At 40.0% G+C, this 72089-nt stretch overlaps 1 long non-coding RNA gene across 1 annotated transcript; it reads right to left on the bottom strand.

Moving 5' to 3' along the window:
- Positions 1–40525: 40525 nt before the first annotated feature.
- LOC142179053 (uncharacterized) lies at positions 40526–44876 on the bottom strand. The gene is made up of 2 exons (XR_012707192.1): positions 44146–44876; positions 40526–40962 (listed from the first exon to the last, which is right to left on the bottom strand). It is a non-coding gene; the product is annotated as an uncharacterized LOC142179053 (long non-coding RNA).
- Between the last annotated feature and the right edge of the window lie 27213 nt (positions 44877–72089).

The raw sequence follows: 72089 nt of genomic DNA, 5'->3' as shown, positions 1-72089 counted from the left end.
TAGAGGTGGAGGTCAGCCAGTTGGCGCTCCAGCTGGATTCTATACTTTTCTGGCCAGACCAGATGCAGAGGCCTCAGATGCCGTGATTATAGGTATTATTTCTGTTTGCGGCAAAGATGCCTCAGTATTATTCGATCCAGGATCTATGTATTCATACGTGTCATCTCTATTTGCTCCATTCCTGGGTGTTTCTTGTGAGTCCTTGAGTACTCCTGTTTATGTGTCCACTCCTGTGGGAGATTCTGTTGTTGTGAACCGGATCTACCGGTCCTGTATTATTACATTCTGTGGTTATGAAACTAGAGCAGATCTCCTATTGCTTGAGATGACCGATTTTGAAATTATTCTGGGCATGGATTGGTTATCTCCATATCATGCTATTCTAGATTGCCATGCCAAGATTGTTACCTTGGCTATTCTAGCATTGCCTAAGCTGGAGTAGAAAGGTTCGTCTGTTAGTTCATTTAATCGAGTTATTTCTTTTATAAAGGCTCAACACATGGTTAAGAAGGGTTATTTGGCTTATCTAGCCTATGTTCGGGATACTACTGCAGAGACTCCGGTTATTAATTCAGTGCCTGTAGTTTGGGAGTTCTCCGATGTATTTCCTTAAGATCTTCCAGGTATGCCACCTGATCGTGATATTGATTTCTGTATTGACATGGCTCCAGATACCCAGCCTATATCTATCCCACCGTATCGTATGGATCCGAAAGAATTGAAAGAACAACTTGAAGAGTTACTAGCCAAAGGGTTCTTCAGACCGAGTGTATCGCCTTGGGGTGCACCGGTATTATTTGTGAAAAAGAAGGATGGAACAATGCGGATGTGTATTGATTATCGCCAATTGAACAAAGTCACTATTAAGAATAAGTACCCGTTTCCGCGTATTGATGATCTATTTGACCAGTTGCAAGGTGCTAGGGTGTTTTCTAAGATCGACTTGAGGTCGGGGTACCATCAGTTGAAGATTCGGGATTCGGATATTTCGAAGACTGCTTTTCGGACTAGATATGGTCATTATGAGTTTCTGGTGATGTCATTCGGTTTAACTAATACCCCGACAGCGTTTATGGATTTGATGAACATGGTATTCAGGCCATATATTGATTCGTTTGTCATCGTCTTCATTGATGACATCTTGATCTAATCGCACAGTAAGGAGGATCATGAGCAGCATATGAGAGTAGTGCTTCAGACATTGCGGGAACAAAAGCTATATGCTAAGTTCTCTAAATGTGAGTTTTGGCTTGAGTCTGTAGAATTTTTGGGACATATTGTATCAGGCGAGGGTATTAAAGTTGATCCCAAAAAGATTGAGGCAGTTCAGAATTGGCATCGTCCCACTTCGGCGACATAGATCAGGAGTTTTCTGGGTTTGGCAGGTTATTATCGTCGGTTCGTGGAAGGTTTTTTTTTATTGCAGCACCTTTGACCAAATTAACCTAGAAGGGTGCTCCGTTTCGATGGTCCGATGACTGTGAGGTGAGCTTTCAGAAGCTCAAGACAACATTGACTACAACACCAGTGTTAGTGTTGCCTTCCGGTTCGGGGATGTATACAGTGTATTGTGACGCTTCACGCGTCGGCTTGGGTTGTGTATTGATGTAGGAAGGGCAAGTTATTGCATATGCTTCACGTCAACTGAAGCCTCACAAAAAGAATTATCCGGTACATGATTTTGAGTTAGCTGCGATTGTTCACGCTCTTAAGATTTGGAGGCATTATCTTTATGGGGTGTCTTGTGAAGTTTACACTGATCATCGTAGTTTGCAACATTTGTTCAAGCAGAGGGACCTAAATTTGAGGCAGTGCAGATGGCTGGAGTTACTAAAAATTATGATATTACTATCTTGTATCATCCGGGCAAAGCAAATGTGGTTGCAGATGCCTTGAGCAGAAAGGCGGAGAGTATGGGTAGTTTGGCTTTTATTTCAGCAGAGGAAAGGCCATTAGCCTCGGATATTCAGTCCTTGGCTAACAGACTTGTGAGGCTGGATATTTCAGAGCCCAGCCGAGTTCTTGCATGTGTTGTGGTCCAATCTTCACTATTTGAGCAGATCAAGGATCGCCAGTATGATGACCCACACTTGATGGTTCTTCGTGAAATGGTACTATGAGGTGGTGCCAAGAAAGTTACTATTGGTGCGAATGGTGTTCTGCGACTCTAGGGTCATCTATGTGTTCCTAATATGGATGGACTGAGGAAAAAGATCCTAGAGGAGGCACACAGTTCTCGGTATTCTATTCATCCAGGTGTTACGAAGATGTATCGTGACCTGAGGCAGAATTAATAGTGGCGACGAATGAAAAAGGACATTGTTGAGCATGTAGCTAGGTGTCTAAATTGTCAGCAAGTTAAATATGAGCACCAAAGGCCAGGTGGCCTACTTCAACAGATGACTATACCGGAGTGGAAATGGGAACGCATCACTATGGACTTTTTAATTGGGTTGCCGCGGACCTTGCGGAAGTTTGATGCAGTTTGGGTCATTGTCGACAGGTTGACCAAGTCAGCACATTTCATTCCGGTTGTGACTACGTATACTTCAGAGAGGTTGGCCCAAATTTATATTCATGAGATAGTTCGGTTGCACGGTGTGCCAATTTCCATCATATCAGATAGAGGTCCTCAGTTTACTTCACATTTCTGGAGAGCACTACAGAGTGAGTCGGGGACCCGTGTAGAGCTCAGCACAGCTTTTCACCCGCAGACCGACAGGCAGTCAGAGCGGACAATTCAGATTTTGGAGGATATGCTCAGGGCATGTGTGATTGACTTTGGAGGTTAGTGGAATCGTTTCTTGTCTTTGGCCGAGTTTGCTTATAACAACAGTTTCCAATCCAGCATCGAAATGACTTCATTTGAGGCTTTGTATGGTCGACGATGTCGTTCGCCCATCGGGTGGTTTGAGCCCGGTGAGTCTAAGTTATATGGTACTGATTTGGTGAAAGATGTCTTGGAAAAGGTAAAGTTGATTCAGGAGCGACTTCGTACAGCACAATCCAGACAGAAGAGTTACGCAGATCAGAAAGTGCGCGATTTATCCTTTATGATGGGTGAAAAAGTTCTCTTGAAAGTTTCGCCGATGAAGGGAATCATGAGATTTGGGAAAAAGGGGAAATTGAGCCCAAGGTTTATAGGCCCATTTAAGGTGTTGAAACGAGTTGGGGAGATTGCTTATGAGCTTGCATTGCCTCCCAGCCTATCGGGAGTTCATCCAGTTTTCCATGTATCTATGCTCCGAAAGTATCATGCCGACCTATCACATGTGTTAGACATCAGCACAGTTCAACTAGATAATAGCTTGGGTTATGAAGAGGAGCCAGTTTCCATTATTGATAAACAGGTTCGCCAGTTGAGGTCCAAGAGGATTTCTGCAGTTAAAGTCCAGTGGAGGGGCCAACCAGTCGAGGAAGCGACTTGGGAGGCTGAGGAAAACATGCGAAGCAGATATCCACACTTATTCAGCACTTCAGGTATAATTCTAAACATGTTCGAGGACGAACGTTTGTTTTAGAGGTGGAGAATGTGATGACCCAAAATATCATTTTTAAATTTAATAATTAATTCTATGTTCTAAGACCTCGAAAAACACTATTTGTCATTCCTCGACTTGCGTGCGTAGTCCGTAAAATTTTCAGGAAAGTTTTTATGTGAAAAATAAATTAAAATGTGAATTATTGCTTTAAAAATCAACGCAATTGACTTTGGTCAATATTTTGAGAAAACGGACTCGGATCATTATTTCGATAGTTTTGTTAGGTCCGTATCGTGATTTGGGACTTGGGCGTATGCACGGAATCAAATTCGGAGGTCCCTAGCCCGAGATATAGAATTTTGATGAAAATTAAAAGTTTAAGTTCAAATAGTGACCGGATGTCGAATTATGTGCAAACGACCCCGGAATAGAACTTTGATGATTCCAACAGCTCTATTATATCATTTATGACTTGTGTGCAAAATTTGAGGTCAATCGGACTTGATTTGATAGGTTCCGACATCGAATGTAGAAGTTGAAAATTCTTAGTTTCGTTAAGCTTGAATTGGGGTATGATTCATGGTTTTAGCGTTGTTTGATGTGATTTAGAGGTTCGACTAAGTTCGTATGATGTTTTAGGACTTGTTGGTATATTTGATTGAGGTCCCGAGGGCCTCGAGTGAGTTTCGGATGGTTAACGGATTAAAAATTAGACTTAAACAGCTGTTGCAATTTTTCTCTTCTGCTGGAAATTCTGGGTTGTGATCGAGCCCAAGGTCGAGGCCCAAAATCGAGCTCCCAAGATCGAGCTCCCATGATCGAGCTCCTGAGATCGAGCTCCCAAGATCGAGCTCCCGAGATCGAACTCCCCTGATCGAGCTCCCCTGATCGAGCTCCCTGATCGAGCTCCCCTGATCGAGCTCCCTGATCGGACTGGACATATCTATAAGTTATAAAAATAGAGGCATTCGACCCATTTGCCATTTTTGACAAACTTGAGCTTGAGTAGAGGCGACTTTTGACAGATTTTCAAGGAAAGACATTTGGGGTAAGTGATTCCAACTCGGATTTGGTCTATATACATAAATATATCATTATTTTCACCATTTAATTAGTGTTTTGAGATTGAAATTTGAAAAAATTTAGAAATCTCATAGAAACGAATTTTTGAGGTTTCGGTATCGATTCGGAGTCGGATTTTAGTGAAACTGGTATGGCTGGACTCGTAATTGAATGGGTTGTCAGATTTCATAACTTTCGCCGGATTCCGAGATGTGGGCCCCACTGACGAATTTTAATTAATTTCGGGATTTTTATTAAAAATGTAGTATTTCTTATAGAATTGATTCCTATAAATTTTAGTGATTGTATCGAATTATTTATGGTTAGATTCGAGCCAATCAAAGTTGGATAATCGATAAAAGGGCCTTCTAGTGGATTAAATTGGAACAAATTAAGGTAAGTCTTTTGTCTAATCTTGTGAGGGGAAAATATACCCCATAGGTGATTAAATCAAATAATTGTTGCTAATTGCGGGGGCTACGTACGCACGAGGTGACGAGAGTCCGTGCGTAGCTACTATTAATGCTAAAGTCCTGGTAGTTTAGAATTCAAAGCATGAATTACTAGTGTAAATTGTATTCTTTATTAATTAAAATATTTGATGCATATATTGTGAATTGTTATGAAAGGTAGAAAAATATGAAATGTTTATATGCTTAATTTTTGTTTAGATATAGACCCCGGGCCCGCTTAGTCAAAACCCGAGGTTCAGACCAAAATCCTTTTACCCATTCACCCCCAAGCCCGAATAAGTAATTAGTTTTGGAATCCGACCTCAAATTGAGGTCTAAATCCTCAAATTTCGAAATTCCTAAGTTCTACCCAAAAATCCTAATTTCACCATAAAAATTCTAGATTCTAGGTTGAAATTTTGTTATAAGATGTAAAAGATTGAAAGAAAAGAGTTATGAATCACTTACCTATGATTTGGGGAAGATTTGGTCTTTGGAAAATCGCCTATTGTGTTTTAGGTCTTGAAAATTTGGGAAATGAATTAAAATTCCCATCCAAAAGTCATTTTGATCAACTGCAGATGTCGCTTTTGCAACCTGAGCATCGCAAATGCGAAGCCTTTCACACTCCTGCTCCCTTCGCAAATGCGAAGATAAGTTCGCAAATGCGACCTTGAATCTTCGCAAATGCGACTAACTGACTACATTTGCGATTACTGCCCTTCCCCGTCTCCCTTCGCAAATGCGAAAGAAAACTCGCAAATGCGAAAACTATTGGCCCAGCTTCTCTTCACATTTGCGATGAGAAGCTCGCAAATGCGAACCTCTCAGAGGTCGCAATTTCGATGTCTGATCTCGCAATTGTGATGCCTGATCTCGCAATTACAATGCCTGATCTTGCAAATGCGAGATCAGAGGCCTGCAATAATATCAGAGGCCCAGCAGTGTTTTCCTAGCCAAATCTCACTCCGTAGCCTATCTGAAACTTACCCGATCCCTCGGAGCTCCAAACCAAATATGCACACAAGTCTAAAAATATCATACGAACTTGCTCGCGTGATCAAATCGCCAAAATAACACCTAGAACTACGAATTTAGTACCAAATCAAACGAAATTCTCAAGAACACTTTAAAATTTTTATTTTCTCAACTGGACATCCGAATCATGTCAAATCAACTCCGTTTCTCACCAAATTTCACAGACAGGTCTTAAATATCATAATGAACCTGTACCGGGTTCCGGAACTAAAATACGGACATGATACTAACAATGCCAAATATCAATCAGTTCTTAAAAACAAATAGTTTTCAAACTTTTAATTTTCATCAAAAATTCATAACTCAAGCTAGGGACCTCCGAATTCAATTCCTGGTATACGCCTAGGTCCCATAATTCGATACGGACCCACCGGGGCCGTCAAAGCACGGATTTGGGTCTATTTACTATAAATATTGACCAAAGTCAACTAAAATTAACTTTTAAGGCATAAATTCTTATTTTCATTAATATTCAACATAAAGTTTTCCGGAAACCTGCCCGGACTGTGCACGCAAATCGATATAAATATTTCATATTTTTCAACCTTTCATAACAATTCACAATATATGCATCAAATATATCCACAATATTCTGGATCGGGCCGAACGACCTCGGCAGAAATCATGCTTAGTAATAATAATTACACGATACTTTGATATTTTATTGTAGCTTGTGAAGCTAATTGATAAATTTGGAAATCTTTGGAATTTAAGGATTATTATCCCTGTTAGCTAAGGAATTATTGTTATTCCTGTAAATGAGATTAATTAATAAACTAGGAATTTATTGGAATTGAAGGAATTTAGTTAATATACTGAGAATTGTTGCATTTGAAGGAATTTAATTATTTTTGTTGGTTAAATAAATTATTGTTATATTCTGTTAATTATGCTGAATTATATATTCTAATTTTATTTTAATTATTATTATTGACCCGTAGTGAGTGTCAAAGTCGGCCATCTCGTCTCTACCACTTCGAGATTAGGCTTGATACTTACTGGGTACACGTTGTTTACTTACTCATACTACACTTGCTGCACTTTTTGTGCAGGACTTGAGGCAAGTACTAGTGGGGGACCTACCGCCTTACACTCACGTTATCCAGGGGCATAGTGGTGAGCTACCTTTCTGAGCCGTTCTGCAGCTATCAGTGTCTCTCCTTGTATGTTTTTTTCATTCTGTCTATTTTTATTTCAGACAGTATTTGAGGTTTTGTATAATCTACTAGATGCTCATACACTTGTGACACCAGGTCTTGGCACACACATTAGTAGAATTTGGTATTTTATTATTTTCTTAGATTAAAAGTTTAATCAATATACGTTTAATTTATCAGTTCGCTTGCCTAGCTGTAGTGTTGGGTGCCATCATGACCTATAGGTGAAATTAGGTCGTGACACAATGTTCTTGAAGGCAGACGTTATGACCCTGGGTTCTAGCTCGGTGGGACTCGGGTCGATCTTCAGTCTTTGGTTGTCATGTTCTTAACCTTTCATATCGTAGGCGAGCTCGATTTCGACCGTACACAGATAGTCCCCTCATTTTTCGGAGAGTAGACAACGAGAAACGACATGAGCTTCCGATTCTTTCTTCGATATCACATGACAAAAATGACAAAACCGTCAAAACGCCTCGTTAGTCAAGTCTTAATGGCATTAAATGCTTGTCAGTTGCTGGTCGACCACTCCTAGATGTGAACCATTGCTGAAAAACTATAAATACCCCCTCATTTGTTCATTCAAACTTTACATTCAAACCTTCTGCCCTCGTTCCTAAGAAATTTCAATACTTCCAAGTACTTATAATCTGGGTACTTTGAGATCTTTTATAAGAACTCTCATTCGACTTTTTCTCAAACCACCAGGTGTACTCTTTTAACTTCCTCTTTTTGCTTATTTCCTATCTATAAAGAAATGACGAAAACTTCCAAAACCATTCCCCAAAAAAAACTCCTTCTACCTCGCGACGGATACCGAATAGACCGCTTCACGTACCGCTGTCAAGGAACCATCACCGGAACCTCCTCTAAAAATGTTCATCCCAGAGGGATGCCCGATCAATGTTGACATTAAAGTCGAAAAGCCATCCTCCATACCAGGCCGGTGTGAGGAGGTCTCGAGGTACATCTTCTCGATCACCGAGGATATTCTCTCCGAAGTCAAGAAGGATTGTAACTGGACTGACAAACATGTGGTGGTTCCCGAACCTGACGAAGCCATCACCACCCACGTCAAGGGATTTTTAAGTGTTTACACTTATCCCTTCACGTTGGGCCCCTTGGACCCGGTTATCGTTGACTATTGCAAAAGATACGAGGTAACCCTCGATCAAATTCACCCTTCTTTCTGGAGGATCGCAATCCTCCTCCGCTTCTTTGTAAGCAAGATCGAAGGGTGCCCTTTCACAATCGACCACCTTATGCGCTTATATAGTCCCCGACTCTATCGGTAGGGACTGATCAAGCTCGCTCATCAGGACAGTAAAGCCGTGTTCTCAAGTATCGATGAAGATAAGGATCGCGGTTAGCTAGGCCGTTTCGTCCGAGTGAGGACTTCGGACTTGATCCTGGTCGAGCACATGTCGTTCCCAGAGAAGTAGAACATGAAACGTAAGTATATAATTTTGCTTCCAAGGTTTTATTTATCGCCCTGCTTCTTCCTTCTTATCGGTGTTCCGTGATGGTGTAGCTTTTGCTTGGATCCCGAACACAGTTCCTCGACTCGAGGAGTGGGTCCTGGGTATCGTATCACAAAGGCCTTACTCCGAGTGCTCGTGGCGTGAGATTTCAAAGGGCCGATGGGAGGCCCGTTCGCACTGTGAGATCTCTTTCACAAGTGATATTTTGTTTCCCCTTTGCATGATTAAGTCCTTACTTGTTTTATTTCTTTTTGCAGGTTTACCCAAGGATGTCCAAATAAGGCCCCCATACGGTAGTGATGATTTCCCCACTGAGTCCCCTGCTCTGAAACAGGGTGAAGAGAAAAAGGGCTCTAAGTTCTCCGGGCTCGGAGAAAAAGAAATCAAAGAGGAGTCTTATCCGCAAGCCAAAAGAAATCTCAAGCTCCCAAATACTTGATTCGGACTCCCTCTATCGGCTCAGGGATGAGTCTGAAGAGGAGGATATTTTAGTGGCTCGGGAGCCATCGATCCCTGAAGAACGGGAATCAACTGAAGGGGGGACGATAAAGGCCAATCCTTCCCAAACTTTAGAGGTCAATGTATCAGTGAGAGTCGATAACCCTCAAGATGTCGGTTCTGCTCCACCCGGTGTCATCGATATAACAGGATCGCCTTTGTTCACGGACTCAATGTTCGGTGAAGCTCAAGCAGCGAAGGAGCGTTCAAATGAGGGGGTCCAAGAAGCGAATGATCCCCTCCAAGGCTTTTTTAATGGGGTGGACTCTATTTCCATGGAGGATGTCATCGGTTTGGGTGATTTGAAAGTGCCAAGAAGAAGTCCGTCCTCGGAAATAGGTGGATCTGGCTCGAACCTGAGATTGGTCAACCGATTCCCTGCCCCGAGTGCCGATCCCGATAGTAAGCGGTCGATCATTATCTATGTTTCGGAGGATGCCTGGGTCCTTTTTGCGCCTGTTGGGTTAGATAGTTACCTCCGGTGCCTGGTGAATGAAGAAGACCAGTCAAAGATGAATGAGGTAGAATCTACATGCTTGTTCAATGAAGCACAACATGCATTGAATCGGGTAAGGTGTTACCAAACCTTTGCATTTTCCAGCTTTGGTTACTTAATGATCTTAATATTTTTCCTTGTATCTGCAGGACTCGATGCTTCACCATGAGACCTTCCTCCAATATCGGGAAGAGTTGAGTCTCCTCAAGGCCGAAGCCAAAGAGCTTACTAAGAAGAGAGATATGTACAAACTTCTCAGTAAGCAATGTGAGTGGGAGGTTAAGAGCATCCGAGCTGAGTTGGAAGTGGCTCGAAAGGAGCATGCCGACTTGGTCGAGCAGGTAAAAATATTTGAGGTTAGTGACGAAGAGCTAAGCTCGGTGACTAATGGTCGAAATCCGCAAGTCCAACAAAAAATTGATCAGATCGATCAACTGCGAGCTGAGATGGATGTTGTCAAGGCCAAGACCGATGAATGGAAGGGCAAGATAGATCGCCTATCCTCAGAAAAAGAGGTTGCTTGGGCACAACAGACTTCGGCCGAGGTCTACCTTCGAGCAGCAAATGAAAAGGTCAAGGTGCAGGCCAAAAGGTTTGAAGAGCTCCAGTCTCGGCTAAGTTCGGCTGCCTCTGATCGAAAAATTATGGCCAAGGAACTTGAAACGGTGGTTAAAGTCGACGCCGAAGCCGACGAGATGGTGGCCCAATATAAGGCCGATGCCGAGGCGGCCCAAGACCGCTTGAAGGACATTGTTGATTATGAGAAGCGACAATCGCGAAGAGAATCCCTCGAGGAGATTCATGCCCTCAAATTATTCGGGCTTTGCCTAAGATAACAGTCTCCGAATGGGAGTGATCATTTGAACCCGGATAAAGGCAGCCCTTGGGCTCAATACCTTTAAGGGATCGGATGTAGGAAATTCCTTAAGAGAAAAAAAGAAAAAAAAAAGAGAAATTCTTAAGGGACAAGATATTTATCCGCAAGGTAGAAACTTCTTTTTATTCTTGTGCGTAATAGTTACACATGTGTACAAGTTTTTTGTCAGGACTCGAGCAATCTATGCAGGCACGATTCGTTTGACCGTTTGGCCCTTACAGTAAATCCTATCGATCGAGCCGAGACCATTCAATCATAAAATTTCCTTTCTTGTTACGCTCGGTCCCGAATACTGTTGTCATAATTTTTGATACCAGTTCATAACCGGCCTTCAATTCTAAGTTAGCACGATTTACTGTTGCCTCATTAAAAGCCTTGCTGAAAAACCCATTTGGGACAAAACCGGTTCAAGGGAAAAAGAGTGCAATGCGTGCTTTCAGGCCTAAAGATTGTATCGTTCTTTGATGATTGCCTACAAGTGTTAGTTCGTAATGTAAATAAATAAAAGGAAATTAATGAGATCATACCTTAATAGTAGTATCGCTTCAAATGAGTTATGTTCCAAATGTTTGGTAGTTGCTCACCGTTCATTGTTCCGAGCTTGTACGATCCTTTACCGGTGATCTCGATAATTTGATAAGGTCCTTCCTAGTTCGGGCCCAACTTTCCTTCATTTGGGTTCCGGGCGTTTAGTGTGACCTTCTTTAACACTATGTCCCCGACATGGAAGTGTTGAAGGTTGGCCCTTCAATTGTAATATCTCTCGAACCGCTATTTTTGGGAAGCCAACCGGACAAGGGTTGCTTCGCGCCTTTCATCTAATAGATCTAGGCTCGTGTTCATAGCCTCGTCGTTTGATTCCTTGGTTGCATATCGGAACCTGAGACTTGGTTCTCTGACTTCGACTGGTATTAAAGCTTTGGCGCCGTAAACTAGTAAGAACGGGGTGGCCCTGGTACTGCACTTCGAGGTCGTACGGTATGCCCATAAGATTTTGGGTAGGATTTTCTTCCATTTTCCTTTGGCGTCGGTCAGCCTTTTCTTGAGGTTTTGAAGTAAAAGTTTTGTTGGTCGATTCTACTTGTCTGTTCCCACTAGGGTGGTAGGGTGTTGATAGGATCCTTTTGATCTTATGATCTTTAAGAAACTTGCTAACTTTGCTGCACATGAATTGTTTCCCATTGTGGCATATGATCTCGGCCGGCATTCCGAACCGGCACATGATGTGGTCCCAAATAAAATCGATGACTTCCTTTTCCCTGACCTTTTCGTATGCCTAGGCTTCCACCTATTTAGAAAAATAGTCAGTCATAAACAATATAAATTAAGCCTTACGAGGTGCCCATAGAAGGGGGACAATGATATTCATTCCCCACTTCATGAACGACCATGGTGACAAAACCGAATGCAGCAGCTCCCCGGGCTGATGAATCATCGGAGCGTATCTTTGACATTCATCACATTTTTGTACGAATTCCTTCGCGTCCTTTTCCATATCGATCCAGTAGTAGCTGGCTCTGATCACTTTTCGAACCAATGATTCGGCATATGAATGATTTCCACAGGTGCCTTCGTGGATTTCCCTCAAAACGTACTCGGTGTCCCTTGGTCCTAGACATATCGCGAGTGGGCCATCGATTGTTCTTCTAAATAGGGTTTCGTCTTCGAACAGGCTGAACCAGGCTGCCTTTGTACGTAGGGCCCTCGGTTCCTTTGGATCCGACGATAGTTTTCTGGTCTTCAGGTATTCTCTATATTTATTTCTCGAGTCCCAAGTTAGGCTAGTTGGGTTAATCTCGGCATTACCTTCTTCCACTACCGATCTCAAAAGTTGTACGACTGCCCTTGAGTTGAACTCGTCGTCCTCGACCGATGACCCTAGGTTAGCGAGGGCATTAGCCGCACTGTTTTGATCCCAAGGTACATGTTGCAAAGTCCAATCTTCGAATCAATGTAATGTTACCTGCAATTTATCCAAGTACCTTTGCATTCGTTCTTCTCTGACCTCGAACGTCCCATTAACTTGGTTCACTACAAGGAGGGAGTCACACTTGGCTTCAATTACCGCGTAATGGGCCTGTCAAAGTTGTTTTTGCTCATGAGTCCCCGGTTGCTCTAACCTCGGTCACTTCTCATTTCGTTTTTCATAGAGTTCCGCTCAGACCCATTGCTTCTTCGATCTTCATTATACGGCTGATATAGATCCATGTTTGGTTTCGGTTCATGATCTATGTCTCTCTTGACTCTGTCGATGGTTCTGACGGGATAAACAGACCTGAAGGGGCCCTGAGTTGATCATCTTCCACTCTGATCTTCGATTGTTACCAGCTATGCACGTCGGCCCAAGTAACGGCCGGATATTCTATCAGGTTTTGTTTCAACTGTTGTGAAGCCACCGTGCTTCGAACATTGAGCCCTTGGGTGAAAGCCTGAACGGCCCAATCATCAGCGACATGTGGCAGGTCCATTCGTTCCATTTGAAACCGGGACACGAACTCTCTGAGCATCTCGTTATCCTTCTGTTTTACTTTGAAAAGGTCTGATTTCCTAGTCTTGACCTTGATGGCCCCGGTGTGTGCTTTCACGAAAGAATCTGCAAGCATAGCAAATGAATCAATAGAATTAGGAGATAAGTTGTGATACCATATCATAGCCCCTTTTGACAGGGTCTCTCCGAACTTCTTCAACAGGACAGACTCGATCTCATCATCCTCCCAGTCGTTCCCTTTGATGGCACATGTGTAAGAGGTTACATGCTTATTTGGGTCGGTCATTCTACTATACTTAGCAATCTCAGGCATGCGGAATTTCTTAGGGATCGGATTTGGATCCGTGCTCAGATAAAAAGGATTTTGCACGAACTTTTTGGAATCCAGGCCTTTCAATATTGGCGGTGCTCCTGGGATTTGGTCTACCCTGGAATTGTAGGTTTCCACCTTTTTGTCATTAGCTTCGATTTTCTTCTCCCCTGATTCTATCCATTTTGTCAACTCTTCGAGCATATTTATGATCTCGGGGTTAGCCCCCGATTCATGTTCTTTTGACCTTTCTGTGACCGGTTCATCCCTGCGGGTGACTTCCCGAGGTGGATCGGGTTCAACCCTGCTCGGTGCATGGCTTTGGTTCTATAACTGAGCTATCACCGCCTGTTGATCCTGCAACATTTCGAAGATCACCCGTAAACTGATCCCGTCTCCTCCAATGTTTTGTATTTTTTGAGTTGCCGATCGAGCTCCACCACAGACGATATTCTCGAGGTCGGTAGGCAAGTTTGTGCCGATAGCCACATGTGAATTAGCATCAATCGAACCCGCGATCGAAATTTTGATGGGATCAACGGGTGCTACCTCATCACTGGGCGCTATGTTGTTATTTTCATTGTGATGGCTGGACTCATTGTCAACATGTAGGGGTGCTGATTGAGAGTTCGACATTTTGAGTTTTAACCTGAAATTAGAGACACTTCAAAGAACAAGTGTGAAGTAGTGTGTGTTATAAAGATTTGTATCAAATAACCACTATTATCCTTAGCTCCACGGTGGGCGCCAAACTGTTTACCCTCAAAATCGGATGACAATTGAATTTGTAAGTAATTTTAACGATACGTGGACTAACTTGATACAAAACGATAAATTAGATTGTAATTGAAATAAGTTATGATAAAGTAAATGCAAACCACACGAATTGAACGATCTTAGCCTTGGGAAGTTAATCCCCCTCGAATAAGGTACGCTACGATCGGTGCCAGGATACACATGAATTGAATGATCTTAGCCTTGGGAAGTTAATCCCCCTCGAATCAGGTATGCTCCGATCGGTGCCAGGATACACACGAATTGAACGATCTTAGCCTTGGAAAGTTAATCCCCCTCGAATCAGGTATGCTCCGATTGGTGCCAGGATACAAAAGAACAAGAGCTTTAAAAAATAATAATGATATATAGCTTTGGAATGCGCGTTACAATATTTTCAATGAATTATCAGACCCCCTTTTATATAATAGAGGAGTCCTACATTAGGTACAATTCTATAAAATGTAAAAAAATCTCTTGATTTGATGATTGCCGGTGCCTTATTGATACGTGCCGAGATTTCCGCCGTAGTATCTGACCGGTCACGGATATTTCGGTCTTCTATTAGTTATGCTAACAACGTTTCTTCGAGCTCGATCGGGACTAAGATTGACTTCGGGATTACGGACTCAATGTTCTCGAAAGCAGGCGTTATGACCCTGGGTTCTAGCTCGGTGAGACTCGGGGCCGATCTTTAGTCTTTGGTTGTCATGTTCATAATCTGTCATGTCGTAGGCGAGCTCGATTTTGATCGTACACAATCTTAAAGCTAGGTGCAAACTATCTCTTGCAAAATTTTACTTACTTTGTGTTAGTGCTTTCGAATCGTTATACCAATAGATGAACTAATTCCCTCAATATTTACACAGATTCGAGATTATAAAAAAAAATAGTAAAATATTAATCTATCACAGTGTGAATCAACCGGATTTAGTCGGGCTCCAATATAAATACCAAATACCAAACGAAAAAACAAAAAAAAAATTAATATTCAATTTTTTAGACTTGGTACATGTGATTTAGTCATAAATTAAATCAACAAAATGTTAGCATCCTTCCTCTCTATAACCTTTATAGAGAACATTCTTTGGGAACATCTTTGTAGGGTCATGTAGTAGAATAGTATCATATATTAATCGGAAAATGGCTACATATGTCGATGAACTATGCGAATTAGGACAGATATGCCTGTCGTTATTAGTTTGGCACAGATATGTCCAAATCGTTCAATACTTGCTCATTCATGCCCTTAGTTAAATAGAACCCACTATTTTATCTTTCTTATATAATTAATAACCGGACCCAACCAAAATCAGCTGACCCGATCCGTTAGGACCGACCCACCCTTATTTCAAAGATATTTTTTAATATATTATTTTTATTTGATTGAGAAATTGTGTGATAATCATATTTATTTATTTGAGTAGTTTGATAATCAGTTTTTCTTTGTTATACATCATTTCGGGAGGTAATCCTACTAAAAGTAGTAATTGATATTTATTTATTATTTTAATAATATAATATTCGAATTAGTTTGTGCTTTCGTCAATCATTTTACCATCTATTTTTATTTTTCTCACAATCTATTTATATTTTTTACCAATACAAATACAAATAACTCCATGTTCACTATAACTTAACCTGATGGATCCGTTTTTTAGTTTAGATAAGTGATCATTATATGATTGATTATTAGTTTATTGGATTATTTTCTGCATTAATTACAAATTTGTTATGAAATAATTAATAAATTGTTAAAACAATGGTGCTTCTTTTCCATTTTTATATTTAATTTTTCTGCTCCATCATCTTTCATATTAGATCCAACAGGCGCCATAAGTCTCATTGTTGTCTCGGTCGTCGATCATTAATTACAACATTTTTGCTGTCATGAATTGTTAATATTAGTTGTCAAACAAGCAGCAACACGGAAAGGAAAAATTAATAATCTCTATCTCATTTTATATCAAACTGTTACTTCTTCTGTGACATTATTAATATTTGAGAAGTTAAACTAAAAAAAAAAATTGAGTATGATTTTCATATTTTCGATTACAAAATAATAATTTGTAGCTATGTTTCTGTAATGACCCAACCGCTTATTTTAACTTTTAGAATCCCGTTTTCCTAAATAAGACTCCCCGTATGTGCTTTTATTAATTTATGACTTGCGGGGATGGTTGGTTCGGAATTTGAAAGTGATCGGGTTGAAATCAGAACAATTGGCTCCTTAGTTTGGCTTTAAAAGGGCAAGTTTGACTTCGGTCAATATTTTTAGAAAATGACCCCGGAATCGGGATTTGAAGGTTCCAACAGGTTCGTATGATAATTTTGGACTTAGTCGTATCTCCGAATCGGGTTTTGGATGACCTGAGAGCGTTTCGGCACCTATTGTGGAAGTTGACATTTTGGAAGAATTTCATAAATTTGGGTTGAAGTACATTTCAATGTTATCGATGTCCGTTTGGGATTCCGAGCCTGGAAATAGCTCCGTATAATGATTCTGGTATTGGGAGCGCGTTCGAAAGTGGATTCGGAGGCCCGTAGATCATTTTGGAGTCATTTGGCGAAAGTTAAAAATTTGGTTAATTTTGAAAGTTTAACCGGGGAGTTGACTTTTTGATACCGGAGTCGGAACTTAATTATGAAAATTTTTATAGCTCCGTTATGTCAATTATGACTTGTGTGCAAAATATGAGGACAATCGGACGTGATTTGATAGGTTTCGGCATCGATTGTAAAAGTTGAAGTTTCAAAGTTCATTAGGATTGGAATGGGGTGCGATTCATGAATTCGACGTTGTTTGATGTGATTTGAAGGCTCGACTAAGTTCGTAATATGTTTTGGGACGTGTTGGTATAATTGGTTAAGGTCCCGAGGGCCCCCGGGTGGATTTCGGGTAGTTAACGGATCGAATTTGGAATTTGAAGAAGAGTTGAGGCAGCTGATATCTATTGTGATCGCGGATTCAAAAAATCAATCGCGGGTGCGAAGCCGCAGGTGCGAAATATCCATCACGGGTGCGAAGCCGCAGGTGCGAAAAATCCATCACGGGTGCGAAGCCGCAGGTGCGAATAATCTATCGCTGGTGCGAGGCCGCACGCGCGAAAAACGTTTGCCGCGGGCGCAATGATCGCTGGGCAGTGAGTGTTTAAAACGTGGATTTGAGTATTTTTGCTCATTTCTTCATTCTTGGACGATATTGGGAGCTTCTTGAGAGGAGCATTCACCTAGCAACTTGGGGGTAAGTTAATTCCCACCTATTGCAAGTTAAATACATGGTTTATATATGGATTTAGACATGAAAATTTGTAGAAATTTGGAGTTTTGAAGGAAAACCTAGAAAATTGGTATTTTTTATTTTTCACCACGAAAATGGTTATGAAATTGGATGAAAATTATATGTTTGAGTTCTTGAAAATATGGGTAACTATTCCCTCCGAAAATTTTCGAAATCCGGACGCGTGGGCCAGGGGTGAATTTTAGGAATTTTACCATTTTGGATAGGGTAATTTATTTAATAGATAAATTTCCAATTTTTGAACGTGTATTAATTATTTTATATAACTTTTTTATAGTTCGGATTTTTCGGCATTGAATTGAGAATTTAACGCGACGTGGTGATCGGAAAGTGGACTTTGAGACAAAGTAAGTCTCTTGTCTAATCTTGTGAGGGGAAAATTACCTCATAGGTAATTAAATTAATAATTATTGCTAATTGTGGGGGGGCTACGTACGTACGGGGTGACGAGAGTCCGTGTGTAGCTACTATTAATGCTAAAATCCGGGTAGTTTAGGACTCAAAACATGAATTACTTGTGTAAATTTTATCTTTTATTTAATTTAATTATTTGATATATATTGTGAATTTTTAGGGAAAGATATTAAAAGATAAAAATCTCATATGCTTAATTTTTTTTAAATTAAATAATTGTTAAAAGGAATTGTTCATCCTCTCGAATTTATCTTATAATAAACATACTCTCATTCCTCGAGGTACATAAGAAAAATGTCCTCCTTTCTTGTGGAGCGCGCCGAACGCCTCGATAGAATAGATGCATTTATGGATCGTGCCGCTCGTCCCACGGCAGTGTACACGAAAATTTGGATCGGGCCGAATGACCTCGGCAGAAATCGTACTTAATAATAATAATTACATGATACTTTGAATAGTTTATTTCAGCTTGTGAAGCTAATTGAGATTTGGAAATTATTAGAAGTTAAAGAATTTATTTATCTCTGCTTGTTAAGAAAATTATTGTTATTCCTGTAAATGAGGCTAATTGATTAATTAGAAATTTATTGGAATTGAAGGGATTTAATTACTTCTGCTGGTTCAATAAAATTATTGTAAACTCTGTGAATCATGTTGATATAAATATTTCTATTTTCATGATTATTTAATATTATTGACCTATAGTGAGTGCCAAAGTCGGTCATCTCATCTCTACCTTTTCGAGATTAGACTTGATACTTACTGGGTACACGTTATTTCCTACTCATGCTGCACTTGCTGCACATTTTATTGTGCAGGTACATATTTGTCTAGCGGCCTTGTGAGCGCAGAGGTGTGGTTAATAGTTATGGGGACATAGGTGAGCTGCATTCTGTATTACGATCCGCAGCCAACAAAGTCTCCTTCAGAAATATTATATTTATCTGTCTAATTTGTATTTTGGACAGATGTTGTATTTTATTTTTATTCTCTAGTAAATGCTCATGCACTTGTGACACCGGGTTTTGAGATGATTATGTTTTGCACTGTATTGGAAATTTTTAAAGATATTATTACGTATTTTGTAAACTTCATCTTCTGCAATTTAATTGAGGGGAAAAACTATGACTTCAAAAATATTAAAATGAGAATTTATTTAGTAATTATTGTTGGCTTGTCTGACAGCGGTGTCCGGCGCCATCACGACCTTTATGAATTTTGGGTCGTGACAACATGATATCAGAGCACTAGGTTCACTTATGTCTCATGAGTCATGAGCAAGTCTAGTAGAGTCTTGCGGATCGGTACAGAGACGTCTGTACTTATCATTGAAAGGATATAAGGCTGTTAGGAATACTTCCCTTTTTGATTCCTCATCATGCGATTTGATTCCTTTGAGACTTATGCCTTCATTTCCTTCCTACTCAATCTTATGCGACGTGAAGCGCTTGTTATAAATTGGGGATTAAGGAAATTTTTAATGGTACTACAGATGTAGTACATAATGCTTCTCCCGGTGTAATTAATTGGGCTATTGTCGTCGCCTTGCGAAAGGCCACTCTGTCATTTCAAATTAAGTATCAATACTACCTAAGGTTTTAAGATTTGGCATTGATTATTATGACGATTCGTGTGTTGTTATCGCATAGTGTTTATGAAATGGTAAAATGCCCGTCTATGTGTCAGGGCAGTAAACGACTTGAAAGAAGGTTTTCTCAGTACATGATTCAGAGGTTCCATGTTTTAATTCCAGCGGAGAAAAGGCAATCGGACTATGAATGTTCAGGTTTGGGGTTGATGGAGTAACGAAGCTTGATATTTTCGAGTGTGGTAGAGTTCTCAATTTTGATATGGTGTCATTGCCTTGTAAAATGCGTTAAGGTTCGCTGATGTTATTGGTTTTTTCAACTCGCTTTCACGACGGGGTGTTAGGAATTGGTACAGGGGAAGCAGTTGTTAGAGATCGCGGTGTGCAGTGATTCAGGATTGAAGCAGCGTTCCTAGTATTGATGTCTCGAGAAGGATGATCGTCAGAAAGGTTTAAAGCTAGTAACGAGCTATTAGTTCAAGTGCTACAGAGACGAATTTTTAGTTAAGGCAACAAATGGGCAACGAAGGATGAGGAAGGACATGTGGAAGGTGTCTTGTGGTGGTTAAGTTCCTAGGAGGCCAAGTGTGAGAAACATAAGTTGAGTAGTTGCTTAAAGAAGAGTGGCAAGGTAGCATATGAGTTACGTGGTAGGATAACTACACGGCTTGAGGAAAGTTTGAAGTGATTTGGGATTTAGGATGGACAGTGACTAGGTCTACGGACTTAAGTTGTAATATTAACTGCTATATTGAGGAAGATTGGATACAACATGAGGGAGTTGCTTGATATGAAGAAGGATACAACATGACTTTGGATTGGAATGTATTGTCGCACCTTTAGTTGACATTCATGAGGAGTGAACGGACTAGTGCAGCTGGTGAATGAGCTCGGACTCAGGATGCTCTATTGATTTCGTAGTATTTGCACCTAGTGCAGCGGCGTTGGAATATGTCGGCATGTAATTTCCACAGGTGGGTTATCTCCTGTGAGCAGGTTAGCGGTCGCGTGGTGTTGTCAAAGCTTCTGCGAAGAGTTTTACTAGCTACCCGGTAAGAGATTTAATATGTAAATGTGGATAGTGGTTCGGAGTGTTTATCAAAGGTTAATAGAAGGATTCCGAGAAATTTGGCGAGTTGCGTGTGCAGGATCATGTCAACAATGAAGAAAGAATCTCGGTGGATTCCAGAATTTCGTAATTGTAGCTTCAAGCTAAGTGGGAGAGCCCCACCGTCTATGATTGGATTGCGTAGTGTCAACTTGTGCGGTTTATGGTTATCGGTGTATTGGTGGGTCATCACGACTAAGAAAAGAAAACATCGGTGGTAATTTGAGCAAAGGATTTGAGGAATGTATGCCATATTTGGCCTTATCGATTCATGTTTGGGCTTTGGGAAGACTCAGAGTTTATGCTTCGTGTAGATGTAATGCACAGGGAAAGTGAGATAGTCAGGTGTTTCCTTGAGAAAATGTCCATATGCTAGCAGGGCCTTAGAGTTGATCATGTTTGGGAACAAGTCAGAACAAGTGACTCTCAATAATGGTCTTAGCGGGTTCAAAAATTTAAAGTGTGATGTCTAAGGATCTCGAGTCCGTAGTATGGTTGAGTATCGAGCTTTTGCAGCAGATTATGAAACGGGGCTTGGAGTACTCTACATTATCTTTAGGTTGTGGTGTAGCATTTGAGAAACGGAAGAAAATAACTTCGGATTCATAAAAGAAGTATCAGAATGGGTGTACCAATTGAAGATGAAAAAGTGCGCACAAGGAGGGGTATGAGATGATTTGTGGATATTGAAACAGCGAGGTCTCGTGAAATAAGGTCACTCGGGATGAGTAAAGATTTGAGTTTGTGATGTAATCAATGGAGCTATTATTATTTCTAAGGCAAGTTGAGAATAAATTGAGAAAAGACGGGTCGGCTAACAATGGTTGAATTGTCATGATGGTGACAATGATAAGTTCCTTCAGCGCATTGAGTTATGCATGTGATTTGTGCCGGTACGTGCGAGGCTTGATAGCCGCTGTAATTGATTTTATTTGGAGGAATTCAAGTATTAGGGCATGTTAAGTGTAGAGGGATCCCAGAAAAGTTATAGTGGTTTAGACCACTACTTGAGGCCGATAATATTTTGCGGATATGAGAATCCCATCGCGTATTGAAATGGTTCTCTTGAAATGAGTAAGGAAAAAGGTTGTTATTTGATGAAATATTTGATCTATTAGTGGTTCGGGAGTTATGATGGAATTCATGTACTCTCGCGTATTGGCATGCTAGGTGCAGTGAACGGCATGAGAATTTGAAATTTGAGGATCGAGGTTGCGGTTCGGTTTTGACAAGAATGTCACAAGCTCGGACGAGCGGGAAAGGATTTAGAGGCTTAAAGCAAGCTGGTGTTGTCTTCAGCGTCACCTGAGATCGGTGTTATGCGTAAGAGGCTTGTGTATTGATTTGCGTATCCTTGATTCTCCTTATAGCATTTGTATGGCCGATAGTATAGATGTGCAGACTTGTTATCTGTTGCGGAAGCTCGTGGGAGCGTATTCCACGGGAAGATTGTATAAGTGTGACAAGTAGTCACTTGATTGATTAAATATCTAACAACCAAATATGAAGATTTTAGGTACTATTGCTAATGTGAGAATTTATGCCTGAAGGGCGCTCTATTCAGTTGGTTGAGAATTGTAAAAGTTTGTTTTGAATTCGACGGTTGTTCTTGCGTGTCATGTAAAAGAAAAAAAGAAAAAAAAAAAAGGGTCGTTGTGGATCCTTGAGAGATTATTTACCCAAGTATGGTATGATCAGAATCGTCTTGAGGTCTGTGGATGGATTTAAATATGAATATGGGCTCTATATCAGGCCGGATGTGTTCATTCAGCATAACGCTTCTTAAGGAGGAGTATTCGGATGTTGGACGTCGTTTTGTCGTCGGCTATTTCGTGTAATACTAAATCGTGCCATGTAAGTTGTGAAATGGCTTGATAAATTTCTTCTGTGTTGAGGTTATGCGTAGCGATGGTTCTATGTGAGCAGGATGGCTCTCGAAATTCAAATTCATATATCGCATCTTAGTTGTGCTTGAGTTTTGTAGCGTATGGCGCTGTCGATCCTCCCAGGGATGGTATCATGCACTTAGCGTGCTTGTGTCCGATATTCGGATATTTTTGCAGTAATGAGCATTCTAGCTCGGTAAGTATTTTCTTATAGATTCTTTTTGTGCGGATCGGTGGCATGCCTCCACGGGTATGTTGTTTGGATCGGGTTGCATGCTGCAATGGTATCATGTGCGGATCGGGTGGCACGCCGCCAAGGGTATGTTGTTTGGATCGGGTTGCACGCAGCAACGATATCATGTATGGATATGGTTGTACGCCGCAACAATGTGATATTGAGTATAGTCCCCTATATTCTATTTTGTGTATTTTGTGAGAAAGGTTCATGACACCTTTTCAGTTGTTTAATTAGTCATGTGGGTTGAGTAATCCTTTCCAGAGTTCATTTTTTTTCTTATGTATCACAATCGAGTCTGTAGCTTATTAGCTCATTGTGGCATCATATGAGGCTTTCTGATAGTGTCTGAGGTGGCTTATTGCCTGAACAACTTATACTGGGTGAGACAAGATTATTGGGTCCGAGATCAGTGAGATCGGATTATATGAAGTATAATAAAGAGCAAATACCATTATTTGGTCCATAATGAGGCAATGGTTCTGGTCAGAAGGAGAAACTCAATAATTTGTTAACGCGGCAGTTGGTTATGAATTTCGACACATTTCTTCCATCGTGGAAGGATGTCAAGAGTTGGAACCAATATTGGGGCATCGTAGTTATTGATACGGTGTTCGTACGTTGGAAACAGGCATGGTAGAGAATTCTGGATGTTAGAATTGGGCTCTAAGGCTTAATTGCCTAAATAAGGGGGGAAATCGTCAAATTTGCTCGAGCTAATGTGCTCAATCGGGTGTGGTAGCACGGTAGGTGCTCGAAGTGTTAAACAGTGATTTTGGACAACTCCGGAACAGTACTTAGCACGTTCAAGGACGAATGTATATTTATGTCACGGCCCAATTTTACCTGTAGGTCATGATGACGACCAACACTACAGCTAGGCAAGCCAACTAATAAATTAAGCATACATTGATAAAATGTAAAACCAAGAAAATATAAACCCAAACTCTACCAATGTGTGTGCCAAGACCTGGTGTCACAAGTGAATGAGCATCTAGTAGATTATACAATAGACAGAATATAAACTCCAAATACTGTCTGAAATAAAATAGACAGAATATAAATATCAGAAGAAGAGACACTGGTAACTGCAGAACGGCTCAGAAGGGCAGCTCACCACTATGCCTCTGGATGACGTGGGTATATGATGATAGGTACTCCACTATTACCTGTCTCAGATCCTGCACAAAAAGTGTAGCAAGTGTAGTATGAGTACGTAAACAACGTGTACTCAGTAAGTATCAAGCCTAATCTCAAAGTGGTAGAGACGAGATGGCCGACTCTGACACTCACTATAGGTCAATAGCAATTGAAATAAAACTAGGATATTTAAATCAATGTGATTTACAGAATTTATTTAATCAGCGGAAATAATCAACTTCCTTCCAATGTATCAATTTTCAATATATTAATTAAATTCCTTAAATTCAGAAAAATTCCAATTTATCAATTTAAATCTCATTTACAGGAGTAATAAATAAATTTCATAAACAAGTAAGAATAATAATTCATTAAATTCCAAGGATTTTCCAACTTATTAATAGCTTCTCAAACTGAAATAAATTATTAAAGTATCGTGTAATTATTATTATTATTAAGCACGATTTCTGCCGAGGACGTACGGCCCGATCCAGAGTGTCGTGTACACTGCCGAGGGACGTGCGGCACGATCCATAGATGCATCTATCTTGCCGAGGCGTTCGGCCCGCTCCACAAGAAAGGATGACATTTTCTTATGTGCCTCCGGAAGGACAGTATGTTTATTATAAGATAAATTTGGGAGGAGAACAATTTCTTTTGACAATTAATTGATTAAAACAGACAATCAAGCCCGTGAGATTTCTATCCTTTATTATCTTTATTTAACAATTCACAATATATTCATATAGATATCAATTAATATTAATTAATCAAAGAATATAATTTACACAAGTAATACATGCTTTGAGTCCTAAACTACCCGGACTTTGGCATTAATAGAAGCTACGCACGGACTCTCGTCACCTCGTGCGTACGTAGCCCCCACAATTAGCAAAAATTATTTAATCTTAATCACCTATGAGGAAATTTCCCCCTCACAAGATTAGACAAGAGACTTACCTCGTCTTGCTCCAATTTAATCCAAGATTTTGCCTTTTCCACGATTATCCAACTCTGTCTGGCTCGAATCTAGCCAAAATAATTCAGTACAATCACTAAAGATTGTAGGAAATAACTTCTATAAGGAAATACTATATTTTTAATAAAAATTTCGAAATTAATTAAAAATTCGCCCGCGGGGCCTACATCTCGGAATCCAGTGAAAGTTATGAAATCTGATAACCCATTCAATTACGAGTCCAACCATACCAATTTCACTCAAATCCGACTCCGAATCGATACCGAAATCTAAAAAATTTCGTTTCTATGAGATGTCTAAATTTTACTAAATTTAAATCTCAAAACACTAATTAGATTGTGAAAACAAGGATATATTTATGTTCATAAGTCAAATCCAAGTTAGAATCACTTACCCCAATGTTTTTCCCTTGAAGATCTACCAAAAATTGCCTCTGCTCCAGCTCAAGTTTCGCCAAAAATGGCAAATGGGACGAAAGTCCTCTATTTTTATAACTGCCCAGCAGTTCGGAACTGGGCCTCGAACTCGGCCTCGATCACGGCATCGAGCTTGTACCTTCGATCAGGGTATCGAGGGTTGTCTTCGATCTTAGGCTCGAGCATGGTCCTTCGATAGTGACCCTCGAGCCTTGCTCTCGATCTTGTCCCTCGAGCCTTGCTCTCGATCATGGAATCGAACTGGACCTTCGATCCTGGCCCTCGGACTGGACTTCGATCAACCAGCTCGAACCTGGACCTCAGTCATGGCCTCGATCTTGGGTCTCGATCCTATCCCTCGAGCTTTGCCTTCGATCATGGCCTTCGATCATGGCTTCGATACCTAAGCTCGAGCCTGAGCCTCGTCAACTCTGGCTTGATGCCTGGGTTCGATGCCTGGGCTCGAGGTCTGGGCTCGATGACAGTCCAGAATGCCCAACAGAAGAGGAAAAATTGCAGCAACTTTTTAAGTCAAAATTCTGATCCGTTAACAATCTGAAACTCACCCGAGGCCCTCGGGACCTCAACCTAATATACCAACAAGTCCTAAAACATCATGCAAACTTAGTCGAACCTCTAAATCACATCAAACAACGCTTAAACCATGAATCATACCCCAATTCAAGCTTAATGAAACTAGGAGTTTTCAACTTCTACATTCAATGTCGGAACCTATCAAATCAACTCCGAATGACCTCAAATTTTACACACAAGTCATAAATTACATAACGGAGCTATGAAAATTTTTGGAATTGGATTCTGACTCCGATATCAAAAAGTCAACCCCCCGGTCAAACTTTCGAACTTTAAATTCCTATTTTAGCCATTTCAAGCCTAATTTCACTACAGACTACCAAATAAAATTCCGATCACGCTCCTAAGTCCAAAATTACCATACGGAGCTGTTGGAATCATCAAAATTCTATTCCGGGGTCGTTTTCTCAAAATGTTGACCGAAGTCAAACTTATCACTTTAAGGCCAACTTAAGGAACCAAGTATTCCGGTCTCACCTCAAACACTTCCAAATCCCGAACCAACCATCCCCGCAAGTCATAAATCATTACAAGCACCTACGGGAAGTTTTATTTTAGGGAATGGGGTTTTAAAAGTTAAAATGACCGGTTGGGTCATTATATTCTCCACCTCTTAAACAAACATTCGCCCTCGAACGGGTTTAGAATTGTACCTGGAGTGCTGAATAAATCTGGATATCTGCTCTGCATGTTTTCCTCGGCCTCCCAAGTCGCTTCCTCGACTGGTTGGCCCCTCCACTGGACCTTTACTGCAGAAACCTTCTTGGATCTCAACTGGCGAACCTGTTTATCAACAATGGCAATTGGCTCCTCTTCATAACCCAAGCTATTATCTAGCTGAACTGTGCTGAAGTCTAACACATGTGATAGGTCGGCATGATACTTCCGAAGCATAGATACGTGAAAAACCGGATGAACTCCCGATAGGCTGGGAGGCAAGGCAAGCTCATAAGCAACCTCCCCAACTCGTTTCAACACCTCAAATGGGCCTATAAACCTTGGGCTCAACTTGCCCTTCTTCCCGAACTCATAATTCCCTTCATCGGCGAAACCTTCAAGAGAACTTTTTCACCTACCATAAATGATATATCACGCGCTTTCTGATCCGCGTAACTCTTTTGTCTGGACTGTGCTGTACGAAGTCGCTCCTGAATCAATTTTACCTTCTCCAAGGCATCCCTTACCAATTCAGTACCATATAACTTAGCCTCACCTGGCTCAAACCATCCGATAGGTGAACGACATCGCCGACCATATAAAGCCTCAAACGGAGCCATCTCTATGCTGGATTGGTAACTGTTATTATAAGCAAACTCGGCCAAAGGCAGGAAACGATCCCACTGACCTCCAAAGTCAATCACACATGCTCTGAGCATATCCTCCAAAATCTGAATTGTCCTCTCTGACTGTCCATCGGTTTGCGGATGAAAGGCTGTGCTGAGCTCTACACGGGTCCCCAACTCACTCTGTACTGCTCTCCAGAAATGTGAAGTAAACTGAGGCCTCTATCTGATATGATGGAAATTAGCACACCGTGCAACCGAACTATCTCCTGAATATAAATCTGGGCCAACCTCTCTGAAGTATACATAGTCACAACAGGAATAAAATGTGCCGACTTGGTCAACCTGTCAACAATCACCCAAACTGCATCAAACTTCCTCAAGGTCCGCGACAACCCAACTACAAAATCCATAGTAATTCGTTCCCATTTCCACTCTGGTATGGTCATCTGCTGGAGTAGGCCACCTGGCCTCTGGTGCTCATATTTAACTTGCTGACAATTTAGACACCGAGCTACATACTCAACTATGTCCTTTTTCATTCGTCGCCACCAATAATGTTGCCTCAAGTCACGAGACATCTTAGTAGCACCTGGATAAATAGAATATCGAGAACTGTGTGCCTCCTACAGGATCTTTTTCCTCAATTCATCCACATTAGGAACACACAGACGATCCTGGAGTCGTAGAACACCATCTACACCAATAGTGACTTCCTTGGTACCACCTCGTAGTACCGTTTCACGAAGAACCACCAGGTGTGGGTCATCATACTGGCGAGCCTTGATCTGTTCAAATAGTGAAGACCGGGCCACAACACATGCAAGAACTCGACTGGGCTCTGAGATATCCAGCCTCACAAGTCTGTTAGCCAAAGACTGAATATCTGAGGCTAATGGTCTTTCCTCTGCTGAAATGAAAGCCAAACTACCCATACTCTCCGCCTTTCTGCTCAAGGCATCTGCAACCACATTTGCTTTGCCCGGATGATACAAGATAGTAATATCATAATCTTTTAGTAACTCCAGCCATCTGCGCTGCCTCAAATTTAGATCCCTCTGCTTGAACAAATGCTGCAAACTGCGATGATCAGTGTAAACTTCGCAAGACACTCCATAAAGATAATGCCTCCAAATCTTGAGAGCGTGAACAATCGCAGCTAACTCCAAATCATGTACCGGATAATTCTTTTCGTGGGGCTTCAGCTGAAGTGAAGCATATGCAATAACTTGGCCTTCCTGCATCAATACACAACCCAAGCCAACGCGCGAAGCGTCACAATACACTGTATACATCCCCGAACTAGAAGGCAACACTAACACTGGTGTTGTAGTCAATGATGTCTTGAGCTTCTGAAAGCTCACCTCACAAGCATCGGACCATCAGAATGGAGCACCCTTTTGGGTTAATTTGGTCAAAGGTGCTGCAATAGATGAAAAACCTTCCACGAACCGACGATAATAACCTGCCAAACCCAGAAAACTCCTAATCTCCGTCACCGAAGTGGGACGATGCTAATTCTGAACTGCCTCACTCTTCTTGGGATCAACTTTAATACCTTTGCCTGATACGATATGTCCCAAAAATGCTACAGACTCTAGCCAAAACTCACATTTAGAGAACTTAGCATATAGCTTTTGTTCCCGCAATGTCTGAAGCACTACTCTCATATGCTGCTCATGCTCCTCCTTACTACGAGAATAGATCAAAATGTCATCAATGAAGACAATGACAAATAAGTCAATATATGGCCTGAATACCCTATTCATCAAATCCATAAATGCTGCCGGTGCATTAGTTAAACCAAAAGACATTACCAGAAACTCATAATGACCATATCTAGTACGGAAAGCAGTCTTCGGAACATCCGAATCCCGAATCTTCAACTGATGGTACCCCGACCTCAAGTCGATCTTAGAGAATACCCTAGCACCCTGCAACTGGTCAAATAGATCATCAATACGTGGCAACGGATACTTGTTCTTAATAGTGACTTTGTTCAATTGGCGATAATCAATACACATCCGCATTGTTCCATACTTCTTTTTCACAAACAATACGGGTGCACCCCAAGGCGATACACTCGGTCTGACAAACCCTTTGGCTAGTAACTCTTCAAGCCGTTCTTTCAATTCTTTCAATTCTTTCGGAGCCATGCGATACGGTGGGATAGATATAGGCTGGGTATCTGAAGCCAAGTCAATACAGAAATTAATATCACGATCAGGTGGCATACCTGGAAGATCTGACGGAAATACATCGGGGAACTCCCGAACTATATGCACTAAATCAATAGCAGGAGTCTCTGCAGTAGTATCCCGAACATAGGCTAGATAAGCCAAACAACCCTTCTCAACCATGTGTTGAGCCTTTATAAAAGAAATAACTCGATTAAATGAACTAACAGGCGAACCCTTCCACTCCAGCTTAGGCAATGCTGGAATAGCCAAGGTAACAGTCTTGGCATGACAATCTAGAATAGCATGATATGGAGATAACCAGTCCATACCCAGAATAATTTCAAAATCGGTCATCTCAAGCAATAGGAGATCTGCTCTAGTTTCATAACCACAGAATATAATAATACAGGACCGGTAGATCCAGTTCACGACAACAGAATCGCCCACAGGAGTGGACACATAAACAGGAGTACTCAAGGACTCACGAGAAACACCCAGGAATGGAGCAAATAGAGATGACACATATGAATACGTAGATCCTGGATCAAATAATACTGAGGCATCTTTGCCACAAACAGAAATAATACCTGTAATCACAGCATTTGAGGCCTCTGCATCTGGTCTAGCCATAAAAGCATAGAACTGAGATGGAGCGCCAACTGGCTGGCCTCTGCCTCTAGGACGGCCCCTTCCCACCTGTCCTCCACCTCTGGGTGGTCGGACTACTAGTGGAGCAACTGGTCCGGTAAGCATAGGCTGCTGACCCTACTGTACTGGTCTACCTCGAAGCCTGGGGCAAAACTTTCGTATGTGACTGGGATCCCCGCACTCGTAACAACTCTTCGATGCGATGGGCTGCTGACTAAGTGTCTGGCCCTAGGGACCTGAATACCCACTGGGAGGACCCTGAATAGCTGATGGGCGGTAAGAACTCTCTGGGATAGCACTGAGATAAGGTCGCACTGGAGCACCTCGAGGAGGTGGTGGTGCTGGATATGGGGGTCTGCTGGACTGTCCCCTCAAGAACTGACCTCTGCCCCCAAACGGAGCACCTCTGAACTCTCCAGAGTACCTGAACCGCTTATCTCTCATAACCTGCTCTCGGCTCCGCTGACGTACACCCTCAATCCTCCGGGCTATCTCCACAACTCGCTCATAAGAAGTACCCATCTCAACCTCTCGAGCCATAGTAGCCTGAATACCAGTATGTAAACCGGCTACAAACCTTCGCACTCTCTCCGCCTCAGTAGGGAGTATCATTAGTGCATGGCGAGATAATTCAGAAAACCTCACCTCATAATCGGTTACTGATATCTGACCCTGCTGGAGCTACTCAAACTGAAACCGCAACTCTTCCCTCTGGGAGGGTGGAATATACCTGTCCAAGAAGATGCGGGTGAACCTGTCCCAAGTCATGGGAGGAGAATCTGCTGGTCTGCCAAGAGTATAAGACTGCCACCATCTACGGGCTCTACCCTCTAGCTGGAAAGTAGCGAAATCAACCCCATGGGATTCCAGTATCCTCATGTTGTATAGTCTATCCTTGCAATGATCAATGAAATCCTGTGGATCCTCATGTCGCTCACCCCCGAAGACAGGAGGATGTAGTCTAGTCCATCTGTCCAATAGTTTCTGAGGATCGGCGGCTATAGCCGACCTGGGTTCAGGTGTAGCTGTTGCCACTGGCTGAACTCCACCCACGGGTAATGCACCCTGGGTCTGATATACCGCAGCTGCCTATCCATGAGCCTGCGCAGTAGGGGTCTGTGCTCTCCCGCCCGCCTGAGATGTGGCTGGGTCTATCGGAAATAAACCGGCCTGAGTCATATTATCCATGAATCGCAGTATACGACCCATAACATCCTGAAATCCCGGTGCAGATGTGATGTCCACCGGAGCTGGCTCTGCCACAGGCACCTCACCCTGCTCCTCAATAATGGTATTCTCTACTGGATCCACTAGCGGCATAACCGGAATAGTCCTGGGACGTCCTCGCACTCTACCACGGGCTGGAGCCCTCCCTCGGCCTCGGCCTCTGCCTCGACCTCTAACAACTGGGGGAGAAGCTCTTCCCTGGTCTGGAACCTCATTAGAGCGTGTTCTCACCATATATGAGAGAATAAGAGAAGGATATTTAGTACTACATCAATTGCACGATGGAATATGAAGAAAGGTAGTTTCCTAACAACATATAGCCTCTCGAAGATAAGTACAGACGTCTCCGTACCGATCCGCAAGACTCTATTAAGTCTGCTCATGACTTGTGAGACCTACGTGAACCTAGAGCTCTGATACCATGTTGTCACGACCCAATTTCACCTGTAGGTCGTGATGGCGCCCAACACTACAGCTAGGCAAGCCAACTAATAAATTAAGCATACATTGATAAAATGTAAAACCAAGAAAATATAAACCCAAACTCTACTAATGTGTGTGCCAAGACCTGCTGTCACAAGTGAATGAGCATCTAGTAGATTATACAATAGACAGAATATAAACTCCAAATACTGTCTGAAATAAAATAGACAGAATATAAATATCATAAGAAGAGACACTGGTAACTGCAGAACGGCTTAGAAGGGCAGCTCACCACTATGCCTCTGGATGACGTGGGTATGTGATGATAGGTCCTCCACTAGTACCTGTCTCAGATCCTGCACAAAAAGTGCAGCAAGTGTAGTATGAGTACGTAAACAACGTGTACTCAGTAAGTATCAAGCCTAATCTCAAAGTGGTAGAGATGAGATGGCCGACTTTGACACTCACTATAGGTCAATAGCAATTGAAATAAAACTAGGATATTTAAATCAATGTGATTTACAGAATTTATTTAATCAGCAAAAATAATCAACTTCCTTCCAATGTATCAATTTTCAATATATTAATTAAATTCCTTAAAGTCAGAAAAATTCCAATTTATCAATTTAAATCTCATTTACAGGAGTAATAAATAAATTCCATAAACAAGTAAGAATAATAATTCATTAAATTCCAAGGATTTTCCAACTTATTAATAGCTTCTCAAGCTGAAATAAATTATTAAAGTATCGTGTAATTATTATTATTATTAAGCACGATTTCTGCCGAGGACGTACGGCCCGATCCAGAGTGTCGTGTACACTGCCGAGGGACGTGCGGCGCGATCCATAGATGCATCTATCTTGCCGAGGCGTTCGGCCCGCTCCACAAGAAAGGAGGACATTTTCTTATGTGCCTCCGGAAGGACAGTATGTTTATTATAAGATAAATTTGGGAGGAGAACAATTTCTTTTGACAATTAATTGATTAAAACAGACAATCAAGCCTGTGATATTTCCATCCTTTAGTATCTTTATTTAACAATTCACAATATATTCATATAGATATCAATTAATATTAATTAATCAAAGAATACAATTTACACAAGTAATACATGCTTTGAGTCCTAAACTACCCGGACTTTGACATTAATAAAAGCTATGCACGGACTCTCGTCACCTCGTGCATACGTAGCCCCCACAATTAGCAACAATTATTTAATCTTAATCACCTATGAGAAAATTTTCCCCTCACAAGATTAGACAAGAGACTTACCTCGTCTTGCTCCAATTTAATCCAAGATTTTGCCTTTTCCACGATTATCCAACTCTGTCTGGCTCGAATCTAGCCAAAATAATTCAGTACAATCACTAAAGATTGTAGGAAATAACTTCTATAAGGAAATACTATATTTTTAATAAAAATTTCGAAATTAATTAAAAATTCGTCCGCGGGGCCCATATCTCGGAATCCGGCGAAAGTTATGAAATCCGACAACCCATTCAATTACGAGTCCAACCATACCAATTTCACTCAAATCCGACTCCGAATCGATACCGAAATCTAAAAAATTTCGTTTCTATGAGATTTCTAAATTTTTCTAAATTTAAATCTCAAAACACTAATTAGATTGTGAAAACAAGGATATATTTATGTTCATAAGTCAAATCCAAGTTAGATTCACTTACCCCAATATTTTTCCCTTGAAGATCTGCCAAATATTGCCTCTGCTCAAGCTCAAGTTTCGCCAAAAATAGCAAATGGGACGAAAGTCCTCTATTTTTATAACTGCCCAGCAGTTCGGAACTGGGCCTCGAACTCGGCCTCGATCGCGGCATCGAGCTTGTACCTTCGATCAGGGTATCGAGGGTTGTCTTCGATCTCAGGCTCGAGCATGGTCCTTCGATAGTGACCCTCGAGCCTTGCTCTCGATCTTGTCCCTCGAGCCTTGCTCTCGATCATGGAATCGAACTGGACCTTCGATCCTGGCCCTCGTACTGGACTTCGATCAACCAGCTCGAACCTGGACCTCGGTCATGGCCTCGATCTTGGGTCTCGATCCTATCCCTCGAGCTTTGCCTTCGATCATGGCCTTCGATCATGGCTTTGATACCTAAGCTCGAGCCTGAGCCTCGTCAACTCTGGCTTGATGCCTGGGCTCGAGGTCTGGGCTCGATGACAGTCCAGAATGCCCAACAGAAGAGGAAAAATTGCAGCAGCTTTTTAAGTCAAAATTCTGATCCGTTAACCATCTGAAACTCACCTGAGGCCCTCGGGACCTCAACCTAATATACCAACAAGTCCTAAAATATCATACAAACTTAGTCGAACCTCTAAATCACATCAAACAACGCTTAAACCATGAATCATACCCCAATTCAAGCTTAATGAAACTAGGAGTTTTTAACTTCTACATTCAATGTCGGAACCTATCAAATCAACTCCGAATGACCTCAAATTTTACACACAAGTCATATATTATATAATGGAGCTATGAAAATTTTCAGAATTGGATTCCGACTCCGATATCAAAAAGTCAACCCCCCGGTCAAACTTTCAAACTTTAAATTCTTATTTTAGCCATTTCAAGCCTAATTTCACTACGGACTTCCAAATAAAATTCCGATCATGCTCCTAAGTCCAAAATCACCATACGGAGCTGTTGAAATCATCAAAATTCTATTCCGGGGTCATTTTCTCAAAATGTTGACCGAAGTCAAACTTATCACTTTAAGGCCAACTTAAGGAACCAAGTATTCCGGTCTCACCTCAAACACTTCCAAATCCCGAACCAACCATCCCTGCAAGTCATAAATCATTACAAGCACCTACATAAAGTTTTATTTTAGGGAATGAGGTTCTAAAAGTTAAAATGACCGGTTGGGTCATTACAATTTAAGTAGGAGAGAATGTAACGACCCAAATGGTCGTTTCGACTTTTAGAACCCCATTTCCCTAAATAAGACTCCCCGTATGTGCTTTTACTAATTTATGACTTGGGAGGATGGTTGATTCAGAATTTGGAAGCGATCGGGTTGAAATCGGAACAATTGGTTCCTTAGTTTGGCTTTAAAAGGGCAAGTTTGACTTCGGTCAATATTTTTAGAAAACGACCGCTGAATCGGGATTTGAAGGTTCCAACAGGTTCGTATGATGATTTTGGACTTAGGTGTATATCCGAATCGGGTTTTGGATGACCCGGGAGCGTTTCAGCGCATATTGTGGAAGTTGACATTTTGGAAGAATTTCATAAATTTGGGTTGAAGTACATTTCAATGTTATCGATGTCCGTTTGGGATTCTGATCCTGGGAATAGCTTCGTATAATGATTCTGGTATTGTGAGCGCGTCCGGAGGTGGATTCGGAGGTCCGTAGATCATTTTGGAGTCATTTGGCGAAAGTAGGAAATTTAGTTAATTTTGGAAGTTTGATCGGGGAGTTGACTTTTTGATACCAGAGTCGGAACTCAGTTCTGAAAATTTTTATAGCTCCGTTATATCAATTATGACTTGTGTGCAAAATTTGAGGACAATCGGACGTGATTTGTTAGGTTTCGGCATCGATTGTAGAAGTTGAAGTTTCAAAGTTCATTAGGCTTGGAATGGGTTGCGATTCATGAATTCGACGTTGTTTGATGTGATTTGAAGGCTCGACTAAGTTCGTAATATATTTTGGGACATATTGGTATAATTGGTTAAGGTCCCGAGGCCCCCCGGGTGGATTCCGGGTGGTTAACGGATCGAATTTGAAATTTGAAGAAGAGTTGAGGCAGCTGATATCTATTGTGATCGCAGATGCAAAAACTCCATCGCGGGTGCGAAGCCGCAGGTGCGAAATATCCATTACGGGTGCGAAGCCGCAAGTGCGAAAAATCCATCGCGGGTGCGAAGCCGCAGGCGCGAAAATATTTTACCGCGGGCGTGATGATCGTTGGGCAGTGAGTGTTTAAAACGTGGATTTGAGCATTTTTGCTCATTTTTTCATTCTTGGACGATATTGGGAGCTTCTTGAGAGGAGCATTCACCTAGCAACTTGGAGGTAAGTTAATTCCCACCTATTGCAAGTTAAATACATGGTTTATATATGGATTTAGACATGAAAATTTGTAGAAATTTGGAGTTTTGAAGGAAAACCTAGAAAATTGGTATTTTTTATTTTTCACCACGAAAATGGTTATGGAATTGGATGAAAATTATATGTTTGAGTTCTTGAGAATATGGGTAACGATTGCCTCCGAAAATTTTCGAAATCCGGGCGCGTGGGCCAGGGGTGAATTTTAGGAATTTTACCATTTTGGATAGGGTAATTTATTTAATAGATAAATTTCTAATTTTTGAGCGTGTATTAATTATTTTATATAACTTTTTGATAGTTCGGATTTTTCGGCATTGAATTGAGAATTTAACGCGACGTGGTGATCGGAAAGTGGACTTTAAGACAAGGTAAGTCTCTTGTCTAATCTTGTGAGTGGAAAATTACCTCATAGGTAATTAAATTAATAATTATTGCTAATTGTGGGGGGCTACGTATGCACGAGGTGACGAGAGTCCGTGCGTAGCTACTATTGATGCTAAAGTCCGGATAGTTTAGGACTCAAAGTATAAATTACTTGTGTAAATTTTATCTTTTATTTAATTTAATTATTTGATATATATTGTGAATTGTTAGGGAAAGATATTAAAAGATGAAATCTCATATGCTTAATTTCTGTTTAAATTAATTAATTGTTAAAAGGAATTGTTCATCCTCTCGAATTTATCTTATAATAAACATACTCTCATTCCTGGAGATACATAAGAAAAATGTCCTCCTTTCTTGTGGAGCGGGCCGAACACCTCGGCAGAATAGATGCATCTATGGATCATGCCGCTCGTCCATCGGCAGTGTACACGAAAATCTGGATCGGGCCGAATGACCTCGGCAGAAATCGTGCTTAATAATAATAATTACACGATACTTTGAAAGTTTATTTCAGCTTGTGAAGCTAATTGAGATTTGGAAATTATTGGAATTTAAAGAATTTATTTATCTCTGCTTGTTAAAAAAATTATTGTTATTCCTGTAAATGAGGCTAATTAATTAATTAAAAATTTATTAGAATTGAAGGGATTTAATTACTTTTGCTGGTTCAATAAAATTATTGTTAACTTTGTGAATCACGTTGATATAAATATTTCTATTTTCATGATTATTTAACATTATTGACTCATAGTGAGTTTCAAAGTCGGCTATCTCGTCTCTACCTTTTCGAGATTAGGCTTGATACTTACTGGGTACACGTTATTTCCTACTCATGCTGCACTTGCTGCACATTTTATTGTGCAGGTACATATTTGTCTAGCGGCCTTGTGGGCGCAGATGTGTGGTTAATAATTGTGGGGACATAAGTGAGCTGCATTCTGTATTACGATCCGCAGCCAACAAAGTCTCCTTCAGAAATATTATATTTTTCTGTCTAATTTGTATTCTGGACAGATGTTGTACTTTATTTTTAATGCCCTAGTAAATGCTCATGCACTTGTGATACTGGGTTTTAGGATGATTATGTGTTGCACTGTATTGAAAATTTTTAAAGATATTATTACGTATTTTGTAAACTTCATCTTCTGCTATTTAATTGAGGGGAATAACTATGACTTCAAAAATATTAAAATGAGAATTTATTTAATATTTATTGTTGGCTTGTCTGACAGCGGTGTCCGGCGCCATCACGACCTTTATGGATTTTGGGTCGTGACAGTCTCCATAGTACTTTAAATACATAAATTTTATTTTCTAATAATCTGTGAAATTGATGTTCGTATTGAGACCGGTTGGCTCCTAACGGACCGGGTCAGCAGATTTTGGTTGGTTCCGGTTATTAATTATTTAAGAAAGACAAAAATAGTAGGTTCCGTTTAACTAAGGGCATGAATGAGCAAGTATTGGACGGTTTTGGCATATTTGGGCCAAACTAATAATGGCGGGCATAACTGTCCTAATTCGCATAGTTCACTGGCATATATGGCCATTTTCGGTATATTAATAGACATCAGTGGCAACTATTTCCATTTAATATTAGGTCGAACTTTCTAATCTTTTAAAAAATACTTTCTTTTAAGTCTTATATATCTATCTATTCCTATACTATAAGTGGAAATAACCAGGCAGCGTCAACATGTATTTATGGAATTTCATACTTAAATAGGGATTGTACGTGCTCGCTTACTGCTTGTACACTCTTGATAAGATGGGTGGAAGTGTGGGGTCCACCTCAACTTACTGCAGCATTTTAAAACGACACTTACTCAAGTGGGCCCCTCTTCGGTTGTTTCAATGTCACACTGGTACTGGGATTGATCCAGGTGGAAGCTTAAAATGCTTGGAACAAAGTTTAAAGACAACTATAGCGATTAAAATGGCAAAGAAAATACCTATTAACTTAAATTGTATAGTTAACATTTGTTCCCATCATTTTAAGGTCTCTAAAGTTCTCTTTAAACATAAATTTCTTCCCATCATTCAATTTTTAAGAATCCCCTCCCCCCCTATAAAGTAGTAGTAGTGGTATAAAATTTCATAATCAATACTTGAAGCTAAAATCATCCAACTTTAGTATATGTATCTCTATAATCTTATAAAAGTAACATTAAAATCCTTCTTTGATTAAACTATTTTCCTGAGTAAAAGAGAGTCTGATTTGACGTAAAATCAAAGAACAAGAGTCCTTTTTTTTTCCTACTTATTTCACATGTAAACAGTTTTAATTAGGTTATATCCCCTTCCCTAAATAATAAATGTAATTTTATTTAGTTAAATATATTTGGCCAAAATAAATGTTGCTTTGGGAAATTAAAACGATATTAGTTATGTATTTTCAAATATATTTTCGATCTAAGAGTAATTTGACTAACTTTAATATCTTTTGAAGATGAACTCGATCTAACTCTACCATATACATCTTTACGACCCCAATATTTAGTTAATAGTATTATTGGGCCCATACGCAACATGGGCAATCCCTTACTAGTTAAAAGTACAAATGAGTAAATTAGAATAGAATATCTTGTAGAAGTCTTTGCTAAGAATTTTTAGGTTATCGATGATCCTCCTATCTACCAATGCCTTAGTTTATGTTGAATAGCCATACTCGACTTCCAGTTAATTCTCAAATAAAGTGCGCTTACTTAATTCTAGCTTGAAAAATTTCGGAATTATTCCATGTGCAAGGCCACAAAACGTATTCCTCTTTATCTTTGTGTTTTTTTCAATGATTCATCTTGGAAAAGATCGAATAGTATGTAATGGAGTAACTTAGTTACTCTAATTGTTTTAACTTATAAAGCGTAGTTTGATTGAACACGAAATTTAAACAGAAAAAAATACTTTTGAAATTTGTGATTTTAAGTATGCCATGGATATATATGGTTATAAAAGTATGTCACAATGATAAAATAAGAAGTTTGAGATCTAAATTGTTTCGAAATATAGAAGGGTATCATTCTTCGCAATAATATCACATAAAATAGAACGAAGGGAGATAAAACGTGAGTAAATTAAAAAGGCTTTGTTGTCGTTCACGATTAATTTCATATGGTGCAAAATTGGTACTACACTCAAAATTCCCAAAAGGTGCTTTAAATAAATAGATCAAGCGGAATCACAATTGTAATATAAAGACTAATACATCCATTTGGGCAATCTATCAAACACTTGCAATATATCAATTTGCAGGCACGCCATGACCAAATGCAGCTTCCCCAAGCTTTCTCGTCTTGTGAAAGCATATGCAAAAACTATGAAAAACACAAATTGGCGCCCGACCTTTACATACTTCAATACAGTCTACGTCAGAATGACAGTGGTGTACTGCAGCCACCTTGTAGGATGGAGTATTTGCAACTGCATATTGAAATATTTAAACAAGTCATTATTTCACATTCAAATATAGGAATAGTCAGTAAGGATTAAGTGACGATTCCAATTTATTTAAAGCTAAAACATAATTGTTATTGTTATTGTTACTGAATTGGGATCGATTACAATCATTCTCCGAATGTCAAAGTAAAAGCGATTATATATGTCTTATATTCTTAATGTGGGACATTCTTAAACTCAACAAGGAGGTAAAATCGCCCTACACTTGAAAAACATGGGAGGGTACAAAAAAAAGTATAAAATCTTTTTTATGCATACTGAGATGTTTTAAAATATAATAAAGAGAGAAACAAAAAAACGAAATAGCAACAAACCTATGGTGATTAGTAATAAGGCAATCAAGAATGGGGACTTCACTAGAACCTTGGCCATGTTTTTATCTCCACTAATAGACTTTTTATATAAGGTCTTGTTTAGCATTATATAGTGGTTAAACTAACGTAAAAACGTAAAAAAAATAAAGGCAGACTTTTAAATTATAGGATCTAATTTGGAGAATTCTCAATAACGTAAATATATTCCCATAAATTTTAACATCTTCAGGATATCAATTTAAACTATAGCATCTAATTTGGGAAGTTTTCAATAACATAAATGTTTTTCCATAAGTTTTAACAGCTTCAGGATATCAGCTTTTAAAACTATGCAAAATCAAACTATTGATTCCCCAAATATGCCTATATAGAAATCGAGTACCTATCCTAATTAGGAGCTCTGAAGTGAAACAAAAAAAAATGATTTTCTCAGTAAAAAATTAATTAATTTACCAATTCTTTAATAAAATCACAAAGATCTACAATTAACACAGTTGATCATAAAGGCTTTAAGAAAACCTTTTATTGGCGACTTCCTCGTCACTGAATGTAGGTTGTCACTAGAAATTTTATTACATGTAGTGTGAGTTGTTGAAGCCAAGTAAATTATTTTTAAAATTAATACTTTTGTCATAGAAAGTATTAGTTAATCTAAACTATATTTATTTTTAGTTTATATATAATTTTTGTGAAAAGTTTTCGCCAAGGTCTCCCAGGGATTTCTCCCCTAGTTAATATAATGATTTCTAGAATCACATTACTTTAAAGGACATATCTCATAATTAAGTACTTAAAAAAACATTCGAGAAAAGTAGTTGTTGAGATTATGAAAAATCTCTTAAATATACAGATTATACCATCTTTTAAACTAAATCCATTGCCAACTCTCCTGGAATGACCTTGGTCAATTCCTCCTTCGATGGTAGAGCTTATGGAGGCTGGAGACGATCTATTCTGATTGCCCTTTCAGCTAAAAATAAACTGGGGTTTATTGATGGAACTTGCAAGTCTCCTCCCTCTGATTCTCCTGATTTCAATCTATGGAACATGAGCAATGATATGGTAACCTCCTGGCTGCTCAACTCACTTTCTAGAGAGATTGCTGCAAGTGTGCTCTACTCCAAATCTGCACAAGAACTTTGGACTGCTCTTGAAGATCGATTTGGACAGTCCAATGGCGCCAAGCTTTATCACCTACAAAAGGAATTAAGTGACTTAGTTCAGGGGTCAAGTGATGTTGCTGGATATTTTACCAGAATCAAAGGTCTGTGGGATGAGCTTGATGCTCTCACCACTACTATTCAATGTTCATGTGCTTGTACCTGTGGTGGTAAGGCTAAAATGGTGAAATCATTTCAAGATGAAAGACTTATCCAGTTCCTCATGGGGTTGAACGATGGATATGCAGCTGTTAAGAGTAACATTCTTACGATGTCACCTTTACCTAATGTTAATCATGCATACTCCTTGCTTATTCAGGATGAAAAACAAAGGGAGGTTTATGTTAACTCACAGTTTCCTGCTGATTCCTCATCATTTCAGGTAGCTAATTAAAGCATCTCAACACAGAAAAACTTTTCTCAGTTTGATTTTAAGGGAAAGAAGACTGCCCTATCTCGTACCTATTGCAAGAAACCTGGTCATTTAGTGGATAAATGTTATAGAATCATAGGATTTCCCTCTGATTTCAAGTTTACCAAACCTAAGAAATTTCAGGGACAAACGAGGAGCAATGCAGTCTTCACTTGATGACACAAGATCTAATGGTGTTGGTTTTTCTGAATCTATTCCTGCAGGACAATAACTCACTTCTAAACAATTCACGCAATTGGTTCAACTCCTTCAACAAGTTAAGGTCAATTTTGCTAGTGTTTCAACCTCAGATGCAAATGCAAATGCAGGCAACTATGCTGGTAAAGGTTACAATAAACCAATCTCTGTTCTCACTTATGTTAATTCTACCTATTGGATCCTAGATTCAGGAGCCACAAAGCATATGACTTCTGATTCTAGCCTTTTTTCTGCTCTAAAGCGACTGCCATTTCCTAAATTAGTTAGTCTACCTACTTCCTATAAAGTAAGGGTCACTCATGCTGGTAGTGTGTGTCTTTTTCCTGATTTGATCATTCACAATGTGCTCTACATTTCTTCTTTTAAAGTGAACTTACTATCAGTTCACAAGTTGTGTCAGCAATTAGATTGCTTATTGATGATCTATTCCATTGGATGTGTATTGCAGGGCCCTTTAGTGAAGAACCCTCTGGTGTTGGTAAAGAAGATGGTGGTCTCTATCTGCTACCCTACTCCAAGTTAGAACCTAAGAGTTTCATCAAGAAAAATGTAGTACCTTTAGCTAGTAATAGTTTTTCCAGATGTAATTCTGTTCTTATTTCTTTTTCCGCAAACAGTGATTCTAATGTAAGACTTTGGCACATTAGATTGGGTCATTTACCTTTTCAAGCAATGGAATATATTAGTAGTATTTCTGTTGTTCCTATCTCCAATTGTTCTTGTGATATCCGCCCTTTAGCAAGGCAATCCAAATTGCCATTCTTTTCCAGTAACATCAAAACTAAAGGTGTTTTTGACTTAATCCACATAGATACATGGGGGTCCTACAAAACACCCACTTATAATGGCTATAAATATTTTTTGACGATTGTGGATGATTTTAGCAGAGCAACATGGACTTATCTATTAAGTACCAAAAGTAATGCCTTCTCTGTTTTAAAGTGTTTTTAGCCATAGTTGAGAGACAGTTTCATTCCAAAGTAAAAGTCATTAGATCTGATAATGCTTTAGAGCTTGGGGGAAGTACAACAACTTCTATTTTTCTTACTTCTCAGGGAATCCTTCATCAAACTTCTTGTGTGGGTACTCCACAACAAAATGGGATAGTAGAGAGGAAACATAGACACCTCCTAGAGGTTTCTTGGGCACTATTACTTCAATCTAAAGTTCCTATTGAATATTGGGGGGGAATGTATGTTGACTGCAACTTTTTTGATCAATAGGTTTCCTTCAAGGGTACTCACAGGGAAAACACCATATGAGATCCAGTTTGGATCAATTCCTTCTTATCATTTTTTAAGGAGCTTTGGGTGCCTTTGTTTTGCTTCCACTCCCTCCCATAATAGAGACCTAAATTTGCACCTAGAGCTAAACCTTGTATTTTTTTGGGTTATCCTTATGGGAAGAAAGGATATAAACTACTTGATTTAACTACTAAAAAGGTCTTTATTTCCATAGATGTCCAGTTCTCTGAGTCCGAGTTTCCTTTTTCTACTCAAACCTCTTCAACTCCCATTGTTTCTCAATCAGGTTCTATTTCAATTCCATCTTAACCTATGCCTCATCCTCCTACTTCTTCAACTTTTTCACCTTCTAATCACAGTGTTTCTATTTCCTCTCCAGTCCAAGCTTCCTCTCCTATTGTTTCCCCTCACAATATCTCTCCAATCATTCCCTTCGGTCCAATTTTTCAATCTCCACAACTAACTTCTGCCCCACCTCTTAGAAAGTCAGAAAGACCTCACAATCCACCATCCTATTTGTCTGTTTACGTGTGTAATGCTGTATTTTTTACCAATCTGACCAAATCTTGTTTTATTCCTCCAGTACAACCCACCATATTTCCTTTTGCTGCACTCTCTACCTCTAACCAACAACTCTTAAACTCTATCTGCAATATTACCGAGCCAGTTAGTTTTTCTCAAGATGCATTACACCCTGGTTGGAGACAAGCTATGGCAGATGAATTTGCAGCTTTGGAGGCTAATCAAACTTGAGAGATAATGGAATTACCACCCAGAAGGAAGGCTCTTCCATGCAAATGGGTCTACAAGGTTAAACATAAATAAGATGGGAGTTTAGATAGACTAAAGGCTCGATTGGTCATTCGTGGTGATACTCAACGAGAAGGGATAGATTTCAATGACACCTTTTCCCTAGTACTCAAGATGACTACCATACGTTGCATTCTTGCAGTAGCAATAAAAAAGAATTGGCAAATTTCATAATTGGATGTGAATAATGCTTTCCTCCATGGCAACCTAGAAGAGGAAGTTTACATGAAGTTTCCTGTTGGGATGGCTTCACCTAGTCCTAATCATGTTTGCAAGCTAAGGAAATCTCTATGTGGTTTAAATTAAGCATTTCGCCAGTGGTATGCTAGACTTGCAGCAACTTTGAATTTTAAGGGATATTCTTCTTCTTTAAATGATTATTCACTATTTTTCAAAAGGACAAGGGGTTCAATTTCTATAGTCGCTGTTTATGTTGATGATATTTTACTCACTGGAAATGATCCTACAAAATTGCATCATTTGAAGATCTTTCTTGATACAGAATTTAAAATAAAGGACCTTGGGGACTTACATTACTTTTTGGGATTGGAAGTTCTTCGAGAACCACATGGCCTCATTGTCACTCAACACCTCGCCTTCCTCATTTTTCGGCTGCTCTCCGTGTTGTTAGATATATACGAACAGATCCAGGGCAAGGACTATTTATGTCTGCAGCTTCTTCTCTAAAGCTTCTTGATTTTTGTGATGCCGATTGGGGAGCTTGTCTTGACTCCCAAAAATCAGTTAGTGGCTATTTTATCAGCCTTGGAGGCTCACCTATTTCGTGGAAGTCAAAGAAACAGACTTCGATCTCTCTTTCTTCTGCAGAAGCAGAATATCGTTCTATGCGGCGAGTGGTTGCTGAATTGACTTGGTTGAGTCGTCTTCTTCAGGATCTATCTGCACCTCCATCTTTTCCGATTCCGGTGCATTCCAATAGCCAGGCTGCCATACACATCGCTCGCAACCCAGTCTTTCACGAGAGAACTAAACATGTTGAAATCGATTGCCATTTTGTAAGGCAGCAATTTCTTTCTGGTTTAGTCTCTATCTCTTTCGTACCATCGTCTTCTCAACTCGCCGATCTTTTTACCAAGCCTCTTTCATGGCCTTCACACTATTAGATTCTTGGCAAGTTGGGGCTCTCTTCTCTCCCCTCTAACTTGATTGGGGGGGGGGGGGTGTTGATAGTGGTGATTCCAATCTTAACAATGGTCTTGACCAAGAGAACAAAGAGAAGGGTTTGGTGGAATCAATGAGTCTGATTGATCGATTTAATCGAAGTATTGAATATAAGTGTCCCAAATCTGATTTGAGTAACGAGATACGTGGCAAAATATCAGGTGATACATGTGGCAAGATCACAGGCGTAAGATCATTTTATGTTGGATCTCATCTTGTTCATCCAATTGATGAGAAGGACAGGTGCACATTACTGGAAGCTCACGAATTCTTTGTGATTACAGGAATATTAGTCTGTTGTACAGCTATAGGGTAGCCAATAGAAAACATACACTTGTACAACTCTATTTCTCTGTCTTATTTTTCTTATCAGGAATTTGCATGTATAAGTAGGAGACTTTGAACAGTGAAATAAACAGAGAAAATCATTCCAAAAACTTCGTCTCTCTCATTTATCTTCCTATTTTTCTACATAATAAGCCTTTTCTGAGTAGTTCAGAAATTTTATTTCAAAAAACATTATTAGTACTTAAATTAAAGCATCATGTCATATAGCAAATCACATAATTTTGGCAACTTGTAATACTCAAAATAAGAGTTTTGAGTACTCCATATCTCTATTTAGGAAATTGAGACATGACCAGAGTCAAGACATCAATGAAAAACTTTTATGTGCACTCAGTGTATGTGAATGTAAACATCGAATATTTAAACAAATCATGATTTCACATATGGTTCTTTTTAAAAAAAAAATATTTTTCGTCTCGAACATTACAATGACAATCTGTGAGCAGTATAAATAAACTAAAATAAAATTCGTTAATATTTAAAGTTCTATGAGGACTGCTCTTGTTTATTTGAATCCAAATAATATTTAAATTGCAGACAAAAAAATATAATTTAAGAAACATGCAATGTATAATATAGCAACGAATTATTTAACAATAGGTTAGCACTGATTATCAATAATTAGAAAGAGGGACAAACCCAATGTGAAGTAGCAACAGGGCAACAAAGAATGTAGACTGCATAAGAACCTTCGCCATATTGCACTTTCTACTGAAGAAACTAATATAATTTTTAATTGATTTGGAGCAAGGTATTTAACAACATTATTATATAGGGGTAAAACCAAACTCCACTTGCATTTAATGTAATCTCATGAAAACATAAAAATAATATTCATTTAGCACATTAATAAGCCTTAATTATCTCATCTATAATGGATTACAGCAGATTCTGTAAATTGAATACATATACTAAGGGGCGGAGCTAAAGTGCATCTTATGAGTTCGATCGAACCTATTAGTATTAGTCCATATTTTGTATAAAAAATTTATTAAATATGTACAAATTTCTTAATTTAGAACATAAGTAGTAGCAAAAAATGAAAGTGAGTTGTTGATTCTATTTACGCCTACATCCAGTGACGACTTTGACCTCTATGGTCGCCACCAAAATAACATATTGATCAAATATTTATTTTATAAAAGAAATAGGTGAGAAAATACTCTCTTTTTTTTGTTGATAAATTAATTCAATGCAAGTGATCAATGACGTTAGATAAGCGGATCAAAGATAAAATAAATAATCAAACCAGTTGTGATGTTAAGTTCGGGCTCGAATCTTAGTTTAACGATTGTTCTGCCCTCGACTTGGAGCCAAAAATGTATGTAGAGCTATGAGCGAAAATAAGAACTTTGAATAACTTGGAAGCTGAAGAAACAAATCTATATTTCCTAGATGTGCGTGTTACAAATGTGTGTATTGAATAATCAACTTCCCCTTTATATAGTAGAGGAGTTTTACCCTAAGTACAATTCTAAGAGAGGTAAAAATCTTCTTTTTCGTTAATCACTGATCCGTTGTCGACACGGGTCGAGATTCGCGCTGTGATATCTAGTTGGGCGCGTATATCACGGCCCTTCGTTAGTCGTGTACAACCGTTTGGTTATGCCTTCCGAGGTCTTGGAGCCCGAACCGGATTCGGGGGGCGTTGTCTCAATGGCCCTGGTGGTAAGCGCTTTGTTCGGGCCTTGGTACGAAAGGTTCTTAGCTTCGATTCCGATTCCATTTAGTTATGTCCTTGTTTCGTTTTCCCCACCGGAAAATAAGGGTGCTCACTAGTCCCGATTTTACCCGTATTTAGATAGTCCCCTCGTTCTTTAGAGAGTAGGTTTACAGAAACAATGAGAAACGATAGATGAACCCCGGTTCCTCCCTTCGCATGTCACGACCGAAACGACGAAGAAGTCGGAACGTCCCGTCCCATCAGTCGTGTCGTTCTGACTTCAGACACGTGTCAACCATCAGATGTTTGTCTTCTAATGCGAAGCGTCACATACTTCCCCTATAAAAGATTCTACCCTCTGCTCTTTTTCTACTTTCCGATCAAGCTTCCACCTTCGAATTTTTTAGATATCACCAACTTCTTTCAAACCTTCATTTCTTCATCCTTGATCTTCAAATTCTCATAATTGTTCTTAGGTTCTTACCCAGATTTTCTTCAAATCTTCATACTTTGCTTTTCAGCCTTCAAACTTGTTCCTTCAAACCTTCATATTTTTTCTTTAAATTTTCAAACTTTACCAGATAGCAATGGCTAAAATGTCCAAATCAGTTCCTCAACAGGTTGCCTCTTCATCTTCCTACCTGGACACAAATGTTGAGGTGGCTGCTCTTGAGACGGCTAGTTCCCGAAGTGGTCGCTCCCTAGGTGGCTTCCCCCGAGCCTTCCATGAAAAGCTTTATACCCGGGGGGGAGGGGGGGGTTCTCAATCACGGATGAATTTAAAGTCGAGAAGTCCTCAACCAAATAGGACAGGGGTGAAGTAGCATCGAGGTATATATGCTCCGTTACTGAAAATGTCCTTCCTGTGGTCCGAGAGGACTGTAAATAGGAAGGCAAGGACGTAGTAGTCCCCGGGCCTGAGGATGATATTACTACCTATGTGGAGGGGTACATAAGTATTTACACTTACCCCTTGACTCTAGGTCCGGTAGACCCCATGATTTTGGCCCTCTGTAAGAGGTACGAGGTGTGCCTCGGGAAAATCCACCCGTCTCTTTGGAGGATCGTGATCCTTCTTTGTTATTTTGTGAGCCACACCTAATCCTTTCGGTTCACCCTCAACCACCTTCTCCTTCTATACAATCCCCGAATTTTGTGAGGAGGACTAATCAAGCTCACTCGCCGGACCAGCAAGGTCCCTTTTTAGAGTATTGACGAAGATCGAGACCTTGCTGGAAGGGGCGCTTCGTTCGGGTGAAGACTGAAGATCTGATCCCTTCCGAGTTTCTTTCATTCCCCGAGAAGTGGAACACATCTCGTAAGTGCAGTATTTACTTAAGTGTAAATTTTTCTTCATTTCCTTTCTCATCATTCGTATTCGTGACCGTACAACTCACCCTTTCTTTTTCCTTCATGGGTTTTCCTAAGACCACCGAACTTAGGCCACTGAAGGGGGACGGGGACGCGTCCCTACTCATCGATTCCTCTATTATGGGATAGCCTGGGGCTGCCGCGGTCGAGCCTTTCCTAGTCCGAGAGTCCGAAGTTGAGATGGAAGTCGCGACCTCTCAAGAGACTTCTTCTGCCTTGAGATAGAGGTGTGATTGACATCATTGAGGCGCCATCCTACACCGATTCTATGCTCGACGAGGCCCAAGCAGGCAAAGAGAAATCAAGTGAAAGAGCACAAGGTGCAGATGACCCCCTCCGCTCCTTCTTTGATGGCGTGGACATGTCTAATTTGGATATTTTTACCGGGCTGGCGACTTGGAGGTACCGAAGAAGGACGTACCTTCGAAAGCTGGCAGGCCGACTTTGAGACAAAAATTGATTAAACAGTTTCCCGCTCCGAGTGTGGGCCCTAGTGGCAAGAGATCAATTATTCTTATTGTCCCGGAGGATTCTTGAGTTCTATCCACTCCTGTGGGCGTAGCCAGCTACCTCCGATGCCCGGTGAAAGAGGAGGACCATGCAAAAATGAACGAGGTGGGCATGTCGTGTCTCTTCAATGAGGCGCTAAACTAGGTAAGACATCATTATGTCCTCTGGAATATATAAAATTTTCCTTTTCTGGAAATTCCGAGTCTTTACCTTTTTAGCATCTTTTAATAATTTATATACTTGACATGTTCCTAATGCCTTAGCATAAAATCTAAGGTAGTTATAGGGTACCCGTCTTTTCAGAAGTTCGAACGGAGCCTGACTTCGATGCAACCTTGTTTGCTCGAGGCTTTAAAATCTTGGTGTGATCGGAAGTTTTTTTAAGATGCTTAAGTGATTTTAGAGTGCTTTTCTTGAGGGTAACCTTTTAGCAGGTTTTGAATTTTTATGAAGCCCTTTCTTTTGATTATGAGCTTCGGGTGTCTCTGAGTCATTTTTTGGGCGGCCGTAGCCTTTTACTTTTTGGCGTCGTTCAATAGGTTTGGTGCCCCCGGGATTTAATAGCTCGATTCATCTGAACCTTTTTTTGGATGATAGTCCTGGAGTAAGGGTAGCCCTTGGGCTCGATAGTCCCCGATTAGGGGTAGCCCTTGAGTTTGATAATCTCCGAGTAGGGGTAGCCCTTGGGCTTTTAGGATCCGGGGATTTAATAGGCAAGAAAATGTATAATAGCAAGGCAGAACTTTCTTTCATTTTAATGTGTAAAGTACATGATAAATATTTGTATCATGTCTAAGGTGGGCTATGTGGGCATGGTTCTTATGATTGTTTGGCCCTTACAATGTATCCTAACCGCCGAGCCTTGGCTACTCAAGTAAGAAGTGTCCTCCCTTCCTTGCTAAGAACCACCCCGGGATGATGGCCCCCAGTATTCGAGGTCGAGCTTGAGAGGGCTCAGATACTGTTGATGCCCAATGAACACTAATTGATTCTGGTTTGAGACCGGCCATCGAATCTAAGTTAGCACGTTTTACTGTTACCTCATTTAAAACCTTGCCGAAAAACCTATTTTGGGACAAAACGAGTTCAAGGGAAAATGAGTACAATACGTGCTTTCAGACCTAATATTCACATTCTCCCTTGGACATTTCCTGAAAGTGTTTGTCCAATTCATAATATTATAAATAAGTAAATGAGATCGTACCATAACAATAGTACCGCTTTAAGTGCATCATATTCTAGTTGTTCAGTGGTTGTACATTATTTCCTGCTTCGAATTCGTACGAGCCTTTGCCGGTAATTTCGACGACTCGATATGGTCCTTCCCAATTTTGTCCTAGCTTTCCCTCGTTCGGGTTTCGGGTGTGCAATGTTACTTTTCTTAACACCAAGTCCCCGATCTTGAAGTGTCGAAGGTTGGCTCTTCGGTTATAATATCTTTCCATCCGTTTTTTCTGGACGGCCAACCGGACCAGGGCGGCCTCACGTCTTTCATCCAATAGTTCCAGTCTAATGTTTATATCCTCGCCGTTCGACTCTTCGGTCGCATATTGAAACCTGAGGCTCGGTTCTCCAACTTCAACAGGTTTTAAGGCCTCGGTACTTTAGACCAATAAAAACAGGTTGGCCACGGTACTAGACTTCAAAGTTGTATGGTATGCCTACAAGACTTCGGACAAGATTTCCTTCCACTTCCCTTTGGAAATCGGTCAACCTCTTTTTTAATGTTTGGAGTATGGTCTTGTTTGTAGATTTTTCTTGTCCATTCCCACTAGAGTGATAGGGTGTTGATAGTATCTTTTTAATCTTCTGGTCTTTGAAAAACTTATTTATCTTGCTGCCAATGAATTGCTTCCCATTATTACATATGATTTCAGTCGGTATCCCCAAGAAGTATATTATGCGGTCGCAAATGAAGTCAATAACTTCTCTTTCCCATACTTTCACGAACGCTTGAGCTTCAACCCATTTAGAAAAAATGATCGGTCATAAACAATATGAATTGTGCCTTACCAGGTGCCCACGGCAAGGGACCAACGATGTCCATTCCCCACTTCATGAAAGGCCATGGGGGAAAAACCGAATGTAGTAGCTCTCCGGGTTGATGGATCATCAGTGCGTGTCTCTGACAGCAGTCGCATCTTGGTACAAAGTCCTTCGCATCTTTCTCCATGTCGATCCAGTAATAGACGGCTTTGACTAGTTTCCGAACCAAAGATTCCGCCCCTGAATGATTTCCGCAAGTGCCTTCGTGAACTTATCTCAAGACGTATTTGGTATCTCCCGGCCCCAAGCATATGGCGAGCGGGTTGTCGAATGTTCTTCTAAATAGAGTCCCTTCGGACAAGCTAAACCTGGCTGCCTTCGTACGTAGAGCTCTCGATTCTTTAGGATCCGAGGGCAACTTCCTAGTCTTCAAATAGTCTATGTATTTGTTCCTCCAATCCCAAGTTAAACTTATTGAGTTTACTTCGGCATGACCTTCTTCCACCACCGACTTCATGAGTTGTACGACTATTCCCGAACTTAATTCATCATCATGAACTGATGATCCCAAGTTAGCCAGGGCATCGACCTCACTATTTTGATCTCGGGGCACGTGTTGTAGGGTCCATTCTTTGAATTGATGCAACATTACCTGCAACTTGTCTAAATACATTCGCATTCGTTCCTCATTTACTTTGAATATCCCATTGACTTTATTTACCACAAGGATTGAATCACACTTAGCTTCGACCACCTCGGCCCCAAGGATTTTAGCCAATTTGAGACCTGCAATCATGGCCTCATACTCGGCCTCGTTGTTAGTCAATTTCACAGTTTTAATAGATTGCCTAACAACGTTACCCAAAGGTGGTTTCAGCATGATGCCGAGCCCGGACTTCTTTACATTCGACGCACTATCCGTAAAGAGGGTCCATACTCCTGAGGTAATTCCCGAGGTTAACAATAGTTCCCTTTAGACTTCAGGTATTAAGGCCGGCATAAAGTCAGCTACGAAGTCTGCCAAAATTTATGATTTGATGGCGGTTCGGGGACGATACTCGATATCGTACCCGCTAATTTCGACTGTCCATTTGGCTAACCGACCCGAGAGATCAGGTTTGTGCATGATGTTCCTTAGTAGGTAAGAGGTTACGTCACATATGATGTGGCATTGATAGAATGGTTTTAATTTTCTGGAGGCGCTTAGCAAAGCGAGCGCCAATTTGTTCAGGTAAGGATACCTTGTTTCAGCCTCGCCTAGAGTTCTACTAACATAGTAAATAGGAAATTACTTACCTTCCTCTTCCCGGACTAAGACTCCACTTACCGGTACCTCGGATACCGCCAAGTAAAGGTACAATTTCTCATCTGTCTTCGGATTATGGAGCAGGTGTGGACTCGGAAGGTACCGTTTGAGTTCTTCCAAATCTTGATGGCACTCCGGGGTCCAAGAAAGGTCATTCTTCTTTTTCAATAGTGAAAAGAACTGATGACTTTTGTCTGAGGACCTCGATATTAACCGGCCTAGGGAGGCTATACACCCGGTTAGTCTTTGAACGACCTTGACACTGTCCACTACAGTGATGTCTTCTATAGCTTTGATTTTATTGGGATTGATCTCGATCCCCCCTATTGGACACCATGAACCCGTGGAACTTTTTGGATCCGACCCCGAATGCGTATTTTGTCGGGTTCAACTTCATATTGTATCTCCTTAATATATCAAAGGTTTCCTACAAATGTTTCAAAAGGTCCTCTGCTCGCTGGGACTTGACTAACATGTCGTCAATATAAACCTCCATTGATTTTTCCTATTTGTTTTTCGAACATCCGGTTTACTAGGTGTTAATAAGTGGCTCCGGCATTTTTTAAACCGAACGACATTACGTTATAATAATAGGTGCTTAATTTAGTGATAAATGAGGTCCTTTCTTGATCGTCCAGGTCCATCCGGATTTGGTTATACCTGGAATAGGCATCGAGAAAGCTGAGTATCTCGTGCCTGGCGTCGCATCGATCACACAATCGATGTTAGGAAAGGATAAGAATCCTTAGGGCATGCCTTGTTCAAGTCTTTGTAATCTACGCATATTCTTAATATTTTTCCTTTTTAGGCACTACCACTACGTTAGCTAACCAGTACGGTAATTAACTTCCCGAATAGAACCTATTTTAAGGAGTTTAGATACCTCCTCTTTGATGAATGCATGTTTGACTTCAGACTTCGGACTCCTCTTCTGTTTAACTAGGTGGAACTTCAAATCTGAACTCAACTTATGAGTGGTTATGCCCAGCAAGATCCCTGTCATTTCAAGATGGGACCAAGCGAAACAATCTATGTTAGATATAAGGAATTTAATGAGTTTTTTCCTGATCTCGGGAGTTAACCCCGTGCCCATGTATACCTTCTAATCGGGCAAGTGTTCAATCAATATGACTTGCTCCAGCTCCTCAACCATTAATTTGGTGGCATCGGAATCATCAGGGGTGATGAACGACCTAGGGACTCCGTAATCATCATCCTCGCCTGCTCCCCGCTCCTCCGATTCAGTCGGGGCCGATATCGGTGATTTCTATTTAGTTTCTTCCTTCTTAATCGGCTCTGTGTACTTTGATGTCGAGAGCATGGGAACCGGGATTACCTCATCGAGTGCGAACATTTCTTTTATGGTCGGCTGCTCTCTATAAACCGTTTTGATTCCTACCGGTGTGGGTAACTTCAGTGCCTGGTGTAATGTCGAGGGTACTTCCCTACTGTTGTGAACCCAAGGCCTTCTGAATAAGGCGTTATACCTTATGTCCCCTTCGATCATGTAGAATTTGGTATTCTAAATCGTTTGGCGGTATTTACCGGCAAAGTTATTTCTCCTTTGGTGGTTTTGCATGCCATGTTAAATACGTTCAACACCCAGATCGCCGACACTATTTGATCTTGTAGACCCAACTGTTCTACGACCCTCGATCTCATAATGTTGGACGAGATGCCCGGATAAATCAACACACGCTTGACTTGGGATCTGTTTATAAGTATGAATATTACCAGTGCATCATTATGAGGTTGCACGAAGCCCTCGACATTCTCGTCGCTGAACAAAATGGCTCCCTCCGGGATATAATCTCAGGTACGCTTCTCCCTCTTGATGGATACTTTTGTGCGCTTTATCACGAGCCCTTGAGGGACATCGACCCCTCCAATGATCATGTTGATGACGTGTTGAGGTTCTTCTTGGTCTGAATGTTTGTTGGAGTCCCTGTTCCTGAAGTTGTTTTTGGCTCGATCACGCAAGAATAGGGTTGTTCAAAACCGAACCAAAATCGTTAACTGAACCGAATCGATGACTTATTAGCTTATTGGTATCAAATTATCGGGGTAATGGATGGTGAATAGATTCATATTTTATAATTAATGTCTTAACAGTTTGGGGACGGATTACTCAATTTTCTTATCGTGTAAACCGTTAACCCGTTAATAATTTTTATATTTACACTTTTACCCCTATGTATATAAAGTATTATTGAAACCCTAAATGACTAAATCCCTAATTTTTTTTTTCTAATTCTCAATTGTCTGCAGCCACTAGAGGCAGAGAAGTCGTCAGTCTTGTCTCTCTCTTGAACTGAGAACTGAAAAGTCAAATAAATTGAAATCTCAATGATTAATATGTGTATGTCTGTATGAGTAGTCTTGATGGTATTAAAAATTTTGTTAATACATGTATGACAGTATGAGTAATCTTGAAGACTCTTCAATTAAATAATACTATTTAGTTAGATCTTAGATGGTATTAAAAATTTGGTATTGATTGAATGATTGTTCAAAAACTTTCTATTTGGTTTAGCCGATAAGCCGCCTGATAACCACCCGATAATTGTTAATTTGATACCAATCTGCACGTTGTCTTATTAGATGGCTAACAGATTACTACATTTATAATCCGATAACTATTAAGCCAAACCGTTAAGTGTAATTATCCGCCCGATAACCATCCCTACTCAGGAATTCCCGGAGATGCCCATTATTAAACAACCGGGCAACTTCTTCTCTCAATTGTCAGTAGTCCTCGGTCCTGTGGCAATGAGTGCCATGATACTTACACATAAGGTTCGGATCTCTCTAGGCAGGATCATACTGCAATGGTCGATGCCATTTGGTCTCATTGATGAGCCCGATGGCAGATACGATATTGGTTGCATCGACGTTGAAGTTATACTCTAATAATATCGGAGCTTCCCTTCCCCTGAGCGGCTTGTCGAAACCATTTTTGCTCATCGAGCCTCGGCTATTGGGCCCTCGATCTCTTCTCTTTTCGTTCCTTGTAGAGTTGCTCCCAGGCCCGTTTCCCCTTCGATCTGCACATTATGGTTGATACCGATCTCGGGCCGACCTTCATTCATGATTGGCGACTCTCTTAGGCATCCTCGAATCTAATTTTTGACTTATACCTATTGTGGACGTCGTCCCAAGTTATTGTTGGGTATTCTACCAAGTTTTGTTTCAGCTGTTGCGAAGCCAAGAAGCTTTGGGGGTTGAGTCCCTGAGTAAATGCCTGAATGGCCCAATCGTCCGCAACCGGAGGCAGGTCTATCCGTTCCATTTGAAACCTTGACACTAACTCCTTGAACATCTCGCTGTCCCTTTGCTTAACTTTGAAAAGGTCCAATTTTTTGGTCTCGACCTTGATGGCCCCGACATGAGCTTTTACAAAAGCATCTACGAGCATAGCGAACAAATCAATGGAATTTTGGGGAAAATTGTGGTACCATATCATCGCTCCTTTTGACAGAGTTTCCCCAAACTTCTTTAATAACACCGACTCGATTTCATCGTCTACCAAGTCGTTACCTTTGATGGCACATGTGTAAGAGGTCACATGCTCATTTGGATTCGTGGTTCCATTATATTTTGGAATATAGGGCATACGAAACCTCTTTGGGATTGGTTTTGGTGCCACGCTCGGAGGGAAAGGCTTTTGGACAATTTTCTTGGAGTCCGGGCCTTTCAATATTGGAGGCGCTCCTGGGATTTGATCAACTCTGGAATTGTATGTCTATACCTTCTTGTCATTTGCCTCGATTTTCTTTTCATCAGATTCCACTCGTTTCATTAATGCCTTAGCATTTTCATTACTTCAAGGCTCACACCGGACCCAGCTTCGCCCGACCTTTCGGCGATCTACTCATTTCTTTGGGTGTTTTCCCGGGGTGGTTCAGGCTCAACTCTGTTGGGGGTGCGGCTTTGGTTTTGCAGCTGCGCTATCACCGCTTGCTAAGCCTGCAACATTTTGAAGATCAATCGTAGACTAACCCCGTCGCCTTTGGGTGCTCCCTGAACAGTCGGTTGGGCTCCTCCAAGAACGCTATTTTTGGGGTCAATAGGAAGGTTAGCGTCGATATCCATATGTGAGTTATCATCGACTGGGTCTACGACTGGGACCCCATTGGGATCAGTACGGGGCACCTCATTGCTAGGTACCAGATAGAGGTGGCAAAATGGTTAAAAGAAAATAGTTATCCACCCATATTATCCATTAAAAATGAGTTGGATAATGAACTTTTTAAAAATGAGCCGAATATGGATACGAATCATACTATCCACTTAGAAAATGGTTAACCAAATGGATAACTAATGTGTTTAACTTTTACATTTGTAAAGCCTCAAATTTGGTGTTCCTCAAGTTTGGGAGACTAGGAATTCTCCCATAAGTGATCATATTCAAGAAGTCATGAATAATATGGATATCCATGTTATCTACTGGATAACCAATTTTATATTTGTCTCAAATACGGTCCGGGTCGGATAATTTATCCATTTTTTAATTACCCATTTTTGATCTGCTCATATCCGACCCCCCGTTTATCACCCCTAGCACCAGATTGTTATTTTCGCCATGATGGCCAGACCCATCCTCAATGTTCAAGTGAGCGGATTGAGAATTTGATATTTTTAAGCTGAACTGAAATTGAGACCTAAAAGAAAAGTGTAAAATAGAGTGTGTTATGGAGATTTGTATCAAACCATCACTATTATCCTTAGCCCCACGGTGGGCGCCAAACAGTTTACCCTTGAAACTAGATAACAATTGAATTTATACGTGGTTTTAAGGATATGTGGAATAATTCAATACAAGTGATCAATGACATTAGGTAAGTAGATTGAGGATAAATTAAATAATCAAACCAGTTGTGATGTTAAGTAGGGGCTTAGATATGAGCTTAACGATTGTTCTGCCCTCGACTCGGAGCCAGAAATGTATGAAAAGCTATGAGAAAAATTAAGAACTTTGAATAACTTGGATGTAGAGGAAACAAATCTATATTGCCTTGATGTGCGTGTTACAAATGTGTGTATTGAATAATCAACTTTTTCTTTATATAGTAGGGGAGTTTTACCCTAAGAACAATTCTAAGAAAGGTAAAAATCTTCTTTTTCGTTAATTACTGATCCGTTGTTGACACAGGCCGAGATCTAGGTCATGATATCCGTTTGGGCGCGGATATCACTGCCCTTCTTTAGTCGTGTAAAACCGTTTACACTTCTGAAAAATGGCAGAATTTCGACCGCCAAAACTATCGAAAATCGGTCAGAAATCACGAATTTTGACTACTTTCCGACCAAAATTGGTCGGTCGGAAAACAGTTTATCGGAAAATAATTTCTGACCGAATCCGTTGGTGATTTCCGACCAAAGTAGTCGGAACGTTCAAAAGGTCAGACGACCAAGTATTTTCAAATTTTCGACCAAAGTGGTCGGAATTTACTTACCGAATCAGCCGTAATAATATAAATAAAAATAATTATTTATTTAAAATTAAAATAATATAAATATATAATTTCTGACCGAATTGGTCGAAAATTAATAATTAAAAAATAAATTTTATTTAATTTTTGACGAAATACGTCGAAAACCTTTAAATATTAATTTATTTATTTTTTAAATTTCCGACCGAATCGGTCGAAAATATGGGAATTTTTGGCACAATCTGGGCAGCTGTCCTACTGTTTTCGTCGGAAATCAGTCGGAATTTTCTGTAAAACTGGGCAGCATTCTGCCCAATTTTGAGCTACACCACCTGTCAGCCTATTACAATACAATAACGCCAACAACCAATCAACCATTAACACAATCTAAACCAACAATATCAACCATTAACACAATCTAAACCAACAATACCAACCATTATGTCTAAACCAACAATACCGACCATTATGTCTAAACCAACAATACCAATCATTAACACAACCTAAACCAACAATACCAACCATTAAACCTAATAATTTTGGGCATAAACATCCAAATAGTAGCCCACATTCAAGTTTAAAAACAAAACATAATTTGTCTTTCAAAATCAAGTTTACCAATCAACCAAAATACCATACCTAAACTACTACACATCAGATTCAGTTTGTTCATCCTCATCATCAGATAGATCATGCCCATATTTTCTCATGAATTTCTGCATCTTAACAAATGTTCCGAATTGGGAGTCCAATTGTTGCTTCAAATCATGAATTTTCTTTCTCATATCATCCATTTGTTCTTGATTTTGAGAAGAAGAAGAATTGGCTAAGAGTGAATTTGGATGACCTGTAGGTCAACATACTTTAAGTCCGTAGACTCTGCCTTTGTTTACTCCACCCACTGCCTCTGTCCACAATGAAGCCATATCATCAGGTGTTGGTTGAGTTGAAGGAGGCTGAGTTTGTTGCCATTCTTCCAACTTTTTATGATAATCTTCCTGAAATGAAAACATAACTATTATGTAAACAAACTAATATTCATAAACTATAAATAATTATGAAGTTAGAATTTTACATACGTGTCTGACGCACGCGTCTCCACCTAGTGTTCTCTTGTACCATCCTTCTTCTTTTTCTTATGCGTCTCCTCGAATACCTCAGCGTGACTCATATCTCGCCCTATTTCCTTTATCCTTCATAACAAAAAGTATGAGTTAGACATTACAAACGTAAAATTCTATATGTAAAACTAAGAATAATTTTATAAGTAATTACCAATCTTAGTTTATGGGCTGCAAAATTAATCGAACCTCCTGTATGGAACGAGCCATCTTTATTGGAGGCACAATTTTGCCTTTGCTTGTTCAATATTCTCCTTCCATTCTACGGTATTTCATTTCTCAAGAGGTTTATCCCAAACATCGTTTCTTACCCAGTCCGGCATTTTACCGACATTCCGAGCAGCGAACATAGTATCTTTAATCCGCTTAGCAGCCTTCTTCTCGAAAATACTATTTATTTTATTTTGATATTGTGGATGCCATGTACACTTTGTCTGCAACATAAAAAAGTAACATTAGATGAAGACGATAATTATTAAATAAATATAATCAATTTTATCCTAAATTGATTCCACATTTGCTCTCTGATGCTGTACGATATCTGTCTGTCTCCAAGAATTCCATGGCTCATGATAAAATAGCGTCATAGAATCCACAACTAAATATGTAGACTGAAAGGATGGCAAAAACCTGCATTAAAGTTAACATGTATATAATTAATAAACATCTTAAAGTTTCAAAAGTTTTAATTATAAATAAATATTCCTTAATGTTGACATATCTAAAAGTACATTCAAAACCTAAAAAATAGTATAAGAACCTTCTTACCCATCCTCATAGGGGACGATTATCAATCGATTATAACTATCAAATTGTACATCCCTTCCAAGATTCTGTCTACGTCTACTAGATGGTGCAGAATGTAGCTGGGCGAGAGCCTCCAATATCCATCCTAGATATGCTGGGAATGGATGATGATGGTGGACTGGAAGATGATGGTGTAACAAAAGACAAACCATCATGCTGACAACCATAAAAGCTCGGTGATGCAGCAGCTGGTGAGCCACCATGCTGACTACCATGAAAGCTCGGGGGTACAATAGCTGGTGAGCCTGTATGCTGACTACCATAAAAGCTCGGGGGTGCAGCAGCTGGTAAGCCAGTATGCTGACTACCATAAAAGCCCGGTGAAGATGATGGTATAGAAGGTATGAGTACAAAGTTAAAAACAATGTTACTTTTACTTCTTTTGGCAGGCATAGAATAATATTAAACTGAATTATTAGATGGAGGGAGGATAGTGAACATGGTAGATGGCAATGAAGTCAACTGAGGAGAATGAGGAAGAGGAGGACTCATATTTGGCATACTTGAGAAAGTTGGAACAAATTATTTTTTCTTCTTAGATTTCATCTTTTCCTTCCCCTTAGATGCCATATATGTAATATAAACATAATAAAATATAAAACAAAAAATACAACAAGTGACAGTAAATATAAAATAATTATTCTACAAATTAAACGACTAAAGAAATAAATAAACAATCTAACAAGTCATAAAAATATAAAATAATTTTACAACATAATAGATAATTAAAGGAATAACATAAAATGTTTAACATGTCATAAAAAAACATACAATAATTCTTCAAATATATTAAATGATTGAAGGAAGAACAACCTAAAAAAGAATAACAAGTCAATCCCAACCTAATATTTCTTGGTTCACTAGCAAACTCGAGGAACACCCTATCAAAATGCTTTCATGCTTCTCCATCTGACGGATGGCAGAGAATACCGGGTGGCCTTCTATGTTCATAGTACCATCTCCTATGAGGAACATATATCATTGATGCATACGATCGCTTTAACCTAGGTATAAGAGGTAAGTAATGCATCGCTTTAACTGTAACTTTCTTTTTTGTATTGGCGTTTGTGACTTCCTTAAAACGAGGAGGATTACAAAATTTACAGTTCTCTAGAGATGCATCATTCTTATAAAATAACACGTAACCTTTCTCACAACAATCAATTCTCTCTGATGAAAGAGCCAACTTAGAAACCAATTTCTTAGCAGTGTAGAAATCTTTTGGTAAGTCAATGTTACTTGGATTAAGTTCATTCATAAGCCCAATAATAGAATCGATACCTGCTTGGGAAATAAAACTATCTGATTTAATACTTAGCAATCTAACTGCAACAGACAACTTGAAATGCACCGAGCCTTCATACAATGGACGACTAGCTTCCTCTAATTGTTCATAGAAACTCTTAGCCTCATCATTTGGTTCGGAATGAACCCCAGAAAATATCCCAAAAGCATCCTTCATCATTTCATTGTATCGAGAATTTTCAACATTATGCTCCGCAATGGTGCTACCCTCACCACCAAAAGAATTATGAAAGTTAACATCATCTAAACTAGCATGTTTCTCTCCGTGAACAGTCCATATATAATAATTTTCTACAAACACACTTACATTTCACACAAGGATACCTAATCCTTCCTCCAATAAGAAAATCATCAAGTGTTTGAGCCTTAGCAATAAATTCAGCAATCCCTTCAATAAATTCATCCCTCAACACGGCACGATTAGGACGATTCGTATTATATATCCATCTACGATGCTCAAATTCTATCTACACAAATAGAAATCTAGAAATGAGATATTTAAAACAATTTGATTTATTTAAACTGGTTAAAAAGTTATACTCTTTCAAAGGTTCGTTTTAGATATATACATATCATTGTATCAAAGCACTTGAATTGATATATTTTATTTTTTAAATTAATATTTTTTAACACTCGAAATCTCACATTAATTCCTATTCTAAATAATATAAGTCTTTAAATATAATAATTAAATTTGAATAGCTTCTTAAATATTCATATAATCCAAATTAACTAATGATTTCTCAAACAAAAGAAATAGTCTTAATTAACAATTATTTAAACTATTTCAAAATATAAAAATTAAAGAATTCAAATAGAATATAAAAATTAAGGCATTTAATTTAAAGAGCATAATTGTTTAATATAAAGTAGAATGAATTCAAATATTTGGGATCTACAATAACAATAATGCAAAAACAAATGGACTAATCTACAACAACAATTTAACAATTTAATGGATAAAAATGATAATAGATTTCAATTAAGCTTAATTCCATGACAGTCAAAAGATATTAAAAAAGTTAGGAGTAAGACATATTGTCAAAAATAGTCAACTAGCACTAAGAGTTTTAATAGATTCTTCATACTTTCTCCTCTTAAAATTAGTACCCTCCCCAATATAATCAAATGTGATGAATTGCTATATATGTAACAACTCTACAAATTAGTTAGAAAAATTATTTAGTAAAATTATCCCCAACTGGGTAATGTTACCCCCAAATTAGTATGTAATTTACCAACATATAACTTTAAATTATAAATTTAATTTAGCAATATATAACTCTAAATTACCAACATATAACTTTAACATATAAGGTTAACATAAAACCCTAAATTACCAACATATAACTTTAACATATAACTCTAAATTACCAATATATAACTTTAATTTAGCTACTAACAATAGTTATATATTTACTTTAGCTAAAACCAATCAATATTTACAAACCAAACTAGGAGCAATTAAACAAAATCGGTGTATTTTTTTAAAAAAAATAGAAAGGAAGGTGAGGAAAACCTACATGGCAGTGGAGGGTCGTCGACGGAGCTGCAGCGGGGCCGCATCGCCGGCGAGTGTCGCTGGTGATGTCAGCAGCGGGTTGGGTGGGGGGAGGGAGAGGGGCGGTTTGAGTGTGAGAGAGAGAAGAGAGAAGGGAGAAAATAGGAAAAGAAAAATGAAAGGGGTCGGGGGGGGGGGGGGGGGGGTTAAAATTATATCCCGACTGATTCAGTCGAAAATTAGGTCAATTAGTCAAACATCGTTTTAATAAAGGATTCCGACCAAATCGATCGCAATTTTTTAATTTTTTTAAATTGTTTCCGACCGAATTGGTCGCTAACAGTTACGCGGTATTTTCCGCCAAAATTTACAACGGATATAGACGGAATATCAGTCGTAATTATTATTAAAAATTAAAAAATATATTTTTATTCAATTTTCGACCGATTCCGTGGGAAATATTTGACTATTTTTTCCGGTCGGAATATTTCAGTCGGAAATTGACCATTTTTTAGTAGTGTTGGTTATTCCTTCTGAGGCCTGGAGCCCGAATCAGATTCGGGGGGCGTTGTCTCGATGGCCTGAATCGTAAGCGCTTCGTTCAGGCCTTAGTACGAGAGGTTTTTAGCTTCGATTCTAGTTCCATGTAGTTATGTCCTTGCTTTGTTTGCCCCACCGGAAAATCGGGGTGCTTACTACCCCGATTTTACCCGTATACAGACATAAATTACCCAGGACATGAGTTAGTCTAATAGGTATAAAGAACTTATATGCTTAAGTATTATATTCAAACTCCTGAATAACCTGATATACTTCTAGAGCTCAAAATTCAAAGAATAAGAAAATAAAAAAATACTAAGGATTCTTCCTAAAACACATAAAAAAAAGAGATGAATTTTATTTACCTACCGGTCTCCCGAGTTCATGCAATTGGTTTAGACTATAGCACACAAAAAAATCAAAAATAGTATCGAATTCCTATTTTATGGCCCTAAAACGTCAAAACAAATTGAGGAATAGTCATGGCGAAGCGATGACTATTATTCATTATATCATTTCTGATGGGCCCGCAAAATTATAGGCGTTTCGTAGTCGGTCGTCCGAGTTCATGCAGATGGCGTGGACTACACGCAAAATCAAAAATCGACCCAAGTTCTTATTTTTTGGCACAAAATGTCGAAAAATGAGGAACGGTCATGCCGAAGCCATGGCTATTGTTCATTAGATAATTTTTGTGGCCCCACAAAAGTTTAGGCTATTCGGATTCGGTAGCCTATATTCATGCAGATAGTATTTTTTTGGTCGTAAAATACAAAATAAAAATGAGTAACGGTCATGCCGAAGCGATGAATAGTGTTCATTTGTTCATTTTTATGGCCCCAAAAGTTTTTAGGCAATTAGGATCCGGTAGCCCGGATTCATGCAGATGGCGTGGACTATAACACATGAAAATTGGCCCGAGTTCTAGGTGTTTGGCCCAAAAATGCCTAACAATGAGGAACGGTCATGCCGAATCCATGACTATTGTTCATTAGATAATTTTTATGGCCCCGAAAAATTTTCGGCTATTCGGATTCGGTATCCCGGATTCATGCAGATGGTGTGAACGTACACAAAAATTTGGCAATCGGTCAGCGATCTAGTTTTTTGGCCCAAAAATACCAAAAACTGAGGAACGATCATGGCGAGGCGATGATTATTATTCCTTATGTTGTTTTTGATGGGCGGTAAAAGTTTAGGAAATTCGGGTCCGATGCAGATGGCGTGGGCTATAACATACAAAAATCTGGAAATCAGGCTGAATTCTAGTTTTATGGCCCTAAAATGCCAAAACACGAGGAACAGTCATGGAGAGGCGATGACTATTGTTCCTTAGATTGTTTTAATGAGCCGACAAAATTTTAGACGATCTGGGTCCGGTTTCCTGGACCCATGCAGATATTGTGGACTATAGTTTAATTTGTGGCCCTATGACGAGCGCAAAACACAACACGATTGGATTAGTGGCCCTATAGTTCAAGTAATTTCTAGCTTAACGTTATTCAGGTTGATTAACACTTTAGTTGGGATGATTAATAACTAAAACTAACTATGAAAACTAAACAAGTGACAATTTATCATAGAAAAAAAAAATTGAGCAACACCGAAATAATCAACGAAAAAAATAAAGGTCGTGACAGGATAGGTGCAAGATAGCTATTTGAAATTCAACTTTAGTTCAATTCACTCTATTATTCTAATGATTCTAACGAATTCACTCGGTGATTAGTTCAAACGTGTAGCCAAGACTTCTCTCTTGATTAAATATTAACTCTACGAGGTGAACTAATATAGCACTGTGAAAATATGCAAGCATGCGTTAATGGATTAGTCTTCAGAAAAACGTCTCTCGAATATTCTTCTAACTTGAGTTAATCAACAAGCTCTTTTGATTACTTTAAAGAATCACTGATTTAAATCAAACCAAATAATTCAAAGATAATCACCAAAATATTTCTCTTTGGATTAAATAAACCAAAGAATAAAGTTGCAATAATTCAAAGCTCCATGAACGAATTCAAGCAAAGAACTTGAGTTAAAATCCACAAATAGGAATCAAAACACCATATTAGTCAAACCCTAAGAGAAACTACTCCATAATCATGAAAGAAGTCATAAAAAATATAATTAAAGAGTAAGAAAACATCAATCTAACGTGACAATCTAAACTCACGTATTGAATTGATGGAAATATGATAAAATCTTGTGTCTTGTAGCCCACAATGCTCTCCAAAAGCTTCCAAGGTCAAAAGTCCTCTAAAAATCGTATTTTTGATGTATTTATACCATGAAGGAATGGGTCCAGACGAAACTATACTTTCCAAGCCGAAGTGGGAAATGTTGGGCGAGAAAATGCACTACCACGACGCACCGAGTGGCGCACCATGCGCCGCATTAGTGGAAAAGTTCAGAGGCCTATTCTTTTCACTCTACATGAAATTTGCACTAGTGACCCGCTGCGCATGGCGCGGTGCAGTAGTGCATTTTTTTATAGTAATCTTTTTCTCTCACTTCTTGACATCTAGACTTGGTCCTCGACCTCCGAATATGATCACGACTTAATTTCTTGGGCTTCTACTCAAACTTCAAAGCTCCAAATCAACTATTTTAGCTCCATAGTTGCTTCTTTATGCGGAATCACATCCTACACAACATAACACACGTAATAAGTATAAAGTACTAATATTTAGCCTCAAATACAATCAAAGTGTTGTAACTAGAGTGCAAAATATAGCTAAAACACGACCTCCTAGCCTACCATCACCCTAAACCGCCAAAAAAATGAGGAACGGTAATGGCGAGGCAATGACTATTGTTCCTTAGGTCATTTTTGATGGTCCGAATTTTAGTCGATCTAGGTCCGATTGCCTGGAACTATGCAGATAGCGTGGGCTATAACACACGCAAATCTGGGAATCAGGTGGAATTCCAATTTTATGGCCCTAAAACACCAAACAATGAGGAACGGTCATGGCAAGGTGATGACTATTATTCCTTAGGTCAATTTTTATGAGCCGGATAAATTTTAGATGATTTGAGTCCGGTCATCCGAACCTATGTAAAATCTGGGAATCGGGCGAAATTCCAGCTTTATGGCCCTAAAACGCCAAAAAATGAGGAACAGTCATGGCGAGGCAATGACTATTGTTCCTTAAGTCATTTTTGAAAGGCGGACAAAATTTTAGGCGATCCAGGTCTGGTCCTCCTGACCCATGCAAATGGTGCAGGTTATAGCACACGAAAATCAAAGAATCAGGGGAAATTGTAATTTTATGATCCTAAAATACAAAAAATATGGATGTTCATGGAAAGGTGATGATTATTGTTCCTTAGGTCATTTTTGATGGGCTGACAGAATTTAGGCAATGGGTCTGGTCTCTCGGGTCCATGCAGATGGCGTGGGTTATATCGCACAAAAATTTGAAAATCGAGCGAATTTCCTCTTTTATGGCCCTAAAAGACCAAATAATGAAGAACGGTCATGGTGAGGCGATGTCTACTGTTCCTTATGTCATTTTTGATGGCCTGCTATATTTTAGGGGATCTGGGTTCAGTTTTCCGAACCTATGCAGATGGCGTGGGCTATAGCACACGAAAGTCTGGAAATCGGGCTGAATTTCAGCTTTATGGCCTTAAAACACCAAAACTCGAGGAATAACCATGACGAGGCAATGGCGATTGTTTCTTAGGTCATTTTTTATATGCCGGTATAATTTAAGGTGATCTGGGTCTGGTCGCCTGGACCCGTGCAGATGGCTTGGGCTATAACACACGAAAATCTGGGAATTCGGCGGAATTTCAGTTTTATGGCCCTAAAACGCACAAAAATGAGGAACGGTTATGGCGAGGCGATGACTATTGTTCCTACGGTCATTTTTTATATACCAGCAAAATTTTAGGTTATTTGGGTCCGTTCGCTCGGACCCATACATATGGCGTAATACACAAAAATCTGAGAATCAGACGGAAGTCCACTTTTATGGACGTAAAATGCTATAATCTGAGGAATGTTCATGGCGAGGCAATAACTATTATTCCTTAGGTCATTTTTGGTGAACCAACAAAATTTTAGGCTATCCCAGTTTGGTTGCCCGGACCCATGCAAATCGAGTGGGCTATAGCACATGAAAATCCGAGAATCGGGCAAATTTCTAGTTTTATGGCCCTAAAATACTAAAAACGAGGAACGATCATGGCAAAGCAATGACTATTTTTCTTTAGATCGTTTTGATGGGCCGGCAAAATTTAAGGCAATTTGGGTCCGTTAGCCCGGACCCATGCGGATGGCGTGGGCTGTAGCATATGAAAATTTGGGAATCAGTTAGAATTCTAGTTTTATGGCCCTAAAACGCCAAACAATAAGGAACTGTCATGGCGATGCGATGACTATTGTTCCTTTGGTCATTTTTATGGATCGGATAAATTTTAGGTGATCAGGGTCCGGTAGCCTAGACCCATACAAAAGGCGTGGGCTATAGTACATAAATATCTAGAAATCGGGGAAAATTCAAGCTTTATAGCCCTAAAGCGCCAAAACAAGAGGAACGGTCATGGCGAGGCGAGGCGAGGTGAGGCGATGACTATTATGTCTTACGTCATTTTTGATGGGCCACAAAATTCTAGGGGATCGGGGTCCAATCTCCCGGACCCATGCAGATGGCGTGGGCTATAGCACACGAAAATCTAGGAATCGGGTTGAATTTTAGCTTTATGGCCCTAAAACGCCAAAAGTCGAGGAACAACTATGACAAGGCAATGACTATTTTTTCTTAGGTCATTTTTGATGGGTCTATAAAATTTTAGGCGGTCCGAGTCCGGTCACCCGCACCCATACAGATATTGTGGGCCATAACACACGAAATTATGGGAATCAGGGGAAATTCAAGTTTTATGGCCGTAAAAGGCCAAAACATGAGGAACGGTCATGTCGAGGTGGTGACCATTGTTCCTTAGGTCATTTTTGAAGGGCCGACAAAGTTTTAGGCGATCCGGGCCCGGTTCAGATGGCGTGTGGTATGGCACACTAAAATATGGAAACCGGGCGAAATTTCAGTTTTATGGCCCTAAAACGCCAAAAAACGAGAAACAATCATAGAGAGGCGATGCCTATTGTTCCTTAGGTAATTTGTGATGGGTCGACAAAATTTTAGGAGATCTAGGCCCGGTTACCCAGACCCAAGCAGATGACGTAGGCTATAACAAGCGAAAATCTAGGAACTGGATGAAATACTAGTTTTATGGCCCTAAAATATATAAAATGAGGAGCGATTAAGGAGAGGCAATGACTATTTTTCCTTAGGTCATTGTTTATCACTGACAATATTTTAGGCGATCGGGGTCCGGTTGATCGGACCCATGCATATAGCATGTGCTAGCACACAAAAATCTGGGAACCGGGCAGAGTTCCAAATTTATGGCCCTAAAACTCTAAAAACTGAGGAATGATCATTGCGAGGCGATGACTAATGCTCCTTAAGTCATTTTTTATGGGCCGTCAAAACTTTAGATGATCGGGGTCCGGTCGCCTATATCCATGCAGATGGCATGGGCTATAGACACGAAAATCTGGGAATCGAGGAGAATTCTAGTTTTATAGTCCTAAAATGTCAAAACATGAGGAAAGATCATGGCAAGGTGATGAATATTGTTCCTTAGATCGTTTTTGATAGGGCGGCAAAATTTAAGGAGATCAGGGTCCGTTGTCCGGACGCATGTAGATGATGTGGGCTATAGTACGCGAAGATCTAGGAATCTGGCGAAATTTTAATTTATGGCCCTAAAATGCCAAATCATGAGGAACGGACATGGGGAGACGATGACTATTATTCCTTATGTCTTTTTTGATGGGCCGGCAAAATTATACGCGATCAGGGTCATGTCGGTCAGACCCATACATATGACATGGGTTATAGCACACTAAAATCAGGAAGTCAGAGTGAATTCCAATTTTGTGGCCCTCAAAGGCCAAAAAATGAGGAACGGTTATGGCGAGGAAATGAATTTTGATCCATAGATCATTTTTGTTAGGCCGATAAAATTTTAGGCGATCCGGGTCCGGTCGCTCGAATTAACGCAAATGGCGTGGGCAATAGCGCAAGAAAATATGGGAACCCAGCGAGATCCTAGTTTTATGGCCCTAAAACACCAATACACGATGAACGATCATAGCGAGGTGATGAATAATATTTAATAGGCCGATTTTGATGGGCCGCAAAAATTTTTGGCGATCCGGGTCTGGTTGCCCGAACCCATGCAGATGGCGTGGGCGACAGCACACGAAAATCTGGTAATCAGACGAAATTCTAGTTTTACGGTCCTAAAATGCCAAAAACGCGAGGAGCAGTCATGGCGAGGCGTTAAATATTGTTATTAGGTCGTTTTAGATGGGCCAGCAAAATTTTATGCGATTTTGTTCCGATTGCCCGGACCCATGCTGATGAGTTAGAATTTCAGGCAAAACATATGGCCCTAAAATACCAAAAAGCGAGGAACGATCATGGAGAGGCAATGACTATTGTTCCTTAGGTCATTTGTTATCGGCCGACAATTTTTTAGGCGATCCTGGTCCGATCTAAGGCGATCGTGGTCCGATCTAAGGCGATCGTGGTCCGATCTATCGAACCCATGCAGATTGCATGGGCTATAACACACAAAAATCTAGGAACTGGGCGTAATTCCTGTTTTATGGTCCTAAAATACCAAAAAAATGAGGAACGGTCATGGCGAGGCGATGACTACTTTTCCTTAAGTCATTTTTGATGAGCCAACAAAACTTTAGATGATCGGGGTCCGGTCGCCCGGATCCATGCGGATGGCGTGGGCTATAGCACACGAAAATCTACGAATCGGGCAGAATTCCAGCTTTATGGCCCTAAAATGCCAAAAAATGTGGAACGATCATGGCAAGGTGATTCTATTGTTCCTTAGGTCATTTGTATGGCTAGAAAAATTTAAGGCGATCGGGGTTTAGATGTAGATGACACAAAAATCTGAAAATCGGGAGGAATTCCAGTTTATGCCCCAAAAGCACCAAAACATGAGGAACGGTCATGTCGAGGCGATGACTATTATTCCTTATGTGTTTTTTGATGGACCGGAAAAAATTTAGGCGATCGGGGTCCAGTTGTCCAGACCCATCCAGATGACGTAGGTTATAACACACTAAAATCTGGAAATCGAGCGAAATTCCAATTTTATGGCCCTAAAATGCTAGAAAATGAGGAACGATTATGGAGAGATAATGACTTTTGTTCCATAGGTCATTTTTGATGGGCCGATAAAATTTTAGGTGATCTGGGTTCGGTCGCCCAAACTAATGCAAATGGCTTGGGCAATAGCACACAAAAATATGGGAATCAGGTAGAATCCCAGTTGTTTGGCCCTAAAACTCCAATAAACGAGGAACGGTTATGACGAGGTGATGGATATTGTTTCTTAGGTTGACTTTGATGGGCCGACAATATTTTAGGCGATCCGAGTCTGGTCGCTCGAACCCATATCTGGTAATCGGACAAAATTCCAGTTTTATGGCCCTAAAATGCCAAACAATGAGGAACGATCATGGAGAGGTGATGATTATAGTTCCTTAGGTCATTTTTGGAAGGCCAACAAATTTTAGGCATTTCGGGTCCGGTAACCCGGACCCGTGGCGTGGGCTATAGCACACGAAAATCTAGGAATCGCGTAGAATTCAAGTTTTATGGCCCTAAAACGCCAAAAAATAAAGAACAGTTAGGGAGAGGCGATGACTATTTTACCTTATGTCATTTTTGATGGGCCGACAAAATTTTAGGCGATCGGGGTCTAATCGCTCAGACCCATGCAGATAGCGTGGGCTATAGCGCACGAAAATCTGGAAATCAAGTGGTATCCCTATTTTGTTGCCCTAAAACACCAAACAAAGAGGAACGATCATGGCGAGGTGATGACTATTGTTTCTTAGGTCAATTTTCATGGGCCGGCAAAATTTTAGGCGATCCGGGTCCGGTCGCCCGTACCCATGCAGATGGCGTGGGGTTGTAGAACATGAAAATCTGGTAATCAGACAGAATTCCAGTTTTATGGTCCTAAAACGCCAAAAAATGAGGAACCGTCATGGAGAGGCAATGACTATTGTTCCTTAAGTCATTTTTGATGGGCCAGTAAAACTTTAGGGGATTCAGTTTCGGTCATTCGGACCCATGCAGATGGCGTGGGCTATAGCACACGAAAATCTGGGAATCGTACGAAATTCAAGTTTTATGGCATTTAAATACCAAGAAATGAGGAACAGTCATGGCGAGGCGATGACTATTGTTTCTTAGGCCGTGTCTTATAGGCCAGTAACATTTTAGACAATCCGAGTCCGGTCGCCCGGACCCATGCATATGGCGTGGGTTATAGCAAATGAAAATTTGGAATCGGGCGGAATTCTAGTTTTATGGTCCTAAAATGCCAAAACACGAATAATAGTTATGGAGAGGCAATGACTATTGTTCCTTAAGTCATTTTTGATGGGCTGGAATAATTTTGGGCGATTCGGGTATGGTCACTCGGACCCATACAGATGGTGTGGGCTATAACACACGAGAATCTCGGAACCGGGCGAAATTCTAGTTTAATGGTACTAAAATGCAAAAAACGAATAAGGAACGGTCATGGCGAGGTGATGACTATTTCTCCCTAGATTTTATTTGATGTTCGGCTAAATTTTAGGCGATTTAGGTCCGGTTGCCCGGTCCCATGCAGATCGCATGGGCTATAACACATGAAAATCTGAAAATCGGTCGGAATTCTAGTTTTATGGCCCTAAAATGAGGAACGGTCATGGAGAGGCGATGACTATTATTTCTTAGGTTGTTTTTGAAGGGCGGGCAAATTTTTATGTGATCTGGGACCCGTCGCCAGGACCAATGCTGCTGGCGTGGGTTATAACACAAGAAAATCTAAGAATCGGCCAGAATTCAAGTTTATGGCCCTAAAACGCTAAAACATGAGGAAAAATCATGACGAGGCGATGACTGCTGTTCCTTAGGTCATTTTAGATGGGCCAGTGAAATTTTAGGCGATCGGGGTCTTGTCACCTAGACCCATATATCACATGAAAATTTGGGAATCGGGCAGAATTCTGGTTGTATGACCCTTAAATGCCAAAAAAAGAGGAACGGTCATGGTGAGGTGATAACTATTTTCCTAGGTCTTTTTAATGGGACACATATTTTTTGGCGATCGGGGTTCGGTCGCCTGGACCCATACATATGACGTGGCCTATAACATATGAAAACTTGGGAATCGGGCGGAATTTCAGTTTTTATGGCCCTAAAAAGGTAAAATATGAGGGAAGGTCATGGCAAGGTGATGTCTATTGTTCTTTAGATCATTTTTGATGGGCCAGCAAAATTTTAGGCAATTAGGGTTTGATTACC

This window comes from Nicotiana tabacum, unplaced genomic scaffold (genome assembly GCF_000715075.1).
Source record: "Nicotiana tabacum cultivar K326 unplaced genomic scaffold, ASM71507v2 Un00239, whole genome shotgun sequence".
NCBI lineage: Eukaryota > Viridiplantae > Streptophyta > Magnoliopsida > Solanales > Solanaceae > Nicotiana > Nicotiana tabacum.
Note: the sequence above shows the minus strand (reverse complement) of the source record. Positions and strands in the feature narration are given on the sequence as shown.